Below are 72,089 nucleotides of genomic sequence, written 5' to 3' on the forward strand. Positions count from 1 at the left end.
TCTCAGGATATCATTCCATTAATGACCACCCACCACGGAGCACCAGCTCAGGGAAACAGATTCTGCAAGCTGGAGTAACACTGCTTCTTCCTAGAGCAGCATCTCAGTTGCAGCAGGAGAACCTCAGGACAGCAAGACAGCTCTGAAATTTTTACTGCAGCTCTGCTAAAAGTCCTTTTTAGACTTCCTTCAGCCTTCTGAAGAGTGGTTAAATAGTCACTCACTGCCTGGGGCAGAAACTGTGTAATATCCATTGTAGAGACCACTTTACTCTGATTGTTAGATATGGACATGACCACTGCAATGGAAAGGTTTTCATGAAACTGACAAGGAAGAAGTTGGCAATCAAACCCTGGGAAGTGACCTGGAAGCATCCAAGGGCAATTTGTCCTTTCCTTTGCATATAACTGGATTGCTGTACTTCGTTCTCCCTTTCAGTGTTTTTCTGAGGATATCACACACCCATGCTGACACAAGTGAGTGTAAATGCAGTTTTACTGAGCCCAGGATCCCAGTTCCTCAGCCCTGCAAGTCACCTCAGCTCCCATAAGCTTCATCAAGATCAGAACTTGCACTGCATCTGTGGGTGCCAGGAACCCAGGTGGAAGAAGTCTGGATGTCTGGATGAAGGCATTGCTCAGTCCCTCCCAGCTACACAGTCATCCCTAAATGCCTGCAGGGCCATGGTTAAAGATGGCAAATAGGCACATGGAAGCTCAGCAATCTCTGAAAGCAGAGTTACATTTGTACCACTTTGAATATTTTCTGTGGTTTTTCTCTATTAAAAAGCCCGTGTAGTCCCAGCTGAGAAGATGAACAGATATGGAGACCTGGAGAACAAGAGATCAAGACTCCAGCTCTGTGCCATGCTGCCAGGAGGATTCTATGATTTAGGACTGTACTCAGGCTACTCAACACAAGGCCTCTCCTGGGTGCTGTGACTTCATTTGTGATGCCCCTAAAGAGCCAGAACTCAACAGGCTCAGGCACAGAGCATCTCAGCCACTGTCAGAACACCAGAGTTCTGAGTTTTGAGGCAGGTGCTGTGTATGGTCTTTAATGCTGCCCATGTTGTAGAGAAGAAGTTTTCTATAAAAGTTAACTTGCCGTCTGAATGTCCATAGCCTCTTCCTCCCTTTTGTACTACAACAAACTCAGAGCATCCACATTGAAGGCCAAGGCACTTAAGAACCTGATTTACAAATTCTTCGCAATATGAGGTCAAACACTGAAAACATTGTGCATTCAGAAACCAGGAAATAGCAATAAATCCAAAAAACAGAGTTTACCCAACCAAAAAAAAAAAAAAAAAAGGCAAACAAAAAACCCAAAACAACCAACTAAAAACCAACTACCTCGACTCTTGCCTTTATCAGGACTGGAATTGTGTCTTGGTTTGAAAGATAGGTGTCTGCTATGGAAAGCAGGAGCTTCCCTTGGAATGAGAAATGTTAACCCCCTCCCTTCTGAATTAATGTAATTTTGAATTAGGGGGCTCTTAGGAAAAGATATGAGGATAGGAATAACAGTTCTTTACAGGTCTGCACAGCAAGGCAAGCCAACAGCAGCAGCGCTGGCACCGGCACCAGCCGGGCGCAGAGCCCCAGTCCCGGCCCCTCGGCCCCTTCCCCTCCGGGGCAGTTCCGGGCGCGGCCGGCAGGGGCGCTGCCGCTCCCGCGGGCGGCGCTGCGGGGGTTCCCCCGCGTTCCTTTCCTCCCTTAATGAAATGGAGGCATTCAGACCAAAGTCCCACCCATCCATTTCCTGAACTAGAGCTGATAAAATATAGAGAAATAGATCCAAACTTCTAATACAGCCTCACCAGGTTGTGGTTCAGATTCTTCAACCACTGTCACCAAGACCTCAACCCGCCTTTTCTTAGTTCCATTTCCTCCAGTGGCATTAAAGCCATTTACTTCCATACCGTCTTTTATGCTGAATTTAGCTAAAAAGAATCCAGCTATGACAGATGTGAGATATCTGCGGCTACAATAGTTTAATTCCTCAATTGCTTCTTTGACTGACCAGTTCCATGCACTAAACTGTCAGGCTCACTATGGAGATATAAGCAAAAGCTCTGCCAAAAATCTGACAGACTGATTATTTGCACATTTTTACAAATGCCTTGTCATGACACCTCAGTTTGAAGATCTCAGACTTTGACTCTTAACCCAAAGGAATCTCCTGCTGGCTTTACTTCTCAAAACAAATACAAATGCTTCCTATTCCTAGGAACAGCTCTATTTCAATAAATTCAGGTTTGCTTTAGCTGAAGTGCAGTATTACTTCCAGTTGACCATTGCCAGCTGTCTCTGCACTAAGGGTATGTAAGGGATCACTACCTGTTTGGATGAAAATGCTCCTGTTTTTCCCAATATTTGCCCTTGTTTCCAACCATTGCTCTGCTGTGGCCTGGTGCCCAGGAAGCCTGTAAACCAAATCACCTTACAGGTGTGTTCTCCTCACCTGTGATCTCCAGGAATCTGATAAGGTTAACACAGGGCTGGTCAGAACCTGGAGCAAGACTGAGAGGACAGATTCTGTTTGCAGAGATAGTTAAAGCTGGGAATCTGGTCTCTAAGGGGCTCTGGAATTCTTGCACAGAGCAACTAGCTGGTGCCTCATGGGGTACCTGTCAGCCACAGATCCCACTAAGTCCTCAGCTGGGTGGCTGTGAGGGAAACCAGGTCTCTATGGAATGTAATCCAATTCTCTGTCCCTTTTCAGGGAGGCACAGTGTGGCCCTGAAACAGAAGGACAGCACTATTTACTAAATCACAGCAGTAACATCCTGGGTTTTCTTTGTCTCCCAGTCTCTGAATCAGACTGAAATATACTGTTTGCAAGAGCTGATGAATTCCTAGCTCTAGCTGGGACAGCGACAAGCTGTCCAAAAAAGAAACTTGTACTAGAAAATACTTATATTTGGATATTACAACAAGGGGACACATATATGGTGTAAATTTACATTAGGATCAAATCCAAGGGGATCCTGCCTGCACTCTCATCAGTCAGCCGTGACTGACACGGACAGAGTGTCAGTGTTTGTTTAGTCCTGGTGGGCAGCAAAGCCACCAGCTGTAGGTGATACTGAGGGCATCTGTGTTCAGGTGTTAGACTCCCAGCTTTACCCTGAGCACCTCTGAACTGCAGCTCAATTCCAGGGTTTGTTCTCAGGTGTGTACTGGGAAAAGCCTTTTTTAAGCTACTTGTCAGCAATCTTACAGCACCTAATTGTTTACAATACCAGCAAACTGAAGGCAGATCTCTCAAGTCTTTGACAAGCAACCAACCACCACCTTATTTTGTATCATTATATTCAAAGCCTTGTAGAAACAAGCAGTCACACATTCATTTTGGTCTCTGGATTCTTGTATAAAGATTTTTAATATATTTTGTTTGAAAAGTGTGATAAAACCCAATTAAATGTATTTGCTTCTAGCTTCAGCAACAAAGAGATGATGTGCCATTTTTTCCAAGTTTGCTGGTGAGCAGAGAGAGCAGGCTTGTAGTTTCACAAAAAAAATTTAGTCCTAATCAAACAACTCAAGCAGAAAAATAATTTATAGCTTATCCTCCTCTAATGAGAAAAGAAAAAGATGGAAACACATTTTTGGCAGCATAACAACATTAGCTGGAGAACATTAAATAATTAGTTGGCAGTGGTGAGCCTTTGATTCAATGAGTTTTGAATGAGTTTTGCATTGCAAAGCAGGTTTGTAAAATTTAACACCATTTTCACATTATAATTTTTTTTCTTATGTTGAGTACCTCAAAATTAGCTGGGCCTACTGGAATGCTGCTGCATACTGGCAAAATAAAAAATGGAGGCTTTCAAAAGACACAAATGGGAGTTAAACACCCAAGTCCTGACCTTCAGGATGACTTTCAACGGGAACCAAGTATTTAACTAATATTTATGTATGAAAAAGAAAATTTAACATGTGCAGCACAACTTTAAGAGATACCCACTTGCAGGTGTGTCCAGGTGCCCAGACCATGGACATACAGTCACTCCAATCCCCTCCCCAAGCTGCTTGTCCCATCTCTGGCTTTTACTGCAGCAAGATACCACATATAAGCATATTCTGATGCTTTCCTGACAAAATGATCAGTTAAATAAAAAACATAGTTCTGATTAGTCCAATGGATGTGTTGGAAAGCAGCATCATTGAGATGTGCACAGCACATCCAAGAGGAAACTCCCTCCAAAAAGGAATGGTGGCAGCAGATGGACCATGCTGAAAAAGAAACTCTTCAACCTGGCCCAGGAAGAGGCACAATTACAGCTTTATTGATGCACAGAGCAGGGGAATGGGCAGCTCCAGGAACAGTCCTTGCAAGGCAGTCAGAACTGGGTGCAGAATGGTCAACCACAGCCTCCCAGTCTGAAAAGTGGAGAGCTTCAGATACTCATGCAAGGAAAAGAAGGTTCTGTTCTCTTTCAGCTACAGCTCCTTCCCCTTCCCTACTGTGAAGGTCACAGCAACCCCTATGACAAGAAAATATTCAAAGCTGAATTCACAGCTCCCCTTCAGAACAGCATACTTGATGCAACAAAATTTATACTTTTTTTATACTTGTTCTCTGGGTCTGCTTATATTTTCATTTCAGGACCATTGAGGTTTTGTGTGGTGATTTTAATAAGCCTGCTTTTCACTCTGCATTGTGGTGATAATTCTTTACATTTTGCAACAAGAAACCAAAAGTCTCTCCAGCAGTTCTATTAATAAAAATCCTTATAAGTAGTACAGCTGATCTGATAGCTTCACTAAGATTAAGGAAGCAAGCCAGCCTTCCAAACAAGATTTGGAAGGAAGCCTATAAATAGTCTGAATATTCATCCACTCAGCTGCTCCCCTTCTCCCTCCCTCCCTGCAAGCCCATCTCATGGTGCTGTCCTGGATCCATACCAGGCACAATGCCTTTCAAATATTTTTGGTTATTTCTCACTCTCAGACTCCTCAGCCACATCCCAGTTAATCTTCCTGCATAGGAGCTGTTCTTGAAAGTGTCTGACCTAGAGCAGCAGAGCAGGGAAATGTGCAGAGAGCTGATGACAGTGCATTGCATTTGTTGAGAAAACAAAGATTATTTCCAGTGTGCACACTTATCCCAGACCCTGAAGCAATTCCTGGTTATATCAAAATATCCCTCTGTCTTTGTCTCAGAATAGGGGCAAAAATGCAAAAGGTTTTCATTTGCAAGATCTCAACTGAATAATGGCAAAGAAAAATCCTTACTGAAAGCAGTGCAGCACTACAGTCACAGAATGCTAACAATTTGGGTTTTGTATGATTTCAAATGATAAACTACACTTCATGAAGAAAATAATCTCAAAGCATGTGTGTAGCAATCAGATATCAGGATGAAAATATTCATAAACTGTTAGACATCAAAGGATTTACCTCAGCTTCGCAGGATTCCCCAATTCCCCAAACAATCAAAACAAAATTCTAATAATAAAAAGAAAAATTAATCATAATTTGGCTCATTTAAATTTATAACTTGACTGCTGTGCACCTATAATATTTTTCCCAATTCGGTCTTGTCAGTTTAATGGCTTCACTTATGCAAGGCTTGTGTTAGGAGTTGCAGTTGGTTGGATGAAAATACCTTACATGAGGACACAAGATAACAGCCTGAAGGACAGGGAATGCTGGCATAAATTGTTACACTTAGGCAGCTCTAATTTAAAGGCTCTCTGAGCCCAAGATGTATAATCCCTTTTGAATGAAACAAAGTCTCATCTGGAGGAATCCAGGAAACCACTCTAAGTACAGTGTCCAGAGAAGGCCTTTCTGAAATTAGCAGAAAGCTATTTCTGTCAATGGGAAAAGTAAGAGACAGCTTTTTGTGGTTCACTAAAATACCTGTAAATCTATTTCTCTTTGGCATTGAGAGTAGTGCAAAAGAAGACAGTTGTTTTTTTGTTGTTGTTTTTTTTTTGGTTTTTTTTGTTTTTTTTTTTTTTAATAAGAATCAGTGATTTAACTCTGTAAGGAACAGCTTTCTCCCCCACAGGAAGAGCTTTCCCCCCTGTCCCCACCCCCCTCAAGACTCCTTCAGTTGGCATTAGCCTCAATCAGTACAGTGCAGTCACCTGTTTCATGAATTATATAGTTCCCAGCAGGAAATAATGGGAAATGGAAAACTTTCTCAGAAAAAAAAAAAGGGAGGATAACAACTCAGCTTTTTCAGCAACAGCGATGAAATTTGTAATACAGACCAGCTGCCAGTGAATTATTTTATTATCAGACAGATCAATTGAATGCACCTCAGGTTCCACACACGTTGTTATTTATATCCCCAGCCTGTCAGTGCATGGCTAATTCCCACTGAGAGGGGAACATGATTTACTGGTGGCTGTGCACAGCTGCAGAGCCAGGAATGGAAGTGTTGACTCTCCCATGACTTTAAACACCCCCTCCACTGAAGGACTCTGTAGGCTTGAAGGTCAGACACACACAATGCAGAAACATCAGGACAGCAGTTCCCCAGACTTACAGGAGCAGTGGTAGGTGTGCAGCAGTGAAGGAGAGCTAAAAACCACTGGAATGTTTTTTCAGGACAGCCTTACACTGTGCTGCTGGAAGAGCAGCAGTAGGCAGGCAGGATGGCATCAAATGAGAAGGATTTCTCATTTGAGGGCAGAATCAGGCCCACAGAGGGATGCAAGCAAAAATATTACATGCAAAAATATATCAATGGTGTCATAATTTCATGTATAACCAAAAGGAAATTTAGTGTCTATAAAGCCATAGAAAAACTTTGTACAGCGTGTGTGAGTCAGTGCTGCAAACCAGCAATTGAGATCCAAGATACAGCAAAAACAATCCAAGAGAGTCAGTCTGAACTAATTGCTGGGGTGCACAGAAGCTGGGCCAGCTGTGCTATTTGCTAACTGTAAGACACAATAGCTGGCTGATTATTCAGCTTGTTTGTACAAATATGATTTAAAATAAAAATAAGACAGCATTTTTACGACACAAATCCAAGACCAAGGCAACCCAGGGCACTTTTCCATATGCAAGATGCTACTCAAAAGCAAAAGCAAGCCAGCAGAAAAGGGAATTCAAGGAAACTCTCTCCAATATGAAGTGCCTATGACAAGTGACTCTTTAGAGGGCTGTTGGCACTTATTGTCACTGGTGATATCAATTTCCATGGACTCTTGCTAGGACAGTAAATTAGAGCAGTTTCAACACAAGAAAGCCAGGTTTTGAGGCAACCTCCCAGTGGAACAAGTAACCTAATTAGTTTAAAGATGAAGCCTGGTAGAGTTATGAATGGTTTAGGCCACAAGCTCCCACAAGGACCTGGATTTAACCACACAAGAATCCCTGTTTAGTCCTGCATTGCTAAGTAAGAGGGGATTAATTTCTTATGTGCCTGTAGGTGCCTTGGTTGCCACTCCAGCCTTGCACAGAAGTCACAGAACAGTAACAATACAGGTTTACAGCAGGCTGGCTCAGTGGCAGGGCCCTTCTGGGGAGCTGGGCAAGGATAGTTCTGAACTGGAAAAAATTACTTCTCTTTCCAATGGTCTTTAAGCTCCTACTGTGTAGGCCTCTGTAGGCCATAAACCACCTGCAAATTCACAGTTTCTCAGTAGTAATACTAATTCTGCGCATTAAGGTCCCATTTCTTCAAGTTTTATAAATCCTTGGGACATGCATTATGATCTAGCTAAACAGCAGTGCTACACCACAACAAGGTATTAGATACCCTCATATCATAAACAACTTACTGACTTACTAGAATTGACTAGGTTTATCAACCACAAAAGTTATCCTTAATATCAACCTGTACAGAAAACACCATCAATGAAACTTTACTAGAAGTGTAACCTACTAAAGACTCTCTCTTTTAAGTCATATCAACTTCCAAATGTTTATCAGTCTGTGAAGAAAAGCACTAGCATCTCTATACACTGATATATTCAAGCTTTTTCCAGGCTATTCAAGACCTGAGTCATGGCTTCGTTGTTTATTGTTAGAATTCCCACTCTGAATAATGTTTTTATATTGACTAGTCATATAAAACAACACTTCTTTCTAGTGTCTTACACCCTCATCACTGGAGGGCGGTGACATTTCAGACAGAGCTCTGCAGATGGACTCTGTAGGAAGCACAGTGGATTGTTGATTTGTTAATTCTACCACTTGCTGTTAGGTGCCAAATACATCTTAAGCAGCATGGGTACAAGATTTTCTGATTGACAATTAGGTTGACATAATCAGAAACTCCAAATACAGAATGGAACCTCAATCATAATAAGCTCAACAAAATGTTACAATCCAGCCCCAAGAGCTTGATCTCAGTAATTCATATGTAGATCCCTTTACACTTAGTCACCTTAAATAAAAAGTAATTCTCCTAATGTTTCACATACTGAGGGAAAATATGAGAAAGCTCAAATATACTTCCTTTCCTGTCCTATGGGACTCCAGATGTTATTTATGAATGTGAATTTATGTGGTACTTTGGTTCTGTAAGTGCTGTGACCCCTTCATGGTTTACTGTCGGTGACCCTACTGCGCTGCACATAATTCTGACTGTAAGATATTAACATTGTCTTTAACCTTCAAAGTGCTTTCTCAAGCAGTATCAAACTTTTCACCACATTAGAGACTTTCTGTTCATGTTAGGAAATATTTGATTCCCTGTAAAGAAGGAAATAATCAGCATCAATTAATCTTTTAGGCATTTGTGTAATTTTACCTTCGTTAATTCTTGACTTCCCACTAACCTGGAAAAGCTGAAGTGGGGGGTCCAGGGAGGGGGGGAAATACAGCTGGGAGAACAATGCCTGGAATTGCTTTAGCTGGCATGCAATTCCCAAAACACCACACCACTGTTTCTGCACCGAAATTCTTACGACTAGAAAAACAGTGGGAAAACCATGTTACTGTTTTACATGAAAAAAAGCTGCTTTTGATAGAAGGGGGTAAAGCTGCATAATGAAAAGACATATTTGGGCCTGAACAAATTCACCATTTTGCCCAGAGGGAGTAGTGCAGTCATTTACACTGTGAATAGGAGGGCTGGCTGGCAGAAAAAGCACACTGTACACTGGATCAGTTTTTCACATAATTGCAAGTCTATCAGTTTTCATAAGTGAAAATGGGTACTCTTCTATAGCTCTGTTTTCAATATTCTTGATCACACTCAGTCCAGAGGGTGAAATGCCAAGGTCAAGAACAAGCCCCCAGTTTCAGAGTCCAAAGTTCAAAATGACCTCTTACAAAAATAGAAATCTTTTCACTGGTCCCTCTGGGACTCCTGGACATGCACTGCTTTTTCACAAGGAACCACTAGGTAACACTTCAACTTAACAGGCTAAGTTACAGCTCTGTTAAATCAGATATTACAGGTAGAAATGCTTTTCTTCCCACTAACTCTCCTAAATCTTCAAAAATTAAACCAAGAGAGAGTTAAATCAAGAATGTTTGACTACATAATGCAGTTATAGTAACCTAAAACATTCTGCATTAAGTGAGGCCTGCTTGGAAGGCAGCTGACATTCCAAAGATGCAGATCTGTCCTTTGCACAGAGGTCCTGCCCACAGAATCACAGAAGGGTTGGGGTTGGAAGATACCTGAAGGATCATCTCCCTCTGCCATGGGCAGGGACACCTCCCACTAGATCAGGTTGTTCATAATTGACATTCCTCAATGTTACAGTAGTAATAGTCATCATAATCCAAATTCCCTCAACATAATTCCATAGAAGACTATAGGTGAGATTTTAAATCCTCTCATATTCGGTCTCCTCATCAATCCTTCCTGTAGAAAACACCTCTAAACCTACCGAAGCATAATAAACCATTTTGAGAACACTACTGCTAAATTGTTTGTTCCCTGCAGAGGAGTGAGCTTATCGTTCATTTTTCCCTTATCCAAAGCTCAGCTGACTAATACCTCAATTCTCTTCCTTCGCCTTTATTTCATGTAAGAGAGTGAAGTAGCCAGGGTCAGTATGAAAAACACTGTCTAGTGGAGGTGTCATGTCCATGGCAGGGGGGTTGGAACAAGATCAATTTAAGGCCCCTTCCTAAAGCCTAACCCACTTCATCCTTCTTTTATATAGTCCACCCATTATTTTTCAGGGTGATTTTGCTGATATTTCACTCTTACCCTGCCTTTAGCAGAGACTGCCAGGCTTCTTGCTCAGTCCCAAGAATGCTGTTTAGTCTGTCAGCTCAGGATGTTGTAGATGTTTCTGTTATAAGCTTTTTTTTTTTGTAATGCCACTTCAGTTTTCTTGTAGAAAAACTGCTGTACTTAGTGAGATAATAATGTTTTCTCCATTACTGCTTTTATCATCAAAATCTACCACTGAAAGAAAAAGACACACACACATCTAGTAAAGAGGTGCAGAGTCAAACTAGGAGGAGTTTTTGTTCCTTATTAACAGTTTAAAGTCACCCTTTATCCCTCTTTTATGTCTGGCTCAAGCAAAGAAGGAAGGAGTACCCCAAGAGGCCTGGGAATTGCTGCAGCTTTGTTCCATCTCTCCTCCACGCTGCAGGTGGAGATGAGGCTGAGGAGAAACCAGGGGCTGGGAAAGCTCCTCTACTCCTTTTTCAGAAAATGCAAACTGGAAAGATGGGATATCATTGAGTAATGTATATATATATACTGTGTAACACTGAATGCATGTCAGAGCCTTGCTCATCCCAGGGACTTGAAGAAGCAGTTGAAACTCCCTGATTTCCCAGATGCTGTCTCTTTGCCTGAATCCTTCTTTAGGAAGGAATTGACAGCGCTGAATCTTATTTCCTCTTCAGGAATAGGAAGCATGGCAGATACTGCCCCCACGTGTTACCAACTCTCCATTTGAATAACAGGTTTTTCCACAGCTAGGGATGAAAACAATCTCAAAGTTTACAAAGATGAGCTATTTGGGAAGAAGGGGGATGGTCATATAGTTTTGTCTTCTCTGGTAGGTCAGAATTCTCATGCTTTTACTCACCTTTCAACACTTTTCCCTATCTGTCATCTCTAAAAATTCCATCCCTCCCAAATTAATGCTGATCACCTTTCCATGGAAGGTGAGAAGGGTGAGATAAATGACAGAACAAGTTAAAAGCTTGGATCTTGAGAATTACAAGAATACTGCCCACAGAAATATCCCATTATACTTCATGACCACTCCAGTGTCCCTGCCCTGCCATAAGGAAACAATCTTACCCTGGAAAGAAGGTGATGGGAACGAAGTTCAGTTCTGGCTGTCCTGAGCTCTGGGGAATGCTGGCTCTAACTGGTTCAGCCCTGTGTGTCCAAAAGTGTATGTGGTTTTAACACATCTAAGCTGCTCCTGCTCAAGAGGCAATATTCCATTTACATCCCAGCTATAAAATTTTGGCAGTGGTCACCTTGCTTTATAACAATTAGGCACTAGAGCAGATATTCTTTTCCCTAATGGGGAAAGGTCAATATTTTTTATACTGGTTTTGTGATTTTTTTTTATTTTTAGTATTGCAAAGAAATCACTTTAAATCTTTGTCTGTTGCCTGAATGAATTAGGGAATAATATCGGACCACCCTACAAGCAGAGCTGAATGGTTGTAATTTTTCAGTATTTCCCCTCAAGTAGTCTCTCTGGAAAATGTGTCAGTGATAATAGATCACTCTTGTTTCAAGTAATTCATAGCAAGTTTCCAAGTCTCTAAGCATAACCAGCATGAATCCAGCTGGAGCGCCCCAAATCACCTTGCAAGTCACTGCAAAGGCCAGAAACATTTACAGTGGCAGTGCAGGATAACCAACTCTAAACTTTCGCTGCTAACTGCATTCCAGAAGAGACAGAATGGAAACAAATACCTCCAGAAATGACAATAAAAATAACTAAGAACTATAATGAAAACTTACCTGCTTTGCAACAAATTCAGCTGGCCTGCCTTTAGCAGCCAGAGGGGAAAAAGTTATTTGCACATCATTAAGGATTTTCTGCAGGAAGTAGCATTTCTGGTCAGTGAAAGCCTTAACAGCAGGATCTGTCTTCAACTATTTCCAGGGAACAAGGAGGGAAACTTCCCCAAGCAGACCTCACTCCAGGATAGACTGAAAGAGAATACCTTGGGAAATCCATTGTGACTTCTCACAGAATTCCTTGAAGAATGACCCATTTCTGGGAACAGATTCACAATTACTGGGCTTTCTTAGCAAGAACAGAGTTATTTCTTCAGCATTCACTTCCTTTTCCTATCTAAAGGATAAATACAGAAACTGGGGAGCACCCTCTCTCAGGAGGTGTGCTCTCCCTTCAACATTCAAATCCAAAAGGCTCTTACTGGTGCTCATTTTAGCCTGAATCTAGCCTAAGAGAATACTGAGCACTCCTAGGAGAACTGGCCTTTTCTCTTTAGAGGGATGCATGTACATCCTCAGTCCCATCCCCAGTGTTTGCTACGGAGAAGGATTAGGAAAAGCTACCAACCTTCAGACAGACACAGATAATGGAGGAAACATTGCCTTTGTAGAGGTTTACCTGGAATTACCAGCACTTCACCATCTTCAACTTGTCTTGGAAAGCTTCTAGTTAACTTCACACAACCTCAAAACTGAGATGTCTGCAGTAGTGAGCCCAGTCTCAGGAGCACCCTTTGAAATATTCCATCTACACAAACAGAAGATCCTGTGCTCCAATCTGCCTTTCACAGTGCAAGACACCATTCTGTTTACATCAATTTGCTCATGAAAACTGGATTCCAGTCCTGGCATTTCCTGCCTTTTACAGAAGCTGTGCAAGAAGATAAGGATGTTCTGAGTTAGCACAGAGCACAGTGGCTGGCAGCAGCACATACAAGATGAGGGGAGTGTTTGTCTTTGGGAGTACATTTTATTGCAGTGCAAGTGCATTATCAAATTTAAGAACTTTCCTTTGTGAAAGACATCATTGTCAAGCCTCACGTGCTTTTGGGCTGCATCTCTGTCAGACTGCACTGCTGCATTAATGCCAAGTCATAACCAATTAGCACTTTAAACACACCTTCATTTTATACACAACCTTTTTGACTGTGGCAATTTCAACATAACCCCTCTACCAGAAGGGGTTGTAACGCAGCATGAGCTTCAAAACATCCCCATAGACTTCCCCTGAGCTCTGCCCTGCCAAAGTGCCTCCTTTGCAGGGTAAAAGTGAAAGATCTATTATAGACAATTACAGCTATGCCAGTCAGATGTGTCAGGGATAAGCACACTGGTTGCCTGCACTGGTTCCAGCAGACTGATTACCTCTAAGCCTGGCTGGCCTGGGAGCTAGAAAGTGTGGCAAGGTAGTGAAATTCACAGTAACACCTACTGAAAGAAAAAAGTATCACAGATGTGCTGATTAATGCAAGTTTTGAAGTAGTTTTGAATAGCTGAAAGAATCAAATCAGAGACATCGAGCCTGCCTCTGTATTACAGACTGCAAAGACTTCAGTTCCAGAACACACACTGAGGGGGAAAAGCAGCACTCACCAAACAAACCCCATGTATGCATTTGCAGAATGAGTTGTGAGAAAGATCTGAAGTCTGTCCTGAGCTAACACCAACTATTGTAAGAAAAACAATATCAATATCTAACAATGCGTCAGGTTCAAGGACTTGGTTATGACCTCACATGCAATTAACTTTGAGTACTTTAAGGAATTACTGCCCTTCAGTTTTGTCAGCAGTGGCTTTTGCTAGCTGGCACTTGAAACGGACACGAGTTTTGTGGTCACTAGCTCCAGAATCTCAGTTGACAGACAGGGTCACTTGGTTTTGTAGAGGTAACTGTGTTCAAATCCAACTGCACCAACACATACTGCTAGTTTAAGTGATCCATAAATCCCTCCAAAAAGTCCACACTAAAGGTACAATACACACTCCTTATTTTCAGCTACTATAAAATGGTACAAGATAAAATCATTCACTGGGCTAATGAATTTTTCATTTTTAATCACAACTGTGCAGGCACTGGTATGTATCAATAATAGAAAAATTCAAAGGTTAAAAACAGTGTACAGTTTAGCACAGCAGGCAACATTTGAATAGAAGCACATAATTTTAATTTGCTTTGAAGTTTAAAGCAATCCAAACAAAAAGTTAACTATATAAATACAGAGTAAATGCACATAGTTTACAGCCAACTACATGTATGCAAGAATAGCAAACCTCACATGAGTACAGAAGTATTCTCAATCTGTCATCTGTGAGTGTTTAGCTACGACTCAGAGGGCATAGTTATGTTCACATATGCAGGGCAGGCAGACTCTTAAATAGAAGAACTGAAAAAACTTACATAACTCAGTCTTAACAGACAGAAAGTTGAAAAAAGTAGTACATTTACCTAGGCACACTTCAGCATTCAGCTTGTTTCCCAAATCTGAACAGTTTAAACAGGAAGCAACATTTATAAAGGCTCTCCACTCTTGTCTCTGGAAGCATTCTTTTACAATGCTGCAGTCTGAGGAATGTTGCAGATGTAAAAAAAAACAGACTAGCAGAAACTGTCATTAACAAACAAACAATCCGCTGTCATTAACACCTCAATCATCAAGGGAAGATGCGGAGGCGCTACGTAAACAGAGATAGGGGTGAGATGGGTAAGTGGACAGGCGATGTCTCAGTTACAACTATAACACCAGCAATCTCCCCAGCTCCCTCGAGTGAGCCCGCTGCCCAGCACGGAGAGAAGAGAGCGGGACAGATAGCACGGATCTCCGGGCTCCGGACGCCCCCGGGCACGGCGGCGCAGGGAGGGCCCGCAGGGCTCCGGACGCCCCTGGGCACGGCGGCGCAGGGCGGGCCCGCAGGGCTCCCGACGCCCCCGGGCACGGCGGCGCAGGGCGGGCCCGCAGGGCTCCGGACGCCCCTGGGCACGGCGGCGCAGGGCGGGCCCGCAGGGCTCCGGACGCCCCCGGGCACGGCGGCGCAGGGCGGGCCCGCAGGGCTCCGGACGCCGCTCCCGGAGCCGTTCGCTGCTCCGTGCCGTGACTCCGCGCAGGGCGCGCCACCTGCCGGCCGCGCCGCGCAGCTGCAGCCCCGCCGCGCACCAAGCTCGGCTCCGACCGCAGCCAGGGAAATGAGGAACAAATTCATTACTAGAGTTCTGCACTCGTCCTATCGTCTAGCACACACAAGCGGGACGTACATACATGACAGCCAAATACAAATCAAGATGACCAAGTTTAAATGCACTGCTTTCAGCTCTGTAGTTACAGATATTATTGAATGAAGCATCTTATTTCCCTTGAGTTTTTATAATAAATATTAAGAAAACGACATAAATAATTTAAAGATCTTTGGGAAATATATCAGAGGTAATTTTGTAGGTACTTGTAGTTTAAAAATAATGAAAAATCCCAATAAATGTTTGGGTTATGTTTGGTTATGCAAAAGAAGCCAAAATGATCACCCCTGAAGTTTAAAGCAAATCTGGAACATCCTTCAAAGAGGTGGAGTAATAAGCTGATTGTCTGCTTTTAGCTGTTATCTCCCATATTCAACTGTCCTTGTTTAATTGTCCTACTCATCACCTCCAGGGGCTCTGCTCTTACCCAGAGAAGGCACAGACAGTACCCAGGGAATACCCAGGAACCCGAGACAAACAGAACCAAGGGACAATGTATCAAAGAGAGGAGAGAAACTCTCACTAAACCTAGGCTACTCCAAGTGTTCACTGTATTCATGAACTTCAAAGGTGAGTAGGTTCTTTGCCAATTTAAGTTTTGGCTATGACTGAGTAATCTAGATAACCTGAAGAGTGACCCACTTCCTACATTACAAAAATTACAGTAAGTCACTATTACTGCATTTATTTATCTGAACAAGGCTTAGGTCAGTCATAAATACTCTAGTCTTTTCCTAGGGAGACCACTAGGAAAAGTCCACTTTAAAACACATTTAAGCACTCCTTTCACTTCTTTGAGATAATCAAGCTCACTATGGTCACCCCTCAGACCATGCCGTCTTTAAAAAGGGAACATTTTCCAAGCAGGTAAGTCAATACAGCACTGCAAGGTCAATGTACTTACTATGGGTGGCTTTTAGAGGATGAGCAGTTAATACAGAGAATTACATTAAATACTCAAATACTTTGACACTGTATGGAAAACATGACAAGGGTCAAAATAAAGGAAAGCAAACGAGAAAAATCCAGACTGATTGTTCTGCAAGCTTTGAGGTTTTACAGAGAGCCTACAGAACCAATGCCACAGAGATGCTATGGATTTACAGCATAAACTCCTGCACAGCTTACACAGAAATCAAACCACATGCTTTGTTTAACACCAAACTGCATATTACAAACATGGTTTGATTCCAGATAATCACTAAGAGGAAGAAAAGTCATAAGCCCTAAGAAGGCCACAAAGTGCATAAGAAGTAATTCATAAAATAAAGCCATTGCACATGATGCACAGTTCAAGTGTACTGAAGTACCACACTGGAAGAGCTGAGAGCACAGTTCTGTCCATGCCAGTGTAGCAGCATTTATATGGAGAAAGCTATTGACCCCAACTTATATCATCTTCCTCATAAGGATAATGGCTGCAGACTAAGAAGATATCTGTCTGGAAAACTGTAAAACTTCCTGTAACATTAAACTGCTTGACACTCCAGTTGTATGATTTTGGAAAATTCTGTAAATTATGACAGAATAAACCAGCTAAGCCTCACTACCGAATGCAAGGCATTAATGTGCAATTGGCTTACAGAACAAAACCAATGCCTGAATAATCAGACAATGTGGAGGACAAGGTTATAGCTCAGTACACAGGCTCAAGCTGAGAGAAGTGATACAGCATTTATGAGGGGGAATGCTTTCAAGAAAATATTATTTACAATTTCTCCATCCTTCTGCACAGAGCCTGTCTGCACTGACAAGATCTATCACAACTTCAACCGGTTTCTGCTTTCTGGTCATCCTAGCCACAGTGATATGTGTTCTCCCCCAGTACTCCCATATAAACACTGGTAATCCAAGGCAGGATTTGCCAGATATTTAAGGGTAATACAACTTGTGTCTAGGCAGCATGAAACTGAGTGAATCCTGTCTTCACAAATGGGAGGCTGGACTAATTGAGATTTCTAATCACATTACAAATCCTTAAAAAGGCTATAAAGTGGCATTCAGCAACTTCCTCAGCTGTGTGAGTGACCTGAACATATTGGCAAGGAAAACTGATGATACATGACAATGTTTCATAGGCCTCTCTTACTTAGGAAAAGTTCCAGAAAAAAAAAAAAGCATGATGCAGCAGGACCAGAAGTCCACATACACCAACGTTCACAGACCAATAACCTGAACAGGTGAACAATCAGACGCTCTCTCAACCTACAACACCGCTGAAACACCAAGGAAATAAAAAAAAACAAAACGAACAATCAAAACCAAAAAGCTACAACAGGTATCACCTTTTGTAGTGAAGAAATAACTGTTCTGGGTCCCTGCACCATATTTTGTCTTGAGGTAGCAACATGGAAAACTTCACACACTTACCACACTACCTCAGTCCCTCAGTCTCTTTATGAATCTTCAGAGCAACTAAATGGAAGTTTCAGGTATAGAAAGCTATGAAAGTACTGTCTTGCCCATTCCTCCAACTTACTGTGCAGTAAAACAGAACAAATATGATGTAGCTGAGAGCAATCACTAAGAGAAGGTAATAGGACTGCCCAGCAACATATTTCATGTCCCCTCCCTCACCCATCAGGACTCTGAAGATGACTCAATGGCTTTGTCTAGTTTAACAGATGAAAAAAAGAATAATTCTAAATTAAGAGATGTATGAAGGCATTCCCTAAGGGGCAGTTCCCATTTGTCACATTGACATGAGACCACACAATAAAGGCAGCAAAATTATTCAGAGTTGCCCACAATCAACCTTCTGTTTCGTCCACAGCTGCTTGCTCCTGATACAACGCTCCTTTAGCCCACCACATTGGCATTGACATTCAGTGGTCCACTCCAGTCTTTCAGTCTTCCACCTTCTTCCACCTTGTCACACTGCTATCCATCAAGTAAGTAGACTACAACTTCATAGGTGGACATCATGATAGCCGTGTTTGGAATCTGTCTAATCAGGTGTGTAGTTAGACCTCGGTAAAGGGAGCCGTACCCTTCCTCTCGCACAAGCAAAGAGAGCGTCTGGAAGAAAGATCTGTATTTTGTTCCCTCTTCTCTTAGTCTTGTTCGTACAACCTCTGTACAAAGAAAACCAGTGGGAAAAAAGAAAAATTGAGTGGTTACATTCACTTCTCATTATTCTTCCCAGCAACTGATCAGGGATTTTTTACACAAAAATACTCCTCCCCAAGTTCTCAGTCTCACAACTCCTCTTTAAAAAAAGGAAGAGGAAGAAAACAGTATGTGTAAGAAGAGAGCAAGTATTAGATATCTGACTAACAGGTCAAGTTCATTTGCTTAGCTGCAATCCAAAAGAGGACTGTTGCTTGGGGTTACATTTTAGCTCAGAAGGTGACGTAAGTTCAGTACTCAGTTCATTAACAAACAATGTATACACAACTACTTTGCAGGACGATCTAGTGCAACTGACCCACAAACTGCCTGCATCCCTAGAAGGGAGACAAGAACTTGCTGGCACATTATGGAAAATTGCTGACTATATGGAAAGATTCCAACTGAAAAAGTACCTCTTTGAGTGCCCTGGGCCATACCCTGGCCAATCCCTTGGCAAAATAAACATTGCCTAAGAAAAGGTTATGCTGGATATCCACTGTAAAGCACTTCCATTTCTGAATACTATACTCACGTTGACCTGCTAAATCTGGTATTCGGACAGGGAAATATTTATTGAGCAAGTAAACTAAAACTGGCTACAAATCTCACTGACTCCCTTTGATGGACCTGCCTCAGGGTCTCAGCTGCACATGTCCCACTTACCATGGGGATATGCTATTGATGTCGCACACGTTTTGGAAGTGGCAGCAGCCATCATCATTCGAACAAAGTCCGATGCTTCTTTTACTGATTCATCCTCATTGTCCATGGCACCAGCAGTCTTATACTCCAGTAATTTTTTCTTAATACTCTCATAAATGACAAAGTGAATAACAGTCTCAGATATGCCTGCGTAGGATGCAGACATTCCCCGGTAAAAGCCTCTAAAGCCATCCAAGCGATAAACTTTGCGGGCACACTCAAATGCGCTCATTTGCTTTTCTCCACGATTCCTAAAAAGGAGAAAAGTCAGAGTATCAACTGGTGCAACCAGAGACAATGGAAAATTAATTAAACAGGTTTGTAGTGACAAGAAGACTTAGGAAATACCCAACACTGATGCTGAGGGGCTCCAAGTCACTTGACAGTCTCAAAGGCCTTCAGCACTAAACACAGGTAAAGCATTACAGGGAATCCAAGCCAAACTCCACACAGTGACTAAAGACAAAGCATCACAGTGAAACACTGAGCAGCTTTAGGCCTCCCCAACTCTCATACAATAAAGGACTAAACTGCTTGGAAACAGACTCCCAAATGGACTATCAATGTCAGCAACTCATGAGAAAAATGACCATTTCCTTTTGCATAATGGATTTGCCCTAATTGTTGCCTCAATAAAGAGCTTCACAGCATTCAGTGGCTATGAGTTGAAACAGCAGTCCTCAGCATTACAGCTCTCAGCAAACAACTGGCACAGCAACCAGAGTAACTGGGAGCTGTTGTTTGATTGAACTAAGCCACTGCTGATGTCAAGGAAAATGTTCATTAGACACACCTATTTCAAGCAGTATTTGGCAAATGAAGTTTTATTCCCATTTTGAGCTTGCTCACTAAATTGAGTTGTGCATACTGAAGTAGTTAGAATATCGTATACAACTATGCAAACCCATGACAACATGAGATGTGCTTCACTACAGCTGCAAGTGCAGGCATGTGGATTGTGCCAGCAGAGGTCTGAGTGAGCAAGTCACAGAATAAAAATAAATACCTGAGGATGTTTAAAGCCTTTTTCTAAACATGTGCTGTAATACTATGTCCATATTTCAGGAATGTTTAGCTCAACAGTTAAATAGAATGTATTACTGAATGAAAATGTAAGCATATGGTTGGTAGAACATGATTTTAATGAAACTGTTAACCTTATAATTCATTACAAATTTGCTGGTCAGTCCACTACAGTGCCTCAAGCATGTCTCAGAACCAGATTAAAAAGAGAAGTTACACTATAACTTGTAGAGAGACCAGCATCAACTTTGCAAATCTGAAATGCTGAATGTTTCAGAATACATTCTATTTTGGAGTGCAGAACAGATTCACAAAACTTGAATACAATGTTATCACGGCAGTGAGGTTCCCTATTGCCACTTTACCTTGCATCAAGCTGCAATCGTGTCTTCACCAACCAAATGGGATTAGTTGTTGTGATCGCAGTAAAGCCTAAAAAATGTAAAAATAACATAATTAGATGTGATAATATCACAAGAACAGATGCATCTAAGTTCCAAATGCACACAGTTAAGGTACAGTGGATGCAAAAACTCGGACTATACTGATTTTGCTGAAGTCCCCATTTTGTGAATCCATCCAGCCAATAAACACTTAAATTGTTTTTAAATTTTACAATAATATTGAGTAAGTTTGATTCTTAGCAAGAGATGCCCCATATAAAATAAGCCAAATTAAGTACAGTTCTCTGCCTATCTAATACCAACCCTGTTTTTTGACACCACAGAACAGCAATGCCAACTAGACAAATATCAGCCAATTGGGCAAAAAAGTCAGTAAGAATGCATTGCAGAGACAGCAATAGCAATCTGAGATGCTATAAAACATTGCCTCAATTTACTTTGTTACCTGAAATACAATCCGAGTTTAAAAGCATGCAGACTGAATAAATACTACTTTTGGTGCAGTTAAAAGGCATTTATTACTGCAAATTAGGAGACCTTTTAATACTGAACTATAAAGAGCAGTTATATTTGGGTGCTAATCTTATTTAGTATTCAAAGCATAGATTGTTGCCTGGCCTTGGAATACTTTTATAAGCATATGAGTGTTTAAATTGTTAAAAGCAAATACTATGACTTCTAACTATTCAGACAGACAGCAACTACTCAGGCTTGCATAAAGGCCAAGGGTTAAAGCTTTGATTTTCAGTCCACTAAAGAAAACAGAAGAAAAAAAAAGGAAACAAAAAAATAAAAAAGGAAAAAAGAAAAAAAAAAGAAGTAAGAATTACTCTTACTTCTGAACAACTGTGGAGAGAGAGAGAGAGAAAGCAGAGTGAAAGGCAGCTCTGAAAAAAAGTAAAATTAAAAAAATCATCTCAAGCTGCAATACCACACATGCACCATCAACGAGGTGTCATGTCTGCAGGAGAGAATAGGAAAAGGGAAAAGCTGGAACATGGCCAGGCAAGAGATGATAAATTTAGACACTTGCTCTCTAAGTGACACACATGGCTGGTTTATAACTACAAAGACACACTGCCCTCCTGCAAGGGGATGGACTAGGTGTGTGGGGAAGGACAGAGTTACCTTGCTCAGTGCATGGCTGGGGCACAGTACTTATCCAGCAACAGGCTATTGATAAGCTCTTTTATCAGATCACTAACAGCTCACAGAAACAGATTTAGCAGAACTGGTTGCATACATGTTACTCCTGTTCAGTCACAATCTATGTTAACATTGCACACAAAAGTCTGCAATACTCAGAAATGCCAGGGGATCTTAACTGTTCTAAGGTTTGATCTGTGCCCATCCTCAAAGCTTAAACAGGTCATTATGGTTTTCAATTCAGGTACTAAAAACAAATTATCAGATTTGGCAGCTACTAAGATTGAGCTGGTTTTCTACACCCAAAGAATGAAAACAGATTGGAGGCTTCTGTTCAATTTTCTGATTAAACAGATTTTTAAACTGACTCAAACTACTTAACTAAGCAACTTCCTATGGTAGATAATAAAAGATTTAGAGTTGGCTTTTTTTCTGATTCACTACTCATTTTTCCTGTATCTCAGTACTTATATATAACCTTCACATAATGGAGTGAAATCCTAACAATCCAAGAGTTCTGTATCTCTATTTAATGGAGGCAAATAATGATGTAAAAACTCAAAGCACTGGGGAATGACTCTGCCAAAACAAGGCATGAGATGTTTTTAAAACACCACATGTGCAAAACAGGCTCTGTAGCTCAAGTAGCCATAACCTGTCTGACCTGTCACTTCATGTCACAGAAACTCCACCGATCTCAGTAGTGCTTGAGCCTGAGCTCATCTACACTGAAAGGAAACTTAATTCTTGCATGGTTTTATTTCTTTACACTGGCACTAAAGAAGCTTTAATTTTGTTTGACTTCCAATCAGAATCTTTGTGACATGAAGTGCACTAGGAAATGCACAAACTAGAACTGCAACAAAGGCTTTGAAATAAGGTGGGGAAAAAATCATTCACTTTCCCTACCAACACATCCTCCATGAAAGACTTCTCTAAAAACCAAAATTAGTTCTTAAGTTTCTCCTAGTTCTTAATTACAACTTAACAAAGGCAAAAACCCTTTTGCATTCCTATTAAAGGAAGAATTTTTCAACTCTTACACTGTAACATACGGCCTTTCTCCTTCATATTCAACTCAAAATAAGGGTGTCTGCAAATCCTGAATCTGGAGCAGGCAATGCATAGGTGCCATCAGTGGCTGAATAGAGTATATTGGAAATTTCCAGTGAAAAGTGGTTGGCACAGGATGCAGCCCCTACTCTACTCAAACTGCATTCCTGGGGTCACTCTAAGCATTATTTAGATGCAGCACCTCCAACAGTAGGATCAGACACTCAGCAACAGGGCCAGTATTTTTTCCCATGGCTGTCACAGGCCTAAGTTGACAGTTCAAACCAAAGTTTTCAAATCAAAGGGCCTTTAATAATTCAGGTTTCAAGGTGAGATGACTATAGGTCAATTCTTACAGCTAATGTAGCAAATGCAGTTAGTTGAAGAAGAAACATGAATTGAGTGGTGCTGACACCAAGGAAAGCCCTCCAAAACATGAAACATACCATTTAGGATCCTTGAGAAGATCAACTTTGATTTTTAAATACAGAAAATCTGTAGCAAAGATATTTGATAAAACAAACTTTGGGGGCTTTCAACAACTGCCATGAAGATCCATCAATTGTTTCCTTTTTCTTTTTAAAAGCCTTAATGATCTTTATAATACTTTACAATGCCTACCCATGTGTTGCACCCTCAAGAAAGATCCCAGATTCATGACAAGTACAGATAAATCTGGCAATACTACAAACTTCTGTAATTTTATTTTATTTTATCCCAGCTTCAGACAGAATTACCTCAATCTACTTTTTCAGCTATCCCAGCTACTGACAGGTAAGATCCCAGGTATTCCTATTATGCATCATATTTCAAAGGATAGGGTTGGTGCTTTTTAATCTATAAGCCAATGTAATTGATACAGACGCATGTGAACATGGAATGATGAATTAAAATTTGAAAGTAATAAAATAAAAACAAACCAAAAGAGTAAACAGAAAGAGACAGAAAGGATTATATACACATACTAAAAAAGAAAAAGGAAAGAGGTCTTTGAAATAAATGTGACAACACAGAATATCAGCTGCAGCATTTTAAAGGCAGCTCTGGAATACTGGGGAAAAAACCTCCCAAAATGCCTTGTTTAACCCAGTAGGGGCTTTCAGTTGACCAGAGCTAAGTAGAGTAGCAGCTCTCAGTGAAAGGTATTTCCTACCTTTCCCTGAATGGTACAGAAAAAAAAACTCTAAACAGAGTTCAGGAAAAGTGATGTCTTTGCACAATGCACATCATCTGAGTTCAAGCTAGAAGTGTGTTCCCCTTACGGTGTTTATTCAATAATATCACAAACCCAATGTGTGGTTCTTACACTAGAGGCTGCAAGAGACGCTCAGTTCAGTACTCACGAGGTTTAAGTTAGTCCATATTGCTGCAGGAAGTGACCTGCGGAGGGGGAGCATGAGATGACACGATCTCACTCTTTTCACGGGAGAAATGTACAGTAAATGCCTAAAATAGACACAGGCTTTTCTGTATCATAACAACAAGCAGTGACCTCATCAGACACAAGTGTACAAATCAAATCCCAGCGGAAGGATTTGTCAGTTATTGGGAAATCTAACTGTTTGCAGGTAAAAGTTTAGGAAAAAAAGAAAGAAAAATAATCAAAACAGGCCACAGATATTAAAATAGATGTGTAAACTGAGTACTGAAATTTCTGCTCATTTGCAGCAATTTAATTTTACACCTCCAAATACTTACCTATATAGAAAATTTACAAGTGAAACCTCCTCCTTCCCCACTCCCTTGAAAATACTATTCACTAAAGCTAGCCTAGTCTTAGGACAGAAAAGATGCCTTATGAAATCTGACTTTCTAAGATCAGTGAACTAAATATGCATTTTATTTAGTATGAATTAAATGCGTACATGGCACTAGAAACTTACAAAGTAATGTATCTCTAAGTAATAAAGTGGTCCCAATTATTTTTAAATAAATAAATAATAATAATTTAAAAAATCTGCATTTGGGTTGGTTTGCCAGTAAAGTTCTAGAAAAAAAAACAGCAAAAGCATACAAGGCAAAGTAGTTTTGCAGCAGATTTGCAACCATGTTGTCTGATTGAGGCTGTGAATCATTAAAAAAGCAAACAAGAAAGCCATACAGGAATCAAGTATCTCATTCAGTTCTCTACAGCTTTTCTTCTCTGTGGTGAGAAAGGTTGAGTGCAATGAGAAGGCAGAGTTTATAGTCAGTCTGAGAATTTAGCCTAACTTGGAAATGTCCAGAAATCAACTCTCTTCACACAAGCAAACAGTCTTGTACAAAGCTCAGATACATTCCCTGCCCTAGTTTGCAAAAGAGAACCATGTTTATGCTCAGGCATAAGCAAAAAGGATTGCTGAGTACTTCTTCATGTCAACACAGATATTTTAGGTATGAAGGGGATGTGCTCTATATGCTGGAAACTAGCACAGCAAGAAGACAGCATTCATTTCTGTTTGCATAAGGCATCAGTTACTAATATGTAGATACTTCACTCTCCTTAGAATAAAACAAACTTAGTAGAATAACCTTAAAACCATAAATATATATTTTGAGAATGAAGAATCAGGCCTAAAACCAACCAGCGAAAAAAATATGCTTAAAATACTATACATCAGCTTTTCACTCCCAAAACCACCAAGTGCACAAAACCATCCTTATTTAATAATGACATCAGTCTAGCCTGAGACATGTATTAGCACATTATACAAATAAACAGAATTTAAAGTTCACTATTTGCAGTACTTTAATAAAACAATGTTACAATTATGTTGTTTAAAAACATTTTTGCATCATTACTTTATTTTGCAACCTACAGGAAAAGCTTTGTAAGTACAAATCCCACGTCATGCTAATTAGGTATTAGACTATATGAAACAGAAAGGTCATATCCAAAAAAATACCAACCCACCAAAAAACCACCAAAAAAACAACAACCCTCATTTAAGACTGAATAACTTAATTCCTTACTGAAACCAATGGCAGCTGAAAAAGAAAAACACCAACACTGATTATTTTTTATGCTAATTCTGAAGTATTTATCCTCCTTGCCAATTTTGCAATCTTAGGTTCCAAAACAAATATTGCCATGATCCTATGTATTAACCTGTCAACCAAGTAAGAGCTCACATTTGATCTTGTCCCTGTTATTTTACCATTTCTTTAACGTGATTTGCATCATACAGCAATACAAACCTTGCAGGTAAAACTGTTAATAGCTGGTTTAAGTGCATTTTCTGAAATATATTAGAATTACAAAAACAAGGTTAGCACATTCCCAAGAAAGCACTGTTAATTTTAACTGCAGAGTCCTCTTCATATATCAGAATAATACCAGAAGAGAGAATTGAAATGTTGTTTGTCAAAGAACCTGAGAATTTCTGTACTGTGCAGTGCCAAGACCTATGGTGTGAGCCTGCACTGAGCATTGTTTCACTGACTGTGGTTTAGAAATACAACTGCAGAACCTGGGAAGTATGAGAAGGTTAACAGCCCCAAGAGCTGTTCAATGTTAGAACTTGTACACAAAAGTAAAAAAAGGCAAAGAGCAATTAAGGCTCAAATCCATTTCCCCCAGCATGTACAAATGCACAACCTTCTGGAAGGGAAGCAGCTACGGAGGTCCGTGACAAAGTACAGCCTGAGGCTGCAAATACCCAGGAAAAGGCACTACAGCACATCTCCACAAATGTGCTTTACAGAATGAGGGCAGCAACTTCCAAAGACAAGGAACACTCAGAAACTTCGTTTATCTGCAGCACTGCATGAGATGCACAAGTTGCCTTCAATTGAGGACCGACCTGTTTACACCCTCCACACTTCCCCCTGCCCCCAAATTAAGGGCATGTTTTATTCCCTTGACAAGGGCCTGAAGACTCTTCATCTTTCTTGATGCAATTAACTGATTAGGCTGAACTCTTCATTGAATCCCCTTCTATACCACTCCCCATGCTATCCAGCAAACAAAACCACTCACTTCTAGATAATAAAAAACCAAACACTGCATTGTCCTTGTCTGACTTGGGCAAAATAAAGAAGCTCTTCTTACAGCTTTAAGATTAAAAACTGTCACAGCATTTCATGTGTCAGAGATGAACATTAGTGTCATTTAGGTATAAAGCTAATGTCACTTATATTTTATACACTATATATCTCTATGTATCAGATTATTAGCAAGCATTAAATAGAAAACAAATCCTATTCCTTATTCTGTTATCACACCTTTATCAGTCCATTCCAGATCTCCAGTACTCACATTCTACAGTCTGGCTATAACATTTGACAGGACTTAGGAAGTTCAACAATTAAATTGTCAGAATTCATCTGTAAAGTGCCCATGGCCTATTTAAAAAAGTGATCATTTGTTTTTGTGCAGGAAAGGCAGATAACAGGCAACAACAGATAAAGTGTTGCTAATCCAAGTTTTCATTTTCCCAGCACAAGTCCAGTACCATAACTCAGCTCAGTCGCCTCTAACTACCCCTTATGATCCCAAAGCACAGAATATTCAAAATCAAGCAACAAGTATTTGTAGCTGCTAAAGTACACCAAAGTTACACTGCAGATGTAAAATAAGAATTATTTCTACAGAGATGAAAATACATGAGAACCATGAAAAATCTGCACTCTGACTTTTTAGTGGAAGAGCAAACGTCTCATAGACTGGTATATGAGCAAAGGAGGAGGGAGTGTTACATATAATTTACACAAATCACTGCAGGCACATTTCTGAAAGACAAAAATAATTAAAATATACAAAGCTGTAGCAGAAAATGGTGGTAAAAAAACTGATTAGGAAGAATTAAACCAGGAGTCAGTGCAAACACTGTTTATAGCTTACAGAGCAACAAGTTACTGTTTTGAAACGTTACATTTTTCATTTCACAAATTTACAACTGAAAAAGCAGGCATGGAGTTTTCTAGAGAAGACTGTTGACACACACTGTTATTTATCACTTAGTGCAGTTTCATGCATATATTCTCCAGAGAGCCTGTTTAATGACAGGCCAAGGCAGATAACCACTAAAAAGACATCATTCAATTACTGAGCATGTTCTGTTTTGTTGGGTTTTTTTTTCCATATTTATTGTCACCTCTCATTTGCAGATATGACTGTAGGATAAAGCTAAAAAGTTACAGATCCTTACCTGCCACACCAGCTGAAATCATGTGTACCTGGGTAGAATCTGGATTGAAAATACTGTTCAACTTTTCCTTGCAATTTGAGTAAGCAGCAAAATATATTGCTCTAAAATTAGAACAAAATCCAAGTTATATTATGTTTTACATTTCAAAATTCTCAACAAGCAGCACCATTAACTTCACTGACTGAAGATTATCTTGGGCTAAAACTCCCTTCCCCAGTAAAGAACTACTCAAGGATTAACTCTTGCAAAGTAGTGGGACTATTCTAGGAATGGAAATAAAGAATCTAAACTTGACTTTTTTTCTACACAACAGCTCCAATTACACCAATTAGCGAGGGGAAGGACAGATAGTTTGAAATATGGCAGTGATTTTTGTGACACTAGGAAGTTCAGCCAGGGAAGAAAAACACTGAAAAAGTTTTAGTATTCTTCAACATAAATAATAGAACAAACTTCCTCTAATAGACCTAAACTCATTTCAGCAGAAGGATAATCTGAACAGAACTACCAAGTATGTAGCTTCTTAAAAGAAGCAAACAACATTCTTATTACTACAGCATTTAACATTTAAATGTTGATAACTTGATGTTATAAATATTTATACTTTAAATGCTAAAACAGCTGTGAAGCTGTGATTCACATTTTGTTTCCAGACTTTTGTATTTATAATAGACACTGATTTTTGTCTCTCAACACACCATGACAAATGTTGTAAACTTCTGCTACACAAGTCTGTGAGCTGGTATCCAAACAAAGCTAGGCAAAGTCAGCAACTCAATTCAATATATTATAAAAAATGGTTGTTTTCAATCATTAAAGCTAAAAAACTTATTTTAAGCACATATAAACCTCACATTTCAGGTTGTAACTCAGGCGTTTTACATCTACAGACACCCCTCTGCAAGAGAAAAAAATGAATGTGCCACTTTTCTCAAGCAGAACATTAACCTCATTAGCTGTGTGAACATGTTTTTCTTTATTACAAAGAAGATAAAGTGCTTGCTTTATGGGTGTAATTTCTAAAATGGAACCTGAACTCAGTTAAGTACACTGGATGTGTTATGAAATATGCTTCTCTACAGCTTATTTAAACAAAGAGCTGATGTTAAATCCACTTAGCTAATGCTTAATTGAAATGAAGTACTGGTTGAAGACAGAATCAGCCAGAGGGAAATGAAGATGTGCTTATAAATAAGGTTTACACACTACATCAAGCAGACATTTTAGCAAGCTAAGTATTTCACCTAGGGGAAGAACCAAAGGGAAACAGAAGATTTAACATATAATTAATTGAAAAGAAATATGTATTTTTTTTTCCAACTGACAATGTTCTTCATGGAGAACTTATGCAATGGATCCCATTCCCAGGTAAAAATTGCTATTAAAGTGGTATCATTATCGAAGATTTGGTAGAACAGACTGATCTACTGGCTCTCCAGACTAGGAAGTGCTGATATCCCATAGGTGTCAAGAACAAAAATGCTACTGGGTTTACTTTAGCTTTTCCAAAGGGCAGTGCTAAGTTAGTTATCAGAAAGCACCTCTGATATTCCTAAATCCTTAACAAAATTGCTAAAATAAAGATAACCTAATTCTTTCATTAAGTACTCTTATTTATGCAGAGGATCTAAAGAACATTACCTCAGCAGAGCTAAAGTTCAGTTTAGTAGTATTTTTCAGAAACATCCAAATAGTTCAAACCAGCAAAATTAAGATAATCTCCAACTGAGGTGCAGGAGATAGGAATGTTTTCTCTTCAAACAAAACAAATAAACAAAAGCAGGGCACTAAGTCAAGGAAAGAATAAAACATTTGTGGAATATATTCCCTCTGCATAAAGGCTCTTCTCTTAAACAGAGAAGAAAAAAAAAAAAGAGCCAGGAAACAACTTCCAGTATCCTCATCCAGGCCTAAGGAATATATTACTTTTACACAGCTTTGTTTTATACTCTTTCCATGTATTCTCCTATTTTTGGACTGAACTTCAGCTGGCAGCTCTATGTAAGGATACATTCAAACTCTGGCAAAATGTGTTCTCTCTGCCTGCCAGCACCAGCTGAGGAACTGGAGTATTTGTGCTGATGCAGAGCAACAGACAACAACACCACCAGTGCCAACTAGATCAGATTTACATCCTCAGCCCTGCACTGCCCCAGTACCCTTTGGAGCCCAGTCCACTGCTGGATCTGCTTTCCCTGGGACAGCTGGAAAGTCTCTCCTCCTACCCAGCATCTCACCCTTTTTATAGTTTCAGAACAGGCTCCTCCTGCAAGGGAGCACCAGGCTGTGCTTCACCAGAACTCAGGAAGGAAGACCTAGTGTTTTCATGCTACAATCACATAATTGCTTCCTGAAAATGATGGATTAACTGAAAGCTAAGTCTACCTTGGTATTTTCCAAGATCCAAACTTGTAGTTTACATGTGCAATTCCTTAAGAATTTTTATTTTTAACTGGACAAAACTCTACATAAGGGACAGCACACAACAGTAAACACTATTACAATAGCAAATAGGATAGGAAATGCTGAGACAGCTGGAGCTCTGGAGTACCTAAATGGCTCAATTCCTTAGGCAAAACATTACCCCAGGAACCAAAGGTTACTTGCTTTTAATTAAGTATTTACAACTACAGATGCACAACTTAGTTCAAATACACATTAAAGCCCTTAATGTATTTCATTTATTGTGCGTGTTTGTATTTACCTGGAAGGAGCAACACCAACTAAATTAGGACCCAGCCCTCTGAACAGAGAACGAGGGCCTTCATTTTGCAAGATCATCCTAGAAAACAAGAAGACAATACTGTAACACTCAGAGCAAAATTAAGGAATGCACTAGCCACCAAAACTACACAATGTGAAAAACTTTCATAGTAACTGGCAATAATACAGTGCAGACCACAAAGAAAATTAGCAATTTCCTAGAATCAGTATAAAAAATTCCATTATTGCTCAAAATACCATGAAAAGCATAAACTAAATGCAGAAATAAGACTCAAGATCTCAATACAGATTTAACTTATATGTAGGAACACATACATGTACAGAGTTGCTTGTTAGGAAGTTAAAGAAGATGTCCTTGAATCAGGGAGAAAATACTAAGCATGGAAATGTTCCCATTCATGTAGGCTGTAGGTTTTTCAGGAGCAAAAATACTTAATTCTGCACTACATTCCTTTTACCACCCTTCAGCTCCCAAGGTTTGGGAACTTGGAGCGGGAGGGCAACCTTGCACATTTGTGGAATTTACAGGAAAGCACGGTACAAGCAGTGAGCTGGTACTTCAAACAAGGCATTATTAGTCCTTTAGTTTTACAATATGGATCCCACAGAGTTGGGGATTTTAGGAAGAGCTGCAGACCTATGCAGCAAGGTAGCCTGGCACAGTAAGAGACTATGCATGAATATTCAGCTCTAGTGAAATCAGTCTGCCCCACAATCTAGATGCTAATCACACTGGTATTTTAAAAAGTATGGTAGGACATGGGAGGAGAAACAAGGACTACCTGCATCCCATTACTGGAAATTGCTCTAGCAATTACTTTAGAACCATTTTTAAAGTTAAGAATTAACTACATCCCCAGATGCTACAAAAGAGAACCCTGTGCTTACTGATTTAGAAACAATGGTCAATGTACACAAATAGTTTTGTATATTTCTTCTTCTAAGAGCCATGCAGGCTAATGACAAGTCAATTACTCAATAAAGCCTTGTATAAATGGCCATTTTGTTTGGAATTTACTATCAGAACAAACAAGCGAAAGCAATCTATAGCACTAAAAGAGATTCCAAGCCTATTCTGACTTCCTGATTTCAATGGTGCTGATTCACCATTGCTCTGCTGCTAAATCAAACTCAAAGTTTACCTTTACTTCCACTAAGCAAAAATAAACCAGTGGCTCTGCAGTTACCACTGCTATTTAGGAATACTGACATTTAATGTGTCCAGCAACACCCCAGCTTTTTGTCCGTAACAATCAGCTATCATTTCACTATGTGGGCAGCATCACTCCACAACAGTAATTGGAATACTGAACACACAGTCAAAGACACCTTGGAAATACAAATTATTTGGACCTGTCTGTCACCATGAAAGCATTTTTATGCCTTGCAATGCTGAACCCAATTAACATGATCTGTATCCACTTAAACAACTACTACCACATCCCACGTTACACATGCATGTGTATGCACATATTGCTAGACGTGTACTCAAAGCAACAGGAATCTCAGTGTCTTTGAAACTTAGGAATGAAGTGTACCAGGTCTGTTTGCTTCTTTTGGATCTACAGTCCCAGAATTTGACAGGGCAGCAAAGAGCTAAAGAGAGGTTGCAACAGACAGGATTACAATGGAGGTAGTTACTGATGCTGTTTTGCATTCAGACACCAGCTGGAGGAGTGCCAGAGTCTGCACTGAAAATAAGACACAAACTTCTTGCATTAAAGAGCAGATCCCAGGGCCTGCACTTGTTTATTGAAAACAGTTAAGGGCAAATCCATGGTTGGAAGAGCAGGAAAGTGCTCCATACAGCCTCAACAGACTTTCTTATGTCACATGGAGAGCCTGCACTGGGAGCCTGGTGAGATTTCCATTAGCAAGACCTCAGGTTTAAATTGTGCAACATGAATTATGAGAAAATGTAATATGACATGCAACACAGATACTTGAGAAAAAAAGAATTTGCTTTTGTTGCCAGAGAATAGAGTCACCTGTTTTTCTGAGTTTGTTTCCTGACAGAGATGCCTTTCAAGTCACCTCTGCTGATGCTTAAGATGCAGAAGTGATTCTACAGCCGTCAGTTCACTGAAATTCTGACATAATTTGCCTGAATCACTCTGCTGTTAGACTGAGTAATGTGAGCCTTGAGCACTGCATTGCATTTGCTATGACACAATCAAAGACTGAGAGCTATGAGTCAAAAAATATCTAATGACAGTAAGGGCATGTCAGTGACAAAGGAATCCAGTTTTACTTCCCCTCTGAACAGCCCTAACCTTAACCAAGAGTAATTCTGTCCTGCACGTATGTATTTTATTATCACAGTCCACTGCCATGTCATTTGGGATTTTTTCATATTTACTGTATTTAAAGAACTTGAAACCCAGGCTTTGCATCTCAACCCTTTGACAATGGCCTGAAAGAAAACACAGCTAAGCAAAGAACAAAAGTAGCAGAAGAGATACATTCTTGTATTACAGATAAACAGCATGTGTGAGAGGGCAATCGTTGAAGACAAACTAACAAAACAAACAAGCCCTACCAATAAATTTCATCATGGCCTACCTCTACCTCAGTCTGAATTTGCTTCCTGGGAATACCAAGTTATTTCCAGTTTTAGGGATGCATTTAAAGCATAGCAGGCTTCTAGCAGAGAAGCACTACAAAAACACATCTATTCAACCTGCTATTCATTGATATACATTTCTAAATGGAAAATAAATTCACAACCAAGCATTCAGAAAGAAGCTGAAGCACTTTACTTCCATCAAGAGAAGCCACTAAGTCAAGCAGATCTCCTTGCTGGTCACAATCCAAGCCTTTCCTTCCCACATACCTGTTCCAAATATGCTCACCATCAGACCCTGAAAAAAGAGCCATGAAAAGGCTCTGAACCCAAACTTTCATGATAAGAATGATGTTCCATTCAAGGAGCTATATGGGTACAACCCCCATTTAAGCAAATCCTATGCTCTAACCAGATTAAGTTTAAACCCTAGACTTCAACTGCCAGAAGGGGCTCTCTAAAAACTACTTCTTACTAATTAATTAAGAATAGAAGTTGTCAAGACTCAATCAACTTTGTAATGCAGGAAGCAGCAGCAGGTGCCTCCTGCAGGAAATCTCCCCTCACCCAAGTACTGAGGGTACCTCCCCTCCCCTGAACTGGCTAGCCTGAGTCTCCCAGGGAAAAGTGAACCCTTCCTGTGGGCAATACAAGCCATTTAACTGCAGCCAGACAACTTTGCTGCTGGCTCCTGAGCTACACAAGCACTGCAAACAAGAAGAGGAAAGGCAGCCCCCATTCCATGAGGCACTACACAAACAACACAGATCACTGCAAAAGCCTTAGCTATTTCTTACTAGCTCTAAAGAATATTACAAGTCACACAAGATATTCAAAGGCAAAAACTGTGTGGGGGAGGTGAAAGCTGAAAGAGACTAAGAAACTGAGTTAATTTTAATTGCTTCCATATTCAGGAACTTCTATGATTAGGACACAAAACAGTTTAAATAAGTCTTACACTGATGTTTTTTCAGGATGAAAATGGGAGTCTGACACTTAAGTGTTAGTGAATTTTGGGGATGCAGTTTGGAGCTGTGAGTTGCACAAGGTATACATGCTCTGGCTACTTCAACATACAAACTCAAGCATGAAGGACATGCAAAAAATTGGAAACACAGTTAAAAGGCAAAATTTGGAAAGTCATCTCCTGGTAGCATAATGACAGACATAAAATCTTTTATACAGATTTTGATCTCCTCCCTCCCCAAAATGAACCCAAACCCTTGTGCCAGGTACACTCACCTCAGACAGTGGAGAGGTCCAGGAGAAACTCTGGTTACTCGATTGACAGTAGCACCATTCAGAGTGTTGAGATGAACTTCAGAGATGTAGAGAGTCACAGAGGAGGACTGCAGGCGTGTTTTTACAACTTCCAGTGGACATGTCAGAATTGCACCAACAGTACCTCCACATCTGCAAAGATAAACAGGATCATGTTTTTAAGAGAAAAAGAAACTGAAGGATACAGTCACATAAAATCGACATTATTGTCAATACAGTCCCACTGCAAAAAAATGAAGAGCCAATGGGAACATGTGTGACAATGGCAGTTATGTGCCCTTGAAGGCAAGCAAACTGCTAAGTCAGTCTGCAAATCCCACAACTTGAAGTGAAAATTTAAACAGACAAAACATAGGGAAGGTGCATAGTACACACTGTTCAAATCAGTTCTGGAAAGTAGCTCAGTAGCTTCAATGTTTAACTTCTTATGATAAAATTTACCTTTCTCTTTAATGTTTAATGTGGTCCTGACCACAAAAAAGGTGCCAAAAATCCTTAAGGGCAGAGAAGATTTATGCAATATGCACACACGACTATGTGTAAAAACTGGTAAAGTCTGGGGTGTTGCAATTTAGTAACATCTTCAGAAGCCTGACTATTTTGGTCCTTGTACCATGAAAGCAGTGATTGTCCAAATGCTTCCCAAGCTCTGCCCACTTCAGCAAGGCTGACCAGGTACTGTAGAGTAGAAACTGCAAAGCCAGAAGAGCTCAGGTGGCTGACCAGGTGAAGACTTACCCAGTTTGCTTCAGTCTGTCTCTTGTTCCTGAGAGCAAACCAAGGCAAGCCATGCACAACTTGTGCTGACAGCAGTTCCTGCCCTTCTGCTCAACCACAGTGCAGCCAGAGCACTCTGCCCTGCCCAGCTCTGCTCATGGCCTTCCCAGGCTTCTTCAGAACTCAGTTATTAATTAGTATCTACAGTCCTAGCTCTCCAACTACAGCCTTGGAGGGAAAAATAGCAAAACCACAAGTTCTCAGTTCCAAGACAGTCTCTTGAACCTTTTCACAGATCAGTATTCTTAACATTGACAAACATCCTTCTTAAAACTATGGCCAAGACACTATCTATCTCCTTTAAAAACCAAACAAACAATCCAACCCAAAGAAGCAAACCAAGATTTCAGTTCAAGTATTAATGCTAACCACAGCTAAGTCTGAAATCCACTAACACATAAATACAATTTGTACTAAAGTCAAAGGACCCACATTTGCTTCCCCTAATAAATATATATAACAACATATACATAACAAGAAGTGCTTGATTCTGACAAGATAGTTATCAGCTATTTTTTTCCGAATACAAGAAGCAGAAACACCCCCAAATTCTTTAATAAGCTGTAAGCATGTTCAAGTAACTTTAAATTTTTTTCCAAAATGAAAAGGAGAGTTGAGTCCAAATTAGGAGTAATAGCTAAGACTCAAGATATCCTATATTTTTTCATAGGAGGGTAGTCTGATTACTCTTCTACCACAGAGCATACCAAAAATACAGCATTGCATCCCACAAACCTAATCTGTTTGTATGAAGAGCACTGAGAGTAGAGCTGCCAAGTAGAAGTTTGATGTTCACTTAACACTCATTTAAACCCAGTGACCTAGAGGTATCCTATTACTAAGCCTAAAGGGATCCTGCCTGTCCCTAGCTCCAACATTAGACTGCAGTCTTTTCTCTTTCAAGGTTTAATTGAGGTAAGATATTGAGTTTCTTTGCCACGCTGGAAAAAACTGTTAGCACAGGAAGATGAAAGACAGTCTCTCAGTGTGTGCTGCACACACGCAGTTCCAGCCTGACACAGACATTAGAGCAGCCTGCTCTGAATGAGCAATTCACTTGCTTCTGACAGTAAGCTACAAATAGACTTATTTCAAAATTAAAAGTTGCAGAAAGAGCGTAGATATGCTAATATTTATTTTAGCCAGGGATGGAAATAGTAAGAGCCTGTAACATGAACAGCACATGAGAAACACACATAGGTCAGCTCCCAAAACAATGTGACCTGAAGCTACTGAAGCTCTAAAGCTCTGAGACAGAAAGCTGTCCGTGTTTCCTGCAGTTTAAGCCAGACCCCATTCCATGGTAACATGCCTCCGCGAGCAATGAAGGAAGTTGGCTTTAGAGTTTACTTCCTTTCCTGCAACCCCTCCATTTCTGTTCTCCCTGAGCTTACACTCTTGAAAACTTTTCTGCATTTGTTTTGGACAGGTTACACAAGAATTTGCTTTCAAGCAACAGTAATCACAAGAGAAAGCACAAGGTATGATTTATATTGAGATAAATGCCATGGAAGTAGGGAAGAAATGAGGACAAAAAAACTTGACAACTTGACCTGCATTCTTGAGCAAGGCTTGGAGTTTGGAGCCCTTACCCCTCACATTCCACACACACCCCCCCCCCCTACATCAGAGCAGAAACATTTTCTAAAGTTGAAGATTAACACTGACCTGGAGCTCATGCCTTGCATGCTCCCCGGCACCACACCCAAATCACAAGGGATGCCTGATTGCAGCAATTCTACCAGACACTCAGGGTGGGTGGTCAGACACCCTTCACTCAGTAGTGGATTACTGGGGGGGCTGATGCACAGCTACTCTGTGCTTGCTGTTTTGGCTGCAGCAGGCACTGGACAGTGACAGCCAGCAGATGCAACAGCAGCCAGCACATCTTTAGGATGCTCACATGCATCATAAAGAAGCAGCAGATTCACCTGCCTCCCTTTAAGAGCCTTTTCCTGCACCACATTCTGCCATTTAAGTAATTTCAAATAATCAGCACCCTTGGCAGTTTCTTGCTTTTGTGCTTCTTTGGTTAGGCTTTTCTTAAACAATTTAAGATGGCTCCACTGAACCCAAGAATATTTTCCACTAACTATTGATAGTTTGAATTAAACTTCTGCTCTGTCCCTGATCTTCTTGAGATCTTCAAGATCTCAAATTTCTTCTTACAGCTGAAGAAAGCTAAGAAGTTTTAGTGCTGTGTGGTTCTGTAATGTAAGTCTTGGCAAAATCCCCAAATTCTACTTCTGTCAAAGTAACACATCACTTTCCCAGCCCTCAAAAAGCCCCACATAACAGAGACATCTGAAACTGAAGGAGTGAAAGAAATGTTTTGATTATGTTGAGGAACCAGAACTTTCTCAATGGTCACAAAATCCACTAAATTTGAATTACAAAGGCATAATCCAGTAACCACCCTAACTTGTCTATTTCACTTGACCTTTAAGATAAACATCTCAAGGCTCGACAAAAATCTGTTTATGAAAAACTGTCAATAAACAGAGCTTGTGGGTAAACAAAGAAGAGAAACAATTAAAAATATGCACTCTGTACAAATAAGCAACTTCTAAGAAGCATAGCAGCTGTTCTGTTACAGCATCAAGGACAGTGTATTTTACTTGCAAATGTATTTTCAGCCTTGCTTATTTAACACACTACTGGGAATACCACCAGAGACAGCTACATTTTTGTGCTCGAGTCCCGGCAGGTCATTAACAGCCAGCCACCAGCTCCAGCCTACAACAACTGCTCTATAAATTGCCAGCAGATTGCTGCCCCCTTTCCTGCTCCCCTCCTCACTGGTTCAAATTAAGGGGAATACTTTTAGTTTGTGGTTTAAAACAAATTAGGAACTAGAACAGTTCAGAAAAACACTTTTTGAGCAGTTTGAAAATATGAGATTTTGTCTCAATTATGCAGGTGAGATTTTGTAAATTACTTCAGAAATTTCTACTACCTAAAACCACTCTGGGTTTGAATTTCTCCAGTCATGCATGCACCAGGCCCCAACAAGTGTGACTTGTAGGAACATCTACTAAAGTGTAACTTTTTCTCCAGGATCCTGCTTGAGTAAGTAGGTGAACAAACACACTCCTGCTGACACAGTATAAATGGGAAGGGAAGAATGGCAAGACTGAGACACTCCTATGTCTGAATGCTTACTGCAGTTTCCCGTGAATGCTATTCAGAAGACCACTTGCTCATCTTACCTACTCTAAATGTGATATTTGCCTCTAATCAATGTTTACTACAAGCCTTCTTCAGCTTTACCACGTGAGTGTAAAAAAATCTTGCAAAGCTGACTTTCAGCAAAAATACCTTGATCATTAGAATCCACCTGTAGGCCCCAAGTAATTTGAAAGGCAGAAAAGCCTTTCAGAGATCAGTAGGTAAATCCACAAAAATAAACACATCAGTTAAAAAAGGAAGACTAAAATCCCACTATTAATACAGTCAAGCTAGAGAATTAAAATTTCAACTGGAGCCTTCTTGTACAATTTAAGAGATGTCATGTTCAGTGGAACAAGACACATGGACATCACAAGATGTAGTTATCATCTGCAGGATCACAACAAACCTAAAACAAAACCAACAAAACTAAGAACAGTTGTCTACTTGACAACTCTTGGACTAAAGAATCTAGAAAGATGGTAATGTCCTAAACTAAGGAGAACATTTCTCCTCCAGAAAGCGTATGCTGAAAAGAAAAAAAAAATCCCAACAAAAGAAACCCCAACTACCCGCAACACATTTAATTTTATCCCAACTGGAGATTTAGAAGACCATCATCTCACTGGTTTAACAGAAACAAATCTGGAACGATTGGGCTTTAAATTCTGCTAACTGTTCAACAGGTATAGTTCTGACAACCATTTTCCTCAGACACTGCATTATCTGCGTGACACTCCAAGGAAAAAAAAATACACACATGCTTCAAAAACCTAAACTTGTTTGGCACTCAAATCCCAGGTTCTCCTTCCAGACATGGCTACACAAGAAACCATAACCTTGCAATAATAAGAGAAAGCTATCTGCTAAGGAGTCACTGCCCTTGTCCAGAGCAGCTAAGTGTCTTCTACTGGTACCTTTCAGCCCTGCAAGTACCAACAGAGACAGCTGCAGCAAGGATGAGGGTCTCAAATTCAGCCACTGGACTGACTAAAAGTGCTCTAAAGCAGACTGATATCCCAAATGCCAGTGTAGCCTGACTTCCAACTAACATTGTCAGTGCACATTTTTTTAATTCCCTGAGATAATGAAGCATTTTATGAAAACAAAAGCCATGGCTGTCTAGTGCTAGTTTCAGATTCACCTTTCACAGTATGTTTGTAACTACAGCCTCAAAGACTTAAAGATAAACCTTGACCCTGTTATCTTTGGTCTACATTAATTCATGTATTTTACCAGCTACTTATCTTTCCTGCAGGAAATGTAAGTTCCATGCAAACACCGGCTGTCAAATGAAACAGCACATAAACTGAGCTCAAAATTCTGTCCCAAAAAAAGTATCCAAGACACTTACAAACAGAACAGAACTTCTTCTCTCTTCATCAGTTACTGCAAATTCAGGTCCCAAGTCCACCAGCAGTTTCATGCACATGCCTTACAACCAGAGTAACTTTCACATCAAAGCTGCAGCTTTGGATATTACATTTATATTATCAGCCTTCAGAGAGTATAGAAGGGCTTTACCAAGTACAGCTTTCAGAAACAACATTCATTAATCCTGAATTTTCAGCGTTTTCCTGATGTAATACTGTTTAACGGGAGTACTAGCAGCTACAAACCCTTAATCACTCTATTCACCGATTATGTTTCTTTGCTGAAACTTAGAACGTGTAACTTAAGTTCACATCCATAAACTACAAATACTAAACAAACTTGTGGTGTGTAACGAACAGTGTAAAAATAAAATCCCCCGATGTGCTGCCACATAGAAACTTACAAGTAAAAACAGGAAAAACACCACCAGGGGATCAAGCATCACTGGGTTCCATTATCCAAAACAAACATCAACATGAACAGTGTAGCTTTTATTAAGAGAGTGGGTAACTCAATATTTACAATAACATTTGCATTAAGTAAAAACAGCTCAGAGCATCTAGAAAGAAATATGAGAAAAATACCAGTGGCACAGTTTCTCAAGTACTGACAGCAATTTTCATGCAATTTAGTAACCCCGTGGAACAAATCCCAAGCTCTAAACAAACACTGCCTTATTTCACACAAAAGTGTATCTGAATATAAAGATAACCTCAAGTTTGGGCAGGAAGACACTAACCTCCTTCTCACTTGCTCTGCAACACATCCAGGGTTATGCCACCAATGTGTTTTAGGGCAAGGGAACTCAGTAATTGGCAACTCAGTTATGGCTCAAGTGACTCTTTCCTGAAACGGTGTAAAAAAGCCCCCATCATCACAATACCTGCTACACATTATCAAGAACCTTCTGAAATCAGAAAAGCCCAAGGGTCTCATCTTTCCTTCGTACATTTCAGCAGTGTCTGATCTTGCTGAGAATTCAAACATTTATGTTAAATACATTTTCTGTACCTTAACCCTTTTAGCTTCTGTAGGGATTTGCTAAGAACCTCTGTCAGAGTATGATTACAATTACAGACCAATTTGAGACAGTTCTATAATCAAGATAAATAAAGAAGCTCCTCCCTATACTTCCTCACACACTAAATTAGAATACAGCCAAATTTCTTCAAGAAACACCATGAGTGAAGAAGCAAACCTGAGACTATCGATGCGTGAAGTCAGAAAAGCAGCTGTCCACCTTCTAACCCAAACCCCTCCTTTTGCTGAGGAAACAACACTCACACAAGTTCACTGCTCCGATGGAAGTTTGTATGAAGCTTACTGGAAATGAAGAATAAATCATGAAAACCTGAACACTATTTTTATAGCCAACACCTGAATTTTCACTGTATGGTTGCAAGGCAATACATGCAAAACATAATAATCTTTTCTATAAAGCAAAACATTAAGGTTTTCTATGACTTTTTAAAATGAGTTTAACAACTAAAAAAGCAGCCATAACTTAGTACTTGAACTAAAAACGTTCATCTACATCCCACATTTCAATCACATGACTTTTTAAGTTAAGAATGAAGAATGTTCAACTGCATCCTTGGTTTAGAATAAATAGCACCAACATAATGCCTACAGTGATAACAGCTGCTGTTTGACTAAGTGGGAGAAAAAGAGAAGATACACAAGGCCTTACAGCCTAGGCAGCTTGCTAGGATATCCCAGGACAGTCCCACTTATGCTACTAAACCAGCATTGTCATCTGTCAGTTTCATTACAGAAAACAGGAACTGAAGAAATAACTTGAATATCTGTAGGAAGAGAAAAAAAAGGCACCAGCAGATAGACACAATCATGTTGTTTCCATAGAGGCTCTGGTGCAACTTAAAGGCAAACAAAGCTACAAAGCTTCCTTCCTCTAAGTTTCACTGAAGATTAAAGATCACTCAGGTGATCTGCAGTGTATCATGCTTGCAAAGTCATGAGATGACCCCAAAAAACTCTTCAACTGCCAAATGTGACCAAATACACAGTGTTAGCTTGGCTGAACTAAGGTTACAGGAAACATGTGGCTCACACTCAGCCTTTTCCTCACAGCATAACCCCTGACCCAGCTGGCCAGCACCTACCCATCGACCAGACTGCTCTGCAATAAATAGGAACGAGCAAGCTGAGCTGAGCAATCCTCATCTGCTCTCAAGTTTCAGGTTTACAAACCTGTTTCTGACATAATGCACAATTCTACTCAGTAATCTCCCCTGTCAAACTGAAGGGCAGGAACCACTCACAGAATCCTTAGGGCTGGAAGAGACCTCTGCAGGTCATATTGTCTGATGTCCCTGCCAAGGTAGGGTCACCCAGAATAGGTAACACAGGGACATGTCCAGGTGGGATTGCAATGTCTCCAGAGAAGGAAACCCCACAGCCTTCCCAGGTAGCCTGTTCAGTGCTCTGCCACCCTCAGTATAAATAAGTTCTTCCTTGTGTTGAGGTAAAACCTCTTGTGTCTTAGTTTATGGCCTCTGCTCATTGTCTTGTCACTGGGCACCACTGAAAAAAGTCTGGAACGCCTTCTGGAACACCACTATTCTCCTGGAACCTCTTTGAGATATTCATATGCATTAATGAGATCCTCTCTCAGTTTCTTCTCCAGACTTGACCAGAAAACAGACCCAGCTCCCCCAGTCTGCTCTCATAACACAGATGCTCCAGACCCCTCAATGTATTCATAGCCCTCTACTGGACCTTCTGCAGCAGCTCCTGATCTTTCTTGAGCTCCTACTATTGCTTTTCTGAATGCTTAGAAGGATGCAAAGTCTGCAGAAAACAGTACACACTGCTACATTTTGGGCCTCCTGCTGCGTAACCACTCTCCTCTTTAACAGGGTGGAAGAAACCAAGGGGATGAAAAAGCCCCCACACAGGCACTGAATCAGGTGTGCAATACTTCAAAGTGTGCCAGAAGCAGAGAAAATACTGACACGTATCCAAGTCACTCAGACTTGCTCAGAATCAATCACTGTTCTTCCACCTCAAACACCTCAGTCCAGAAACTCATTTTTGTCTGTGAGGAGCACAAAGGGAAATCACAGCTTCAGGCTCTCTCATGGGGAGGCAAGGTGTGTCCTCTATCACTTCGGTACAGTCAAGCTCACTACCCAAACACACTATCACTATCAAGGACCCCCAGCTTTCCCTATTAGGCTAGGTGCCCCTCCCACCCTACCCCTGGAAGGAGCACAGGCTTCAGAAATACAGCCCGTACATTTTGAAACTTCTTTAATAGCTGTGAAGCCACAAAAGTTACCTCAAACCTGACCAAGGCTACATTTTATTTCGGAGTACATTTTCCCTTGCCATTTCTTCTCCCTTTGCGGCTGGAGAGCTGCGAGTGCCAAAGCCCCAGAGGGAAGCGCAGCACACACGGGAGCGATAAAACGCACGGCACGGATAGAGCGGCCGCTGGGCAGAGCGTGCCCTACGGGGCACTGCCAGCCCGCGAGGCCGCCAGGCCAGCCCGGCAGCCGCTCCCTACAGGGGGGACTCCACGCACGGCGGGCCTTGCGTGCTTCTCCACGAAAACGCCATATCAGGGACAAACCCGGCAACTGCGGTCAGAGAGAGGGGTTGGTTTTACGGGAATCCTCCACCCCCGCCTCTCCAAGGGCCCGCGTTCCACCCGTGACACAACGCAACACCCGGGGCCGGGCCCGACCGCGCGCAGCTGGCCCGGAAAGGCCTCAGGGCACGGGGCGGGATGCGGAGCGCGGCCCGCTCTCTCCTCCCCGCGGCCCCGCGGGCACGGAGGAGCGGGGCAGCCCCCGCCGCCCTACCGAGATGTGCCCAGGCAGCCGTTCCAGGCCGCCGCCGCCGCCACCACCACCTCCAGGCCAGGCCAGCCAGCGGCGGGCACAGGAGCGGGGCCAGACCCGTAGCCTAGGGAAGAGAACGGGAAAGCGCAGGAGCAGCCCCCGGGGCTTCACCTACCCGCCGGCAAAGAGATGCACCAGGGTGTCTCTTTGGCTCATCCTCGTCGCCTGCACCCGGGCGGGAGGAAGGAGGTGCCGGGCGCTTCCGCCCCACACTTACGGCGCCGCTCCTGGCAGGGCTCGGCATAAATACGGGCGGGTCGGCTCCGCCTCCCGCTGCAGGCGCGGCTCCGCAGGCACACGGGCCGTGAGGGAAGCGGGGCCGGGCCGGGCCCGCCCCTCCCCGCGACCGCTGCAGCACGGAAAGTGCGTGGCTATGAATATGCATATGTAAATATTCATGAGCCCCGCAAACAGAGGCTGCTATTGGCTGTGGCAGCGTGACATCAGCTCAGGCACCGGGCCCGCCTCGTGAATATGCAACGAACGTCCTCGCCCCCGATTAAACAGAGGCCGCCGTTGGCTGCTCCATCTGACGTCGCGCGCGCGCTGCCTCAGAAGGCCGGGCGGGCTGTTGGGGGGACCCTCCGTGAGGCGGCGCCGCCGCCACGAGTGGGGAGCGCTGGTGGCGGGCGCTGCCCCGGTGTTCCGCTGCTGATCCCTGTGCTCTGGGATCACCCTGCCTGAGCAGGGACGTGGGACCAGATGCCCACTGTGGTCCTTTCCAACCTGACTCCTGTTACAGCCGCTGGGGCTGGGAAGGTGACAAGCAACAAGTGCATAAAACGTGGGGAAAAGGGTATGAAAAACAGCCCCAGTGCCCGCAGCACCCCAAACCAGCAGCATTAGGAGGGTGTGTGGTGGCCTTAGTTTTTGTTTCCTCTTACTCTTGAACTTTGGGTCATCGCCTCAGCTACTGAAGCAATCCTATCTCCCCAAAGAGGCACCCAAACACTGCTCCTTGGGTGTTTCTGAAGGGAGTATCCTGGCTCACGGAGTGGCTTTCATCTTGGTTTTCCTAAAAACGTAGGGATAAGTGATGCCTGTATAACTCACACCAAAGTTACAAGGTGCTTATGTAGCTTGAGTTATAAGATATCAATATAGCCTAAATTGTGACTTCTTATATATATCAGTATAACCTGATATATCTATATAACCTGATACAAATATAACCTAAATAATGACTTTTTATATATCAATATAATGTGATACCTATATAACTTGAGTCATAGCTCTTTATACAATGTAATGGCTAATATATGGTGAACTAGTTGCTTAATGCTGAGTAGATAAAAAAGAAGATTATGATAAAACTTCCCAAGTGGATAGCTTTAGAGATAAAGAAGGATGGTACTAATGAAAAGTTGACAAGTGCAAAGCCAGTTAGCCACAAAACAAAGAATTTAGGGTGGTTAAGACCAGACAGACCATGGAACACCATGCCCCAAGGACAAAGTTGAAAAATTCAGATATGACAAAGACCCTAGAAGCCTTCATTAGAGACCCTCAACAACCCCTGAATTGGGAAGACACAAGCACAGTGCAAGAGAACTGCCTACTAACCATCAGATCATACCACATAAATTGGTTCTGGTGTGTATGTGATGATGTTATAGTGACATAGGACTCCCCTAAAGAGACACAGAGGTGTTAAAGTCCCCAAAAAAAGGGTATGAAAGTATAGAGTTCCTGAAAGAAGTCTGATGACTTTTCCTATTACTTTTGGCCTTGGAATTTTGAGTTTGATTGTTGTATGTGTTGTTTTGTGTATTTTGTATAAAATTAGTGTCTCTTTTCTGTGTGTGTGCTAACAACTGTTACTGCCTGCTGTGTGTCTGCTGAAAGTTCTCTCTGTCTGTGTTGGTGCCTTTACAGCTGTTACTGTTTGAGTGTTTGCCAGAAATTTTTACAGTTTGTTTTGCTAACAGTTTTAATCCATGTCCTACCCTGCTCCAACACCCTGTTTCATTCCTCCCATTTATAAGACCCCAATTCCTTGTTTCATGAGTGGAATATCATGTTGGTTCAGTGTCCCGTGGTTGTGGGACCCTTGGGTGCATAGTGAGTGTTTTAATTGTAAAAGAAAATATGAAAGTCTGTCACACCTCTGATATCCACTGCGCTGTGCATGGGGGGGCTGAGAGCTGATGAAAGTGAGATTTGTGTTCTTGCTGTAAAGTGCAATCATGAACAATTGAGGTTACATTGAAATTAGTAATTCCAGCAGTAAGGAAATAGTCAAAAAGAGCCCTTTAGAGTGTGTTTTGGCCCATTGGAGGGAGCTAGGAGCCGTTTCAGGAAGTAACCTAAAGAAAAGTGATTTATTAAAATATTGCAACCAATGGTAACCTCTTTATCAATTGGACGAGGGGAGGGGGAATAGCCTGTGAATGGTACTTTAAATAAAAATCCAATGTTACAAAGACTTGTATGAATAAGATTTTCATGTTCATTTTCTTTAGTTTTTTTGAGACTTCAAGAGCTTCTGGAAGAGTGAGTGAATGTACACCGTTCACAAAACTGTGACCACTAACTTTGTGTTCTCCCCTTTACATGTTTTTTCTTTCCAGGAACTCAACACTTATAATCTGAGAAATTGTCAGAGACTATGTCATATTTTCTTTAAATTTCACAAGGTAATGTTTTGTGTACTTGCACTTGGTGTGGGTTTTCCTGAGGATGTGTGACATTCTGCTGTACTTCTTTCTGGTGGAATAAGATTGAGGAATCATGCACTGCACAGTAGAGTGGGAGTGGAGAAGGAATATTCCCACTAGAAAGCACAGTTTTCCAGGGCTTAACATCTATTCTGTCTCAGGGCCAGAATTAGTACCAACACAAATTGTCTGTGCCAGAAGAACTATCATGGGTTGTAAATTCCAGGGGATGGAATGTTGGGAATACATCCCAAACAGGAATGGCTAAAGGGAGGTGGGCCTGCAGGGGCAGCTCAGATGAGACCTCCTTACAAGTGCACAAAGCAAGGTAAAGCCCAAGGACTTGGCAGCAACAAAATGTGAGTGGGCTGTTACTCCAAGAGGGAAAACAGTTCTCACAAATAAGTCAGGCTGATATTAGACTTTAAATTACAACTCTAGTGCTTTGGAAAAGGAGTAGTGGGTGATTGAGGTGTCTTCTTAATTTTTTTCATATTCTGTTCCATGGAAGGCATTTTTAAAAACAATTTGATTCAACATTTGTAAGTGGATGTAGTACAGCTTGTTAAACAGCCAGCAGTAATCTCCTGATATGTCTGGCTTAGAAATGACACTTGAGCTCATGCTTATTGATGACACTGAGAATTTGAGCTGCTTCATTATTGCTAATGAGGGTGGAAAGGTTAAATTTAGATCTAGAGTAAGCCTCTGGGAAGAAACTGGATGGGTTTCTTTAGTACATGTTCTATGACATCTATACAAGATTTTTTTTTTTGCGGGGAGGAGTGCATTTTGGGGTTTTTACTCCCTTTAAATACAATTTTCCTAATGTTTTATCTAGTTTCCATAAACTATTCAAAGCAGGAGAGATGGTGGTTTGGTTTTCACATAGTGTTCTTTTTCTCTCTGCTAGTATGTTCACAGAGCTTTTCAATGAAGGGAAAAGAATTTTAGACATGTCAATCCCAAAATCTTAAGATTGTCCTATAAATAACTTGCCTTCTGACTTGTGTGACTCAGACTCCTGTGATAAATACCAACAGCATGAATGGTGAATTTGGGATTTTTGTTGTCATGAGTTGAACATCTATTAGGTGCGAATGTGGAATCATAGCAAGATACTGCAAAGAATATTTTAGCTCATAAAGTGTACTGATTCTGAAAGTGAACAAAATGAGCGTGTTTGTACTGCTCCTTTGAATTGGTAGAAGTGAATTTGTGCAATTGTGTAAAGTATGAGGCATCTACTCTATCCTAGCAAAAGCTGACCACTCTGAGATTTGAAAAGTGCCTCGATTTTATCAATGCATTTCTACCAATCTGTTTATTATTATATTTTTAACTCCATTTCACAAATAAGGAAGCAGAATGAGACAAGACAGATGTTAAATCAAAACCATTGGACAGATCAGTGACAGATTTAGAAATAACCTTTTGACCAAGAAAGTCAGCAAGGAGGGTGTGATAAACAACTGTCTTTATACTTTGTGTAAGCCTTCTTTTGCTTGAGAATGTAGCAGCCTCTGTTCCTTGAGGACATAAAAACCTTTGTAATACACATTTGTAAACACATATTTGTAAGTCTGTTGCTCAGTTGCTTGTTTATCTGAAATCTGTACCTTACATAATATTCAGAAAATAAAGGAGAAGAGGACAGGAAAACAGGATAATAAGTAGGGAAAGAAGAAAAGAGGAGCAGCTGATCTTTAAAAAAGGTATGGGGATATCAGTACCATGTAAATGAGGACTGGGAGAGTGGTACATGGGTTTTACAGTCAGGAACATGCAGGTACTTACTAGAGTAAAGGAAATAATTCCTCATGGTTGGCCCTCAAGACAGCCATGGTCAGCACTTTGCATGACAGTTTTTACAGCTGATTTATTCAGAGAATCAAGTGTTCAGAAAAGTGATTGAGATAATCTGCAAAATGGATGCCTTATCATATCAAGGAACGCTTAAAAGATTTGTTTTGTTTAGACTGGGTAAATAAAGGCTAAGAAAAGATATGATTTCTGCTGAAAAAATCTGTCAGAGCAATGAACTACAGAGACCAGAGCAGTAAAATACTACATAAGCGAAAGGTCAATATTGGCAGAGTCACCAGGAGTCATGAATAAATTCAGGTAGAGAAGAAAAAGTGAGAGTCGGTGATGGGATTTTCTACAGCATCTTGAGGGTGGAATGAAAGATTTCTAGTGTTGTATGCAGCCTGTGCCCAGCTGAGTCTCAAATTGTGGCAGGATGGGTGGGTTACCTTGTCGAGGCATCCCTCTTTTGAAAGGTGTGAATCCAAGATGCTGTTCTGTTTTAGCCCATTACCACAGCAAGGGCTTCTGTCCTTAGCTTATTTTGAGAGAGCTGTGTAAACAATGTCCCATGGCTCAGAGGTAAATTTCCTGATGTGAAAAACTTCAAATATTTGAGAAATTTACTCACTTCTAAATGAAACAAAACTTCTACATTTTTTTAAAATCACAAGGCAGAAGGAAGTTTGACTCATTGAGAAAAGGTGAATGTGTGACTGCATAGGTTTTGCAGATATGGAGTGGGCAAATGCAGGGAGCTTGGCTGTAGTGTGCTTACTGCCTGCACCTGGCTGTTGTGTTTCTTAGAGAGGCTGGGTCTCAGTGCAGAGGGATCACAGCAGCACACCTTGCTCTCTGAATTGTGCTGGCTTTTGCTGTTTCATGTGAGCAGCCTGCTTTGGACAACCGAGCAAACCCAACTACCCTAGATGTGCATGGAGGCTGTGGAAGTGTTTTCAGGCCACTGGCAGTTTCCTAGGGAGTGAATTACCTTGCTGCTCTCCCTTGATAAATGGGGTTTAATAATTAATGTCCATCTAGAGGAGATGTTACTTCTCTAGCTTGTCTAAGCCTGGACAAGGAATTTGCTGACCCAGGTGTACATTAGAGACATAAGCTTCATTATTGCTAATGAACCAGTTAGAGAAATATTGCCAGGAGTGTCTGTTTTTTGCAAGAGATAATTAATTGGAAGTCTTGGTGTGTAGCTGCACAGTATAGTTTGTTTCCTGGATATTATGCATATGACACAAAGCTCAATTGGAGCCTCAATTTTGAAGTGTAGAAACCATAACTAGAAGGAAAACTGTTCTATCAGCTGCTACTACAAAGGGAGAACATTGAGTATTATTAACAGGTTGTTTGTCCTAATGGGGCAAGTATTATTTCAAATTTTATTTTCATTGTATGAAATTTGTGTTTCCTGTAGGCTATGGAAATGTCTTATCATATTCCAGATTCTTCTGGCAGTCTCCTTTACTTCCAGAAATGGTGGGGGAACAAACTTTATTTGGGTTTGTTTTTTTAAAAGGGTCAGATTGTAATTGATTTTCTGCCCCTGAACAGCCTTTGCCTAGAAAAGGCACTTGAAGAAATGGAAAGGACCTACTTACAGTGTAAGCAATGCCAGTTTAAAAGATGTTTAACAAAGCCAAAAGGAACACTTACAAGTTGCTGTCTTTTATTCAAGACTTTGTGGAACACTTTACTTTCAAGGATCCTTATAAGGATTTACTTGACTTTTAAAACAACTTAACAAGATTATGATGAGTAAGTAATGGTTCTGGAACAGGGCACCAGGTCAAACAGGTGAAATCCCCATTTGTTCTGGAATTTCTTTAGCACAAGTGGGCTTGTGTAAGTTCTGGGGATACACCACAGTCTCAGATATAAAGCCCTGGTAACTCTTCATTTCTCAGTGCTGTTATTTCCTCTCCTGTGAAGCACAAGCTCACTCATTTTTTAAAGTGTTCTCTAATAAAATACAGTGAGCTATCTTTCCCTAGTTCTTTGAAAATACTTTACAAAATCTTCTGTACATTTTTTGTAAGTTTAGACACAATGAACCTCAAGTAGTCTCATTCATAACATGCTGTATGTGCCTTAGCCTAGATGAAAGTGCAGCTTGGATGACTTTGATTTTATCAGCCTCATGGAAAAAGCAGTGTTTTTTGTGATGTGAAATGAGTGAGCTTTGATGATGGTGGCTTTGACAAACTAATCTTTCAAATTTTGACTGGATTTCAAGCTTGGTTGTTAGTCACTGTGGTGGGAAGAACTATATTTAATTTTTTCCTATGACATGAAGTGATGAGGAAATTGAATTTATTCTATTTTCATGATAAAACATGGTATATTTATCCCCATAAATAGTTCTGCATAACCCAGTGTCAGTGGTGACCTAGATTTCAACCCCCTATTTGTAATCATACTATGAAATTTTCTGTCTCTCTTTTTAAAAAGGATCTTTTCAATTTTCATCTCTCAAAATACAAGAATTTCTGGCTAAGAGTACACTCTTTATTCTTTATTTCAGTTGTATTTGAATCTTATCTTGATTTTAGTTTGCCATGTGTGCCAAGCAGAAGTCTGTGTTCACAAAACCAAGTCTGTGTGAGATTATGTAATATATGTGCTTCAAGTGCCTCCAAACAGAATTCAGTGTTCCTAAATCCAGCTGTGTGGTACAGTACTGACTCTGTTTTCTATCTTCTACAAGTCCTGAGTTCAGATTAGTGGAAGTTGGATTCCTTGCCTGTCACTGTGTTTTATCCAGAATGGAGCGCAATGTTGAAATTCTGAGATATTTGACCATATTTTTCCATGAAGTGGAGTCTGAGGAGAATTTTGCTGTGTAACTTGAGGCTTATGTCTGTCTTCTGTTAGAGCAGGTGTTTTGAATTATTTTTTTAAAAGATACTACCAGTTACTCTAAACCAAGCTCTCTTTCCTAACTACCATCTGTCACTGCAAAGGAAGGAAGGGACATCTCCTCTGGAATCAAGGTGAAGTAGGAGTAGGAGCCCAGCTCCTACTGCTCATTCCCACTGTCCTTCACAGTCTTTTATTGATTTGTTGGTGTCAAGGATAAGAATACTCAAACAATGAAAGTCATCATTCTGGATGTTAAAATGGATATGGACAATTCTCCTATCTAAGGGAGGATGGAAAAGGGAAGCATGACAACTTCATTCCAGGAATTGTCAAGTTTATATGTAGACCCTGAATCTCTGGGATGGTGGTAGAAATACTGATAGAGGGCTTCTGAGATAAGTGTTGGTAACAAAAGGACAGGTTTTTATTTTAACAATGTGTAAAGATCTCTTTGAATGGCTTTAACCTCTCGTCTTTTTAATTATTTTTTTTTTTAAGGAACAAGCAGTGAATGACAGTACTTGGGTTTCCTTCTTAAAAATCTGAATTTGTAGCATTTGGAGGAGAAGTTACTTGCTGTTCTGCAACAATTAATTCCGGAAAAGGGAGGTAATGATGAGTTGGATCTAAGGTTATTATGTCTGCTGCTTCCTTCTGGTAAACATAAACTTCAATTAAGAATGTATTCTTCTCAGGGTTTGACAAGTACCAACGATTATCACAATAAGAACACTGCCTTCCTATTGCTTACAAAAACACTGAAACAAGGCCTCTAGGTTATAATTCAACTCCCCTACAATTATCAGGCTGACACTTTATAGAAAAGCTATTTAAGGAACACTCTTAATGAGTGAGTTCAAACCACCTTTGAAAGATAGGCATGAAAAGTAATTCAAAATACATTGGTGAGCATTACAAGAAAAAGGGTCCATATTATTTACAGGGACCCTCATTCCATGTTATGCAAGAAAGTTACTGAAACAGTTGCAGTGATACATTTAAATTATTGGGGGGGTTGAGGTAAGAATCCTGAGATCTGAACATATGTTAAGTGATACAAGTAAGACTTTCAATGTCACTTAACTTGTATTTACTGTGAACAGATGGGATTTTTGTTTTGTGATTCTCTGAGTTGCCTTTAGGAATTCCATCCTAGACCAAGTCCAAGATACAATTTTTTCCCCCCAGTCACTTAGTCACAGAAAAGACTGAAGGTGTGAGGAAAATTGTTCTCTTTTGCGCTTCTTGCTTGTAGTTATTAGTGATATTGTCTAACTGGAGGAGCTGTAATTAAAATCAGATGGCAAATTTTCCTGAAATGTTTATGCATGAAAAACTTGCCAGCACTGCCAGCTGCTGCTGCCATTTCAGAAACAGGTTTTTTTTTCTTGTTATATCTCAGTGGGTTGTTGTGGAAGTTTATTTTCAATTTCAGCCTAATTCTGGAAACAAATAGATAAAATACTTAGAAATATAACTCCACAATATCCTCATTTTTGTCCATGCTTTAGAAGAAAGACTATTACAGCTGGAGTTGGATGTTGCTCATATATTTTTAGACAGTACTGGTGTGTAATGCTGGAGAGGAGCATACACCATGATGTTAATGATATGCAGTTAGGTAACAGTCTGAAAACCCCCCCAACCCAAAACTCTTTGGTGGTCAAAAGACAGGCTTATGTTCCACCAGGTCAGATAAGCATATCCACTATTTTGACTACAGTTTCCAAGAAATTCAGTAGCTAGAATTTGGGATTACAGTCTCTATAGAGACTCAACTTAATTGCCTTTTATGATCTTGGGCCAAGTGACTTCTCTCGCTGTACTGGAGGTGTTGCATTGGGGGATGTGTGTGTGAAGGAATACTTCAGTTGGAATAAAAGTGAGCATCCTCAAACAGTGTGACATTTCCAGCTCCTCAGACTCTGTGTGGAACCTAATTCACGCAGAATGTGATCAGCTGCACTTCTGTGTTGGCTAATCTTCAACTGCAATCAATAAATCAGCCTGGCCAGGGAGAGAGTCGGCAAGTCAAACATGGACTGTGGTGTTTGCTTTTGTAGCCTTTTGACAGGTCAGATAATGGAGACATCAATTAAAAGCAGGATAAACAGCAGGGCTCTTCCAGTGCAATAGTGTTTCCCTTTCTTAAATGGGAGTGTGAATTTAGCTTTAGAGGAAGCAGCCAAGTCATTGGTTGTGTTTATAAGCAATATCATGGGTGGTGAAAACTTCAGTGCTCAAACTTCTTTCATAGAACACAGAGTGTAGATTTTGAGTGAATATGTCAACTTTGGAGAAAACAATGGTTTGGTTTTTTAAACCTCATTGATTTTTTTCCAGTGTTTTTTTCAATTATTTTAGCAAGACTTCAACACTTAAAATGAAAGCTCGTTGTGATGCACATATGTGTGAAGGAAATACTTCAATTTGGATAAAGCTGAACTAATGTCAATGTGTCACTTCCAGGCTCTAATGGGACCTAAGTGTGCTATTTCTTAGGTGTCTTTGCCAGCAATGATTTTTTCTATGGTGGGTGAGACTACAATATTTATCCATTGACCTTTATTGTTTGGGCTGTTTCATGAAAATATCCTCTTTTCCTCCAATGTCTTGTAATCTAATAGACTTGGTAAAAGGCATGGTTTTATCTCTGTTTTTGTTGTGTGGATATTTTGGTTCCCAGTCATGTTTCATAGGCCCGAAGCAATGATGTCGCCAGTAGGCAGAGGTGCCATTGCTGAGAATGTTGTTTGACAGAAAAAGAAAGTGCTGAATCAGAACATCTGTTGAGAAGTGCTTTTGGCAGGGAGTCTGTCCTCAAAACTGGGAAGTAGGTTGTTCTGACTCCAAGAGCTGGTGATCTTGGCCTTGCAGAGGAGAGAAGTACCTCTTTATGGGGTTGTGTTCTGCTCAACAACAGATGTGTTCATTTGACCATAGCTCAGAGGATTTACAGAAGCCTTCTTAGAAAAATGAGCCAAAAGGCAACACACTCTGGTAGCTGATGGTGATTTCTTACATTGCACTGGATGCTGCACAATAATTTTGCAAGAAGGCAGAGCCAGCTGTGAGATGGATGGAGCCACATATGTTTCCACACCCAAGAGAGAGATTTGTGTACAGAATTACAGTCAGGAATAAGGCTGAGTGAAAGATATCAAAGGTTATTCACACAGAGATGTCTGGATTTGCAGATAAATTCACTTGGATTGGTTGTTTTTGTGTTAAATTTCTGACTATAAAAGAGTTTCATTGCTTTGAAGTCTATAAAGCAGTAAAGAGTGAAGAAGTATTTGAAGATTATTCCATTCTGAACTCAAAAACCTTGCATGACTTGTGTTTGTGGTCTCTTTCTCAAACTTGAAATGGTGATACCACTTGAAATGTCTTCCCATTTCCCCAATGGCACCTTGCCACTGCCACCACCCAGAAGAGCTTAGTGTGAAGAGAGATGCCAAGAGATGCCATGTTTTTCTCTCTTATGTGCTGCAGCACTGAAAAATGATGCAAAATGAGGTTAGAGCTTCTATCATGCTGAGCTTCTGCAGCAAAGCAGGGAACAGACACCAGCCAGGCTCCTGCTTGCTTGCTGTAGCATCAGGTGGAGGGAACTGGACATAAGTCATCTGCAGCACTTTGAATGCTTCACTAGAACTTGTTGCTCCTACAGGAATCACAGTGCAGGATATTAAAAAGCTACAGATGTTTCAAGAAAGGCTGCAGTGGCTGCCATAGTAATTTCCGATAACAACAACAAAAACCCCAACAACAAACAAAACCAAACCAAACAAAAAACAAACAAAAAACCCCCAACAACCCCCCTCCAAACAAAGCAAAAAATAAAGAAAAGAGAGAGAGAGAATGTGACAATGAGGTTTAGGTGCAGGGAGTCTAACCAGTGAACTTCCAGTTTTCCATATAGAAGGGCAAAGTTACTAAATGTTATAAGAGAAGAAAAGAGGAGGACAGCTTTTAGGAGGTTCTAAATTTATAGAGAATTCAGGGTGAAGTGGGACAACTAAGTTCTGACCTGACATACTGCTTATCCTTTTTTCTTGGCATTTATTTCAGATAAAACCAGCTGGCTTCAGAAAAGTGGTTCAGTGCTAAGTGCTACCGTGGCCTGGAACTGGAGCTGTTCCCTTTCTTGTATTTATCTTAATAAACAAAGTCCTGTTCCTATCAGGGATGTTTTCAACTTCTCTAAACACATTGTTTTCATCAATATCTGTGGCTGTCCTGCTTGGAGCCCTTTGGACTCTGCACCATTCCTATTCACATGATGATCTCACATTCCTCCTGGAGACAAAAATGTGCGCTCATGCAGCTAGAGAGTGGAAACTTACTGATTGTACAGAGCTTGGCAGGAGCTCCTGTTCCAGCCTCCTGACAGGAGCAGGGACAGGCTGCATTTCTCTAAGTGCTGAGTCAATCAAAGCCTTCTTGTCTCTGCATTGTCTCTGGTGCTTCTTCTCTCCCTGTTCCCTTCTCTGTTCTTATAACAAGTATGCAAAGCAAGAAATCTGCTTTATTCTGTGCCTAGTCAGTGTTGGAGGCAAGGTTTGGAGCAAATGCAGACCCATTGTAACAACATTTCTGCAAGAGCTCTGCAAGTGGAACTGCCTACAGCAAGAACACAGATTATGTTTTATGTCTGACACATCCACCTTTTAACATATTAGAGCAGAAGATGGAACAGCTCCTTTGGAGTCCCCAAATGAATCAGCAGTGCAAACTGGCTTTCTACTGCCTGGAGCTCTGTCTATGCTCCTTGTTTTAACTCTTTGCTAGCCACAATCCAGACCACAGAGAAAACTGCAGTAAATGAAGTTCCTTAACTGCATGAATGCATGTTTTTATTGTAGAATTAACTTACATAAGCTATTGCCTGCAGTGGAAGTGTGTTGCAGAAGCAGCATCTATGTGGGGCTATATTGGAAGACAAGAGCTCAATGTGTAATATTTTTTCCCATTTTCCTTGAAATATTGATATTGAATGTTTCCTTGAAATATTGATACTAGCAAGCTTTAAAGAAGTGGTTCAAGCACGTCTGGTGACCCCAAAGCCATAACTGTGCAGGTGCTTTAGGGGAAGGCTAGGTGAGTTACTCCTGAAGGTTCAGAGCAAAGGGAGCCTGTTTCTACCCTTCCTTCCACTGCTTGATGGCCTTTTCATGAAGTCTTATAAAACATGAATTTTGAATGGGTCATATTATGGGCATTAACACAGTCAGGGCTTCACATTGATTTAATGACCAGCATTAAAGGTATGTCTCCAAATTTTCATCAAAATATCCAAGACTGGCTTTTCAGCTGGGTTTATTTATAATCTTTGTTTTGGTTCTTTTTAGAGTTTATTTACACATTTTATTTTATTATTATTATTATTTTAAAGCTTATTTTTAAGCTTTATTTTGCAAGTATGCATTTGTATCCAGTATGCCTGAATTTCTGGTATATTAAGCCTACCAGAACAAAGACTCAGTCATCTGTAATTATATTATTAAAACTGCCACTCTGATATTTTTAAATTTAAGTCTAAAAGCAAATATTCTTATTACAATTCTCACAGATTCTAAAGAGTGAGGAGTTCTAAAGATCTAAGTCTGAGTTTAGCTAAGCTGTAGTACAGCATTGAGTAAAAATGCAGTCAGTAGATCTCTTGTGGGTATGAATGCCAGGGGAGAAGAGGATTAGTGCTGTACCATTAGTTATGTTGAGATGTGCTTTGAAAAATGTGAAAAACTATTTTTTTTAATCAGCAAGACCCATAAGGCCTGGGCTCAGTGACAAGTTTCTGCTTTCATAAGAAATATTTAAAAGCCTCTAAAACACAGAGAACCAGCTTGGACCGGCAAGAAAATAAGACAGATGAGCTAAAACCTTTTCCCTCCCTATCCTCCTGTTCTCCTACTTGGCTGCTGGCTGTGGCCATGCTGTGGCTCACCAGCTGTTGTGCATGGGAAGCATTTGGGCTGGAATGAGTGTAGGACAGGTGAGGGCTTGGGGACTGTCCTCACACTCACCAGTCAGTTCCTTCCTCAAGGAAGTGCATAGCAGCATGAGAACAGTCACTGCACTGCTCTGCTGGACCTAAAGTTCAGCCATGTGTTCAGAGGTTTCTGGAAGATAATATTTTTTATTTTGGTGAAAGTGTCCCACACAAAGAGGACACCGATGTTCATGGCTGTTCTGTGGTGTTGAAACAGCATCCAGCACTCCTGGACTACTAAAAGTGCAAGTCACCCCTGTCTGCACAGCCTGTCTTGATGGAGCTGGGCATCAATTATTTCTCTGATCTAGGTATGAGTAATACAGTAGAAAGGAGCTTAGTACCAGCAGTTCCTGACAAATCTGCCAGTGATTTATTAAAACCAGTGTTTAATTAAAAGACACACTCAATCTCATGGACAGAGAAGCTCAAAGTAGGACATGTGAACGACTGAGAGCCAGTTCAGACCAGTTTTCTCAGAACACCACTCACAAAAGCACTGGTAGGGGAATTATTCTAGCAACACTGCTTTGTAAAGAGAAAGAAATCCCATTTTTTCCTTATAAATGTAGGGCCTGTTGCTTTGCAATTTCTGAACACTCTTTGACACTTTTGTGGGACTAACATGCATCTTATGATTAAACACATCCGGTGTAGTTTTTTTCCCTTTACCATAACAGGTGTAGTTTTTTTTCCTTTCCCATCACTATATCTGTGCAGGTCTGTTTTAGACTCTGCATTAACAGATAGGAATTGTGTGTAGAAACTCTGTTTATTAATAGCCTACTGATATTTTGAGCATTAAGTCATTAGCAAAGAAGAAAATATAGTGTACTAAAACTATTTTCCTTAAGTTGAGACAGACATGCATCTCACAGGACATTGTTATTTATTTGCAGTTATAGAAGAATTTTATTCTAGTTTGATAACTAAAATAAAAATGCAGACAGAGGCTCTCAGGCTAAAGAAGACACATGGCTTCCAAAGATATAATTCTATTTGGTCTAAGTTTTGGGGACTATAATATCTCTTTCCTATTTTTGTAATCCTCTTGTTTTCAGGACGCTTTGTGTACTTTCAAAATTAACGCCTCGACTATATTTTTTTCTCTCTTTTTAAGCAGTTCTGTGAGAACATTTTGCCCTCTAGTGGTGCAGACAAGTGAAACTGAGCTCAGCCCTTGCAAGACCTGTTAACATATTAAAAGCCATCCATGGTATAACACTGAAAATTCAGCTCTATAGATCATCACCTGTTGTGAGCTGTGTTTCAAGGGCCAGGAGAAATGAGTTTTGAAAATGTTCTAAACACAGTTGATTGTTTTATGCATTCAATTGTGAATGTTGATATATAATAATGAAAATTGTTTTAAAGTGTCCAAAGTGCTTCAGTATTCACAGTAATTTGTTTTTCTTCTTTGTTGTAAATCAAAGGAAAAGGCTAATAACAAACAGCCTTTAACATATTCTAGAAAGAAAACATGCATGATAAACCAGTGTTAAATAAAAAGACTTTAGGCTGGAAAAAGAGAAGTTTAATCAAATTGCAGCCAAAAGATTTATAAGAGCTTCTTTTGAAAAGCCTCGCTCTGAACGATTAATATATTAATTTAGAATAAATTTAATTTAGTCAAGCTCAGAATTCAGCTAATTTACACTACAATGCCTCTTACTTAATGTGGTGTTTTTAATGTCTCTTCATAATCAGAGAGGCATTAGAGAAACTCCAGCATTACTGAAATGCTTTTTTAGCCACTCCTGGCTAAATGATGCTCCTGGCCTTCACAGCATCCTTTGGCTTATTCCAAAATATTCTCAGGCTTGAACAAGTCCAAAGAACGAGTTGCTCGGCAATCCTTGCAGGAGGTGATTTTCTCTAAGCTGTGGGGACGCGCTGTGCTGTGCCAGGACAGCAGCAACCACAGGGAGGCAGGGCACGCCAGCCTTAGTGAGCAGGGAAACTGCAAACCTGCAGAATGCCAAGTGTTTCTGCACTTACCACATCCTCAACCACAAAAGGTTGCCCTGCTCCTGCTGATGGCACATTTTGCTTGTGCTTTTGAGAAAAACACAGAAAATGGTTGTAGACAAGATCAGAGATCTACTGAAGCAGTGAGATGTTTGAATTTCCTTTTTTTTTTTAACAGTAGCTGGTGTGCAAAGGAAATGACACAGATGAAGCAATGGTGATGTGCACTGTGGTTTGGACACCACAAAGCCAGTTCTGTTCAGTTTTTTCCATGCCATAACCTTCAACATGCATTTAAAATTTACATGCAAGGAGAGGCAATCCCAAGGGAGCTGGGCCCTGGGAAGAGCTCCTCCCTGTGCAAGGTTTTCTTTCTTTTTTAAACTCTCTGCTCAGTATGACTGAAGCAAACAGCAAGGTTCTCCCTCACACATCATAAAAATAACCACTTTTAGAAAGCACAGTTTACTTTAGCTTCCCCTTAGCTAAACTAGCTATAGCTCTGGTGTTTCCAGTTTTAAATTGAACTAAGGCCAAGATCTGCAAAGCATTGCCCTCACAACAGAAAATCAGGTGCCATTACAATAGAGCCTCTTCCAGAGCAGCTTCTTTCAGTCTGTTAGGAAATGACAACCCCATCTAACATTTTTGAGGACAGCTCTGTGCCATAGTGCAAGAAGGGTTTTCACTTGCAAACAAACCAGAACCAGACAGAATTCAGAGGGGCCTTCAGCTGCTTCAGTTTTCCCTGCAGTTTGCTTCTTGGGCTGAGAATATGTCAGTGTTGGCAGAGGGATGTTGCTTTTGGTAATCAGTGCTGCTGGTTGTGACAGGTCCCTTCTGCCTGTGTTAATGCCGTGGAAATTAATTGTTCACTTTTTTTCCCTAGGCTTGAAATACAAAAAGATTGAGTTGTGGCATTGAGATTTTTATCTCACTAGTCAGTTAATGTGACATGTCTAAATTGATTTTATTCACACTGAATGATGGGAGGGAAATAAACTGTTCATATGAAAGAATTCCATGAAACTTCAGAGAACAGGACAGGCTGGGTTGTACAACCAGAAATTCAGTTTTCATTTACCTGAGGATTAAAGGAATTGTTCAGTGAAGTTTTCCTTATGTATTCCTTAGTGTTCAGTGTTTTTCTATAGGCACAGCAACATCTTAAGCTGTGTCAGGCACAGTGGACTGTGGGAGGTGTTACCTTAGGGTTGCTCTATAGAGTGTCACTGTCCTCCAAGTCTGGGGGTGTGTTAAACTGAAGTGGTAAGGAAATTTTCCTCAGAGTACAATTTTTTAAGCTGTTTGGACCCGTTGCTTCAGGTCTTTCTGATCTGGTAAGAAGATTTGTGGCAGAATTCTAAGTTGAAATGACCAGGATGCTAGACTTTTTTTAAATCAGAGAAATTTCACTTCTGCATCCTTTTTCTGAATATATGCTTACAATAAATAGTCTTTTAACGCCTTTTCATGCATCATTTAGTTCTAGAAGTGCTTTTTCATGTTTACCTTTGCTTTCAGCACTGAAGTTAAAATAGAGTTGTTGGGTGAATAAGATGTATTTTACAATTAAATGACAGTGTATTAAGAGGATCACAGGAAATATTGCTTTTCTTACTTTTCCTGGTCCAATGACTTCCAGTTCCAGTAGTTGTCCATAGATTTGTCAGCTTCTAGAAGAAAAGGTGTTTCCTACCTCAAGGGAGGATAAATAATAAGAAAAATGGACCAGAATTTTTCTGGTTCTCACTGCTTTTCCTGACTTACTATCTATGCAAATTGGTCTCACTAAGGAAGGCCACCTACATTTCCCTCTTATATCCATATCCACAGTGCAACAGGACATTTTAATATTTGTCCTCTAGAGCCAATCTCCTCTCAAAACCCCTGCTCCCTCTTTCATCTCATCTTAAAAAACGGTTACTTTCTCATTTTCCAGAGAAATGTTTCTCTTGGTTGAAACACAGCAGAGTGGCTGTAGAGGTTGTCAGACTGAGTAATTTACCTCTTCAAGAGTTTGAAGTGGTAGCACAGGAGCTGGCAGCGTAGGGTCATGGGAGCAGCTCCTGTGTTGAAGGAGACTGGGGTTAGCGCAATCCAGACATAACCCCAGCTGAGGGAGAGGGTGCTCTGGGAAATGGGCAGGCACCTTCCTCCTAGCCACACTTTTTTCTCAGCTTATAGAGCACGCCCCAGCTCCTCTCAGGGCATTGCTGGTAAAGGAGCAGCTGTTCCTCACAGAACTGTGGAAGAGCAAAGAGATGGAGCTCCAGGAGAAGCAGTTTTCTTACTCAAGACATTAAAAGCCTTCTGCAAATCCCAAAAAGCTTGCTGATGACACAGCTCTTTTCTGAAAACTTATGGGTTGACTCTGCTGTTCACAGTTCTCAAGCTTATGCCAAGGTCACAAATGAATCCTTTTCATTTTTCAATTCCTGTTAAACCAACCCTACTGACCATTTCTGTTCCATTGGCCTTGTCTCATTGCCACCCCAAGCCAGCTTCATCACAGCGCTGACATTTGCTGCTCAAAGGGGTTTTGGGTCAGCAAAATAATCTATTCTGTTCTAGGGAATAATAATTTGTTCTAGGGAAGCTTTGAACCTGCTCTGACCTGTCTGAAGCACTGTGTCTCGGAATAAGCCAGCTCTGCCCAGGTGGCTATTCAGGCTGTTACACAAAGGAGAGGCCATTGGCTGATGATGCAGTCTGTATGTTTCATGCAGACTTCCATGTGTGTTCCCCAGGCCATACTCCTGTAGAGGAAGCCATGGTTCATGTTTTCCCTCACCAGTGGTGTAGCAGGGTTGTAGGAGTCACATTCATGGGGCCCCTGCTCTCTTCAGGAAAGAAAGGCACAGTAAACAAGGAAAGAACTTCACAGGGCTCTTTCTGCTTCACTTTCCACCCCTCTACTCTCAGAACTGTTCTGCCCTAGAAGAACAATTTGCTCAAATTCTGAGTTCCTGTTTTCTGCTCTGTTGGCCCTCTAAGAGACTAAGACATAACACAACTGTCATTTCTGCTTGTTTCCTGCTTATAGCACTGAGACCTTTCAGGTTCAATATTCACATTTGCCTAAAGTCATTACTGCATCTGCTAAGTAGTGAATAATGAGGTTGCCAATAGAGCAGCACTTTACTCATTTCATGAGGAAAATCTGCACTGACACTTAGCTGGGAGTCTATTTGGAATTTTTCTGGCTATTGATCTACATTCTGAAGTGCACCCCAGACCTTCTTGACCTGACCATAATTTTTAGTCCTTCATTTACAAAGAATTAAAAGATCATTTCCAGTAAATCCAAGTGTCCCCCTGGAATGTTGCCTAATTTGCTGGAAAGTAGTAACTGCTGTTTGCAGGAAGACATTTGTACTTACAGCCTGAAACCAGACACTTAGGGCCAAATACTGTGTTCAGTTGTGCCACAGTAATTCTAATGTAATTATTCTGCTTCTAGTGAAGCTTTTCTCTTGTCATCCTCATCCTGTTTGGGATTTGCAGAATATTTTTCAGGAGTAGTAATAATTTCCTCTGAAAGGTCTCCAGGAAATGGTCAGAGTGACAAGTCTTACATGAGTCCACAGATTGGTCAGTGAAAAGATGGAGAAATCAAGTAAATTATTACTTGGCCTATGGTAAATGCTGTGTAGAATTTCCCAGAAACTAGAGAAATATTATCTGGCACTTCTCTATCTCTATTTTTAGCAAAGAGGCTCTTTCTTCGTCCTCATTAGATTAATTCCAAGCAAGAAACTCTGTCTTCTCAGAGAAGGAGAGGAAAAAGGAGAGTTGCAGGGATATGGCTGGGACATCAGGAAGCACTGCACCTCAGCTGAACAGTGGGTGACTTAGCACAGATCCTTTTCTGTCTTTTCAAGGTAAGTAACTTTGAGTGTGAAGGGAAGCAGGGTGCCAGTGCAGAGGGCACTGACAAGCCAATGCACTCATTAGAATTCAAAGCACTCCTGTGTGCCTTCTGTCCCTTTGAGAGCAGGCCACAGATGGCTTGTAAAATGTACCTCAGCCTTTGGAATATGAATTTAGAGCTGCCAGCTGATGCCCTGCTTCCTGCTGTTGGTTGCAGAATCTGGTTGGTGGAGATCAGACAATATTACAATGTCAAATTGCCTGATATACCTCCACCACATGCTTGCTCTTTAAAAAATACCCTCAAAAGCTCTGATGTAAAAGTATCATCACATATTCCCTGGGCTAAATCATTGCAGTTAGTGAGCGTGGCTAAGAGCTCAACTTGAAGGGTTTTGTTTTCCCTGTCAGAAACACTATTTTAATTATATCTCCTGTGGCCAAGCAGCACCTTGAATACTGCCTTGAAACAAACATGTCAATTGAGGGTTTGAAACTAATGCTTGGAGGTCTATTTTGGCTCACTCCCTGGCATTTAAATGTAGGGTTTGCTCTGATAATGTTTCTAAGTTTTGTTCTAAATCCTTGAGAGCTTGAAAAGATCGGAAATGCATTAGCTAGGTCGAGAAATCTGGAGGACCCTGGAACCAACCCAAATTCACATCATTGCCTGTGGATGAAATATTCCATCATCTTTTAGAAAAATACAGCAAATACAGTAAAATTGGACACAAAAATTTACTCTCCCTCGCAACAGGAAGAAGAAACTGGGTTGAAAGAGAAAGAAATGGGATGAGACTGTGACAAAGAAAACCAAGCTCTTTACACTTGGCATGGCAGCAGGCTAAGGGAAAGGGCTTGTTCTTAGGGAGGGAACTGTGCTGCTGGGGAAAGAAGAACCCAGGGGGCAGAAGAGATTTCATTGTGCCCATCCATCATAGGAACCAACCTGGCCAAACCCAATCTCTCTATTGTAGTCTAGGCAACAGCACAGGGGTAGAGGTAAAGCTGCCTGAAATCCTTCTCTCTTGGAATAGGAGCAAAACTAGTTCATGGCTGTCCCTGCATGGATAAAGGCATAGTGAGCTGCCAGGTGACACTAAAATAATTTATGAGATGAAAATAGTTTTAGACAACATTGACAAAAAGTGGCAGAATTTTTTTTTTTTCTTCTACAGGTGATAAAATGGGCCACACAAAGCCCCTTATTTCCTCTGTGTGCCTTGCACCAGCCCTGAACAGTCCCAGCCTGCAGCAGAGGCCCTGCCTGGGGACCTTCCATATCCCAGTGCCAGTCTGGAAACCTTTGAGTGCCTCACGTGGAGTCCTGGCTGCTGACTGCTTGCTTGGTAGGGAGGGCAGTTGTAACCTATCCAAAACCAATTACATTCTCTAGGTTTGGTTCAAGTTTTAAGATTTATTTTTTAAATTAGGGAAAACCATTCAGTTGCATGAGGGAGGAGGTGATGCCAAGACATCAGCTGCACTTCAGCATTTGGTTTATCAAAGCAATGGAGGGGCAGGCATCTAAAAATTCCAAACCAGCAAACTAGTCTTGTTTGTGCTTTTTGTGTTAGAAATTTCTGTTAATTTTTAGATCTGCTGTTTTAAAGGCAGCACTGTAAGTGGATCTGTGCACCAATGCCTGTCTCATGAACCCTAGTTGTCTAAAGCCTGTGTTCTGTACAATCACAGTGCCCTTGCACTTGTTTTCTTTGTTGTTTTCTCTCCCCACAGTCCCCACCTCACCCCTGCCCTCAAAATGCAGAATGCCAGTTGAGATGAAGAATACTTAAGAGGTAGGAGCCATTTCTAAACACCCTGTTACAATTTTGTGGTGTGGAATCCAATAAGATTCAGACAATAATACTACAGCTTACACTTGCCTTAGATAGCAAAGTTTAAAGCAAATGAGATGGTCTAAATGGACTGAGCCACAGAAACACATTTTGTCCTTTGCTATTTTTCTAGAAAAAATAAAATCAAGGTCGTTTTGTGATGTAAAACTAAATTGCATCTGGCAATTAGGAGAATTAGAGGAATGGTGGAGGGTCTGAAAAAAGGTCGGTTTGATGGTCACATTCTTTACTGCTTTCATTTGCTGCTGTTATGGAGATTGGAGCACAGCTGTGCTTAGCAGTTGTTTACCAACTCAGATCCAGCTAGGGAAATGCAGTCAGTGCTCCCAAGAATGAGAGGTAAAGTTTCTGATGTTGATATATATTCTCTTTGCTAAGTGTTGAAGGTCTAAAATTCCACCTCTGCAAGGTATTTTCTGCTTTTCAGGTGAATTGCACTGAAGATTTCTGACATCCTTTTGAAGGCTTCCTGCAGGAAAGATGAAATTTCAAACCTGTATATTACCTGAACCTTGATCTCATCCTGTCTGCTATTGAAATATATGACCCAAAAGTGCTTCCCTATGAATTAGGCACTCATCATGCATTTTAACCTTCTTGGAGAAAATTATGCAGGTCTCTGAGTTGCCTGCATGAGTTATCTTTTATTCATTAGAATCCTAAATGTTATTGACATGCATTCTTAATTATTCCCTGCTGGAAACAGTAGTGTTCCTGAACAAGTATTTTGCATTTGTTATGTCCTGCTGCTAGCATAGTTAATAATGTATATAATAATAAAATAAGAAACTATCAGAGCAGAATAACAGAACTTATTAATATGGTTCAATATAAGAAAATTCTTACTTCTGACTTCCACAGCCTAACAACATTTTCTGAATACTTCAAGCACACAAAATCTATGGGATAGGTCTAGCATGGAAATGACACTGCCAAAAAAAAAAGCTGGCAAAATGTCACCCGCTGTCCCTCCAAAAGCATTAACTGGAGTAGTTCCTTCCTTAGTGGAGCTCAAGGTGTTGCCAGAAGCTTTCAAAAGCAGTATTTGGACATGTGTCTGGAATTAGTGGTTGTTTATTCAAACACAAAATCCCAACCCTAAAAATTGTATTTGTCCTTCAGAGTTTCCTGTCTCATCTTTTTCCATCTCTTCCTCCGTGCACACACATATATACATTTTGCTGTATGGACAACCCAAAGGTTTCTAAAAAATTTAAAGCTGGTTGTGGAAAACTGTACAATATTCAGGGTTGTTCTCTGGTAGGAAATCTAGAAGCATCAAAAAAGTCAGTAAAATTACAGCCTTTTGTTTTCTTGTACACTAGACATAGTGCGAGTGATTTGCCACCACATCCACATCTTTTTCCTTGGTAATTTCCAGCTGGCTGCAATTCCTTAAATGCATGGGTTTGTGTGCTGTGCAATTAAATATCATCCAGTTTCTATGCTGTCATCCCAAAGGTTGTTCAGTTCAGTCTGTAGGATACTTCAGTCTTCTCTGATGCTGATAACGTCTCACCTTTGACACTGACAAATATCACTTTCTGCATATTTTTAATGATAATGGCAAAATTAAATATTAAACAGATGTAGTCCCAATTTCAGATCATCTATGAACCAATTTTCAGCCTTCTCATTTTGGTACAATTTATCAGTTCCTTGGTTTAATCAGATCCCTTGCTGCTTTATTCTTATTGCATTAAATGTTTTCCTCAGCCTGAAAAACCTAAAGTGCTATTTAATCACAGCAGGTCTAAACTACCTGGAATTTCTTATCAAAGAAAATACTAGAATAATCTCAAGGGTATCCTACTGGTAGTCTGATACAGTATATTATCTCATTGTCTATTCATCACTTAATCTTCAGTATTTCTTACTTTTAAAATGTATCCTAAAATCTTTAAACCTCTTAAAGATAGGACAACAGGCTCATTGTTGATTAGATTATTTGTCTTGCTGTTTTTTCCAGCCATTTGCAGGTTAACTGTCAATAGCTCCCTGTAGCTCTTCTTCCTGTATCTAGAAATCATAGTGTCTTAGAATAATTTGGGTTTCATTGTGCCCTCCAGAGGTCACCTAGGCCAACTCCCTGCTAACAGCAAACCTAGTAAGATCAGATTGTGCTGGCATCTGTCCAGGTGAGTCTCAAATACCTACAAAGAGGAAGGGATATTCCACAGCTGCCTGGGCATTTGTACTTTCATGGTAAGGAAATTTTCTTTCTGTCTAATTGCTTTCCTGTGTTCCTTTTTGTGCCTGTTGCCTTTGTCCTACTGCTGTGCGCTTCAAGAAGAATCTGACTCCATCTTCCCTGCACCCCCTGCTCAGGGAAGCACAGACTGTAGTAAGGGCATCCTGTGAGGGTTTTCTCTTCCAGCATTAACAAGCCCATTTCTCTCTGCCTCCTCTCTTCCATCATCCCCCTAAACCATCTTGGTGGCCACTCAGCCAACTCAGTCCAGAATGTGAACATCTGTCCTGTACTGGAGAGACCAGTACTGGATGTTACATCCCAGAGAGGTCTCACAAGTGCCAGAAGAGGCAATGATCACTTCTCTCAACTTGTGGTCACAAGAATGCAACCCAGGCTAAAGCCTCCTAGGCTCCTGTGGTCCAAGGAGGATCTGCTGCTGATTGATGTGAACTTGTGCACCTAGACCTTCAGTTTTTTTCTGCACAGCTGCTTCCCAGAGATTTGGCTCCAGCCTGTCTGGGTTATGAGGGGTCCTTCCATCCCAGATGCAGGAATCTGTATTTGCTTTTATTATTTAACTCCCCAGGTTCCTGTCAGCCCATTTTCCCTGCTGTTCAGGTCCCTCTGATGGGCTGCCCTGCCATCCCAAAGCTGTGTTATCTGCAAACCTGGCAAGAGCACACTCTGTGCCATCATCCAAATCATTAATGAAGACATTAGTGCTGATCCCAGCCCGATCCCTGAGGGACACCAGCAGTGCCTGACTGCCAGGCTAGACTTTGCATCAATAGTTATTATTGATGATTTCTCTCTTGACATGCCAGAAACCAGCAGATCTGGGGGAGATTTGTGTCTTACTCACATTTTTAGTGAGAGCACCAGTGGAAAGACAGACAGTCCACAAAAAGTACTGGTTACTAGCACTTTCCCAGTGGAGCTTAGTTTGAGTACAAAGCTCTGGGAACACCATTCAGATCATGCAATTTATGTTGTGAATAGAAACCATTGTCAAAAACTGAAGTCTTTAGCCTGAAGAAGCCTTTCCAATAATGATTTCTCATATTCCATGTATTAACATGAGGTTTTTTCAAGCAAAATATGTAAAATTAAAATTATTTCCATATAATTTAGCTGGAAATCTTTGAAAAGGCCATTAAAATAAAACACAGAAGTGGGCTGAAAACAAAATATTTTTTTATTTGGCAGTACTAAATTATCCTCTTTACCATTGTCTTGTGAAGAAAAATGAAAGGATAAAATGTAAGAGGCAAAACTGAAAGCAGAGCATGTTGTGTCCCCTATGGACACTTTGGTAACTTTTGAGATTTATTCTCACAGTCAGAATAACTGGCTGATGCTGAAATAATCTCTTGCCAGAACAAGAATCACTAGCTGAAAAAGATTTTTTTACAGCACATTTTAATATCAATATTATCAGCTCTGGGACTTGTGTTCTGTCACTAGTTTTGACAAAGAAGATAAAGCAATCATAGAGCTGAAACATGTTTGCCATCAGCTGTACTTGAAAAGCCTTCAAGTTAAAAATCTGTATGACACCAGATTGGGTAATATGTTAAAAGATGTTTAAAATGTGCAGGAATAAAGGCTGAATTAAGCTCTTTTCTTACAACACTCTTCAACTTCAGGAAGCAGTCAAACCAATCCATACTTGATGTTAAGTTCTGCATCCATTCACAAAGTAAAATTCTGCAAGATGACATAGACAGGAGGAGTTTGGTGACCCTGTAAAATTCTGGGTGAATATAACAATGTCTCAGTGGTAGCCTGTATTAGAAGAGCAAAAAATACAAAGAGAAAATGAAATTATTAGAAGCAAGGCTGAGATAGTAAGGGAAGTATTTTTTTACACTGCTCTTTGAAAGAGAAAACTTGTAGAACAGATGTTTCAGAGGTACTACCTGGGATCTTATAAGATAAAACAGTAACCTTGTGGGCAGATCTGTGAGACCTGAGCATGTTCAGATTTTTAGAGCAGTCAGACAATGAATGTCTCTTCTCTCTTTCTCTCCAAGAAATTCTTCAGTACACCACTCCTGTGCAAAGTTTCATCTGTGTTTTACCAGGGAGCTCACTAATGAATGCCTTTGTTCTGTTGACATTGAGGGCAAGAACTGGACATAATCACATGTGACAAACAGGCTGCAACTCCAACCGGAGTTTGTCCTGTAATAAGGATGTGCAGAGGCATTGTAATTCAGACTCTGTATTTGGTGGGTTGAAGTGTGATCTTTCTTCAATTTCTCCTGAGTTTGGGTAGGGTTTTTTTGGTTTGTGTTTGTTTTTTTGGGGGAAGCAGGATGTGTGTGTGTGCTGATTTACACTAAACTGTGCAGTTTGCCAGACTGCAGTTCTAGTCTTTATGCACTGCTGCTGTCTGACACAGAGCAAAGTCTTTAGGGGACGAGATTAAACACACTGTGAATCTCCATTTCTGATGAAAGCTCCATGGGAACTCCACTGGGATCCCTGCTACTTGGCTGGAGTCAAAGTTGTGTGAGCCCCATTGCCATCCCTTTGTGCCTCAGGGAGACAGCAGTGTCATGGATACAATGAGCGTGCTCTGCTTTCATGCTTTAGGGCATTCTTTGCAAAGAATAGCAATGCTTTCCTCTTGTCCTCAAAGCCACTTGTTTACCCACCTCCTTTGTTCAGAACTGAAATATTTCACTTGAAAACCGGAGAGGAAAACTGTCATTTTTTTTATTTAGCAGCTGTAGGAAAGTCACACAAAATCACTGTCTCTTTTAATCAGCTTATTTGTTTAAGCATGCAGGGTGGTAAATTGGCTTTCTCTTCTCCATGTGGTTTAATACCCCACCCATCTATTGGCTGAGGACAAAACAGGCCATAGCTGTTTTGCCTGCTGTGGCAAGTGCTGCGATGAATTAGATCTTAAAGACCTGAATTATGAGATTCAGTATCACAAGGGCCTAAAGTGTAGTAAACCCTATACTGACTGGACTGTGAACTGCATGTTTGTTGTAAGAGTGAGTAATTATGTATATTTGAGAGGGAAAACAATACACCCAAGACTGTTAGTGCTAGACTTTTGTAAAATAATGCCTTTGACCAATTCTACTGCTTATTTAGCAATTTCAGTGAGGAAGCTGTTAATATACTGAAGACTGCTACAGTTAACTATCAGTTTATTCAGTGTAAAAGTTTGAAGGTGCCGTGGTTTCAGCTGGGATAGGTCAAACCACATCAGAAGGTTTATGAAAAGTTTCACTGCTGCAGGGGTTTCTAATCTGTCAGAGCAGAAAAATCCAAACATACTCACAATGCACTGTAAATAGGGGCCTCTAAACATTAGACAATACTCTTAGATAAACGCAGATTGTGTTATAGTGTGTTAAGAAACAAGCATTTGCTCCTGGTGTGCAAGTTAGCAAATAAAAAACCCACATACAAACAGTGCAATCTCATTTTACTCAGAGAAAGTTTAGCACATAAACCCAACACTTATACAGTGGTTTTACTTCTCTAAATACAAGCAGCCAGAAAAAGAGATACTAAAATTTCACAGGTGCAGGTTTTAGTTGTTCTTTTTCCCAACTGTTCAGGGTCCTTCTAAAGGGCCATAAAGTCTTAAAAGCATTTACTGGAGTTACCTGGCAGAGTTGGTGTGTCAAGGTTTGATTGTTTTTTAGAGACAGCTCAGGTTGTCTCCAACATTCCCACCTGGCTTGGTTTTACTTCTCATGCTTGGAGGTGGACTAAATCTGACACCAGTGTCACTGAGAGCAGAATATGAGATTATATCTCATGATTTATATCTGAGTCCATTTAAAGGATTTTTTAAAAAAAGTCTTTAAACATGTACCTAATATTAGCAGAATTCAGTAGAACTCAAATGCATATTAAATGTAAGAATGCTTTCTTCATTCAGAACTTGCACTTGACTCTGGGCAAGAGGCTTGCATTGCTATCTTGCTTTTTAAAAGGGCTAATTCTCCTCCTCTTATTCATGCTGATGTAAACCTGAAAAAACCCCACTGAGGTCACTGGGGAATGACAGAGCTCTTTTTGTGTGTCTGAAATCAGCCTGCAAAATAAGCACAACCAATATAGACTACTTTAAAAACTCTCAGAATCTACTAAGACTTGCATGGGGGAAAAAAGTCACTTAAATGTTTCAAGTTCAAATTCAATGATAGAGCTTCTGTTTTTGAGGGGGGAAAATAGACAAATTTCAGTGGATATTACTACTTTCAAGCTTCTGAAAAGAAATATCAAACAACTGGAGTGGGGAAGGGTAATGAAATTCTTAAAATAGAAAACTCTTCACTTGAAGGCTGTCAGGAAAACAAGCCCCTGGTTTCCTGCAGCTGCAAAAGCAGCCAGAGCTCACTTTAATGACAGTCAGTGAGAGACAGGCTCTATTTTCTCCACATTTGGGCTGCAGCTTACAATGTATGCAGATGTTTGGTGTTGGGATACACATCCAATCCCCAGTTCTCCCACAGCACAGACATGGACAGCAGGTTCCACATTGGGACCTGTCTGTAGACTTTTGTATAAGTTCAGACTGAGGGTATTCATGCCCTGCCTGTCTGGTTGGTAAGGCCCTGGCATGTGTTCCTTACCATGCTATGTGTAAGGAAGTATTTTGGTGGATCCCTCAGGTCTTGATTCTTAGATAGGAGCTGTAATCCCTCAGGTGGGTTCCCTAATTCATTTTGGAGAGGACCTGCAGCTTTTTCTGGGTAGCAGTAATCGTAAAATTCTCCCTGTCTGTCCAATAGCTGAAAATGAAGCTCTTCAATCTGCTGCAGCTGGGTCACTCTTCACTTGAGATGGGGGATTAATCCTTCCTGACATCTCCATGCATATGGATATGTTTGTTTTCAGCCATGTACTTGAGCTAATGAGTGTTTGGGCCGTTGCTTTGCTAATTCTTTTCATTATGGGCAATCTGATGCCCATCCACAGGACTTGTGCTATTTAGCTACTCTCTGCAGTGGCTATGATCAAATGGCCTCTTTTTGTCATCACACACTGCACATTATTTGCCTCTCTTACATTCCTGACTCAGTACCCTCCCATCTTTGCTCGATCTTGTCCTGCCCTTGAAACACACTAGTTAGCTGTATGCAAAAACTAACAAGACAAAAACATCAGATTTTCTGAAAAGGGAAAAAACAAGTGACAATTGTCATTGTCACTCTGAATCCTCAGAGTGACAATGGCAAATGATTTACACTGGCAGGCACTCTTCATTAACGCTGAATGCTGAAAGTCTGCATCCAGCAAGATAGAGGTGACCTCTAGGACTATCATTTGGCCTGATATTTGCTCATTTAACCTAAAAAAATTACACTGTCTTTAATATACTAAAAAATAGAAAAAAATACATTTCCCCTCATGATATATGCAATAAAGAGCAATCTCCAAGTAGCCTTTTTAGCATCTATA

General features: G+C 40.6%; 1 protein-coding gene across 2 annotated transcripts; it reads right to left on the reverse strand.

Annotated features, from left to right (window-relative positions):
• Positions 1–17,981: 17,981 nt before the first annotated feature.
• On the reverse strand, positions 17,982–43,665 carry SLC25A36 (solute carrier family 25 member 36). Of its 2 annotated transcripts, XM_084212216.1 has the most exons (8): positions 43,543–43,665; positions 34,204–34,374; positions 30,379–30,456; positions 27,675–27,775; positions 21,183–21,233; positions 20,308–20,374; positions 18,881–19,170; positions 17,982–18,180 (listed from the first exon to the last, which is right to left on the reverse strand). In XM_084212216.1, the coding sequence occupies exons 1-8, from the start codon at positions 43,581–43,583 to the stop codon at positions 17,987–17,989; spliced, it is 993 nt and encodes a 330-aa protein (XP_084068342.1). In that variant the 5' UTR covers positions 43,584–43,665; the 3' UTR covers positions 17,982–17,986. The 2 variants fall into 2 exon arrangements, with proteins under 2 accessions (XP_084068342.1, XP_084068343.1); XM_084212217.1 differs by lacking the exon at positions 21,183–21,233.
• Between the last annotated feature and the right edge of the window lie 28,424 nt (positions 43,666–72,089).

This window comes from Fringilla coelebs (assembly GCF_963513975.1).
Source record: "Fringilla coelebs genome assembly, chromosome: 10".
Lineage (NCBI taxonomy): Eukaryota > Metazoa > Chordata > Aves > Passeriformes > Fringillidae > Fringilla > Fringilla coelebs.

Excerpts from the sequence above, each read along its gene's own strand:
- SLC25A36 (XM_084212216.1), bottom strand. The coding sequence starts at position 43,583 with ATGAGCCAAAGAGACACCCTGGTGCATCTCTTTGCCGGCGG. Across the intron at positions 30,457-34,203 it reads GGACCTCTCCACTGTCTGAG|GATGATCTTGCAAAATGAAG; the intron begins GTGAGTGTACCT and ends CTTGTTTTCTAG. Across the intron at positions 27,776-30,378 it reads GTTGGTGTTGCTCCTTCCAG|AGCAATATATTTTGCTGCTT; the intron begins GTAAATACAAAC and ends TTCTAATTTTAG.